This window comes from Staurois parvus, unplaced genomic scaffold, assembly GCF_062004578.1.
Source record: "Staurois parvus isolate SC_StPar_1 unplaced genomic scaffold, SC_StPar_1.0 ptg000380l, whole genome shotgun sequence".
Classification (NCBI taxonomy): domain Eukaryota; kingdom Metazoa; phylum Chordata; class Amphibia; order Anura; family Ranidae; genus Staurois; species Staurois parvus.
In genome coordinates this window covers 935,001-992,500 of record NW_028318176.1, presented here as the reverse complement: position 1 = coordinate 992,500, position 57,500 = coordinate 935,001, and the positions used below count along the sequence as shown (strand labels likewise).

At 44.2% G+C, this 57,500-nt stretch overlaps 1 long non-coding RNA gene across 1 annotated transcript; it reads left to right on the top strand.

The window, feature by feature from the left end:
* Positions 1-16,797: 16,797 nt before the first annotated feature.
* Positions 16,798-43,127, top strand: LOC149455957 (uncharacterized). Its single transcript, XR_016313979.1, has 4 exons — positions 16,798-16,925; positions 19,705-19,823; positions 41,799-41,900; positions 42,977-43,127. It is a non-coding gene; the product is annotated as an uncharacterized LOC149455957 (long non-coding RNA).
* The last annotated feature ends 14,373 nt before the right edge of the window (positions 43,128-57,500 follow it).

Here is a 57,500-nt window from a genome sequence, read left to right as displayed (position 1 = left end):
TATAAGTTCCAGCATGGCCCCCTCATACGTGTGATAGACAGTCGCTGCACTACAAGTCCCAGCATGGCCTGCTTGGAAAATGTGTGATAGGCAGTCGCTGCACTACAAGTCCCAGTGTGGACCACCCATACGTGTGATAGGCAGTCGCTGCACTACAAGTCTCAGCATGGCATGCCCCCACATGGTGTGATAGGCAGTCGCTGCACTACAAGTCCCAGCATGGCCTGCCCGTAAAATGTGTGATAGGCAGTAACTGCACTACAAGTCCCAGCATGGCTCGCCCCCACAATGTGTGATAGGCAGTCGCTGCACTACAAGTCCCAGCATGGCCCGCCCATAAAATATGTGATAGGCAGTCGCTGCACTACAAGTCCCAGCATGGCCCGCCCATAAAACATGTGATAGGCAGTCACTGCACTACAAGTCCCAGCATAGCCCGCCCGTAAAATATGTGATAGGCAGTCGCTGCACTACAAGTCCCAGCATGGCCCGCCCGTAAAATGTGTGATAGGCAGTCGCTGCACTACAAGTCCCAGCATGGCCCGCCCCCACAACATGTGCTAGGCAGTTGCTGCACTACAAGTCCCAGCATGGACCGCCTGTACAATGTGTGATAGGCAGTCGCTGCACTACAAGTCCCAGCATGGACCGCCTCCACAACGTATGGTAGGAAGTCGCTGCACTACAAGTCCCAGCATGGCCCGCCTTTACAATGTGCCATAGGCAGTCGTTGCACTACAAGTCCCAGCATGGCCCACCTGTACAATATGTGATAGTAGCTGCACTACAAGTCCCAGCATGGCCCCCCAATACGTGTGATAGGCAGTTGCTGCACTACAAGTCCCAGCATGGCCCGCCCCCACAATGTGTAATAGGCAGTCGCTGCACTAAAAGTCCCAGCATGGACCGCCTGTACAATGTGTGATAGGCAGTCGCTGCACTACAAGTCCCAGCATTGACCGCCTCCACAACGTATGATAGGCATTCGCTGCACTACAAGTCCCAGCATGGCCCGCCCGTAAAATGTGTGATAGGCAGTCGCTGCACTACAAGTCCCAGCATGGCCCGCCCATACAAAGTGTGATAGGCAGTCACTGCACTACAAGTCCCAGCATGGCCCGCCTTTACAATGTGCGATAGGCAGTCGTTGCACTACAAGTCCCAGCATGGCCCACCTGTACAATATGTGATAGTAGCTGCACTACAAGTCCCAGCATGGCCCCCCAATACGTGTGATAGGCAGTTGCTGCACTACAAGTCCCAGCATGGCCCGCCCCCACAATGTGTAATAGGCAGTCGCTGCACTAAAAGTCCCAGCATTGACCGCCTCCACAACGTATGATAGGCATTCGCTGCACTACAAGTCCCAGCATGGCCCGCCCGTAAAATGTGTGATAGGCAGTCGCTGCACTACAAGTCCCAGCATGGCCCGCCCATACAAAGTGTGATAGGCAGTCACTGCACTACAAGTCCCAGCATGGCTCGCCTGTACAATGTGTGCTAGGCAGTCACTGCACTACAAGTCCCAGCATTGCCCGCCCGTACAATGTGTGATAGGCAGTCACTGCACTACAAGTCCCAGCATGGCCCGCCTGTATAATGTGTGATTGCCAGTCAATGCACTACAAGTCCCAGCATGGCTTGCCTATAAAATGTGTGAGATAGGCAGTTGCTGCACTACAAGTCCCAGCATGACCCGCCTGTACAATATGTGATAGTAGCTGCACTACAAGTCCCAGCATAGCCCGCTCGGAAAATGTGTGATAGGCAGTCGCTGCACTACATTTCCCAGCATGGACCACCCATACGTGTGATAGGCAGTCGCTGCACTAAAAGTCTCAGCATGGCCCGCCCATAAAATATGTGATAGGCAATCGCTGCACTACAAGTCCCAGCATGGCCTGCCCATAAAATATGTGATAGGATATCGCTGCACTACAAGTCCCAGCATGGCCCGCCCATACGTGTGATAGGCAGTCGCTGCACTACAAGTCCCAGCATGGCCCGCCTGTACAATATGTGATAGTAGCTGCACTACAAGTCCCAGCATGGCCCCCCCATAAAATATGTGATAGGCAGTCGCTGCACTACAAGTCCCAGCATTGACCGCCTCCACAACGTATGATAGGCATTCGCTGCACTACAAGTCCCAGCATGGCCCGCCTTTACAATGTGCGATAGGCAGTCGTTGCACTACAAGTCCCAGCATGGCCCGCCCGTAAAATGCGTGGTAGGCAGTCGCTGCACTACAAACCCCAGCATGGCCCGCCCGTACAACGTGTGATAGGCAGTCGCTGCACTACAAGTCCCAGCATGACCCGCCCGTAAAATGTGTGATAGGCAGTCGCTGCACTACAAGTCCCAGCATGGCCCGCCCATACAATGTGTGATAGGCAGTCGCTGCACTAAAAGTCCCAGCATGGCTCGCCCGTACAATGTGTGATAGGCAGTCACTGCACTACAAGTCCCAGCATGGCCTGCCCGTATAATGTGTGATTGCCAGTCAATGCACTACAAGTCCCAGCATGGCTTGCCTATAAAATGTGTGAGATAGGCAGTTGCTGCACTACAAGTCCCAGCATGACCCGCCTGTACAATATGTGATAGTAGCTGCACTACAAGTCCCAGCATAGCCCGCTCGGAAAATGTGTGATAGGCAGTCGCTGCACTACATGTCCCAGCATGGACCACCCATACGCGTGATAGGCAGTCGCTGCACTACAAGTCATAGCATGGCCCGCCTGTACAATGTGTGATAGGCAGTCGCTGCACTAAAAGTCCCAGCATGGCCCGCCCATAAAATATGTGATAGGCAATCGCTGCACTACAAATCCCAGCATGGCCCGCCCATAAAATATGTGATAGGATATCGCTGCACTACAAGTCCCAGCATGGCCCGCCCATAAAATATGTGATAGGCAGTCGCTGTACTACAAGTCCCTACATGGCCCGCCCATAAAATATGTGATAGGCATTCGCTGCACTACAAGTTCCAGCATGGCCCCCCCATACGTGTGATAGACAGTCGCTGCACTACAAGTTCCAGCATGGACCACTTGGAAAATGTGTGATAGGCAGTCGCTGCACTACAAGTCCCAGCATGGCCCGCCCGTAAAATGTGTGGTAAGCAGTCGCCGCACTATAAGTCCCAGCATGGCCCACCCGTACAATGTGTGATAGGCAGTCGCTGCACCACAAGTCCCATCATGGCCCTCCCCCACAACATGTGCTAGGCAGTTGCTGCACTACAAGTCCCAGCATGGCCCGCCCGTAGAATGTGTGATAGGCAGTCGCTGCACTAAACGTCCCAGCATGGACCGTCTCCACAACGTGCGATAGGCAGTCGTTGCACTACAAGTCCCAGCATGGACCACCTCCACACCGTGCGATAGGCAGTCGTTGCACTACAAGTCCTAGCATGGCCCGCCCGTAAAATGTGTGATAGTAGCTGCACTACAAGTCCCAGCACAGCCCGCTCGGAAAGTCGCTGCACTACAAGTCCCAGCATGGCCCTCCCAATGTGTGATAGGCAGTTTCTGCGCTACAAGTTCCAGCATGGCCCCCTCATACGTGTGATAGACAGTCGCTGTACTACAAGTCCCAGCATGGCCTGCTTGGAAAATGTGGGATAGGCAGTCGCTGCACTACAAGTCCCAGCATGGACCACCCATACGTGTGATAGGCAGTTGCTGCACTACAAGTCTCAGCATGGCATGCCCCCACATGGTGTGATAGGCAGTCGCTGCACTACAAGTCCCAGCATGGCCTGACCGTAAAATGTGTGATAGGCAGTCACTGCACTACAAGTCCAAGCATGGCCCGCCTCCACAATGTGTGATTGGCAGTCGCTGCACTACAAGTCCCACCATGGCCCGCCCCCACAATGTGTGATAGGCAGTCGTTGCACTACAAGTCCCAGCATGGCCCGCCCGTAAAATGTGTGGTAGGCAGTCGCTGCACTACAAGTCCCAGCATGGCCCGCCCATAAAATATGTGATAGGCAGTCGCTGCACTACAAACCCCAGCATGGCCCGCCCGTACAACGTGTGATAGGCAGTCGCTGCACTACAAGTCCCAGCATGGCCCGCCCGTACAATGTGTGATTGCCAGTCACTGCACTACAAGTCCCAGCATGGCCCACCTATAAAATGTGTGATAGGCAGTTGCTGCACTACAAGTCCCAGCATGACCCGCCTGTACAATATGTGATAGTTGCTGCACTACAAGTCCCAGCATGGCCCGCTCGGAAAATGTGTGATAGGCAGTCGCTGCACTACATGTCCCAGCATGGACCATCCATATGTGTGATAGGCAGTTGCTGCACTACAAGTCTCAGAATGGCATGCCCCCACATGGTGTGATAGGCAGTCGCTGCACTACAAGTCATAGCATGGCCCGCCTGTACAATGTGTGATAGGCAGTCGCTGCACTAAAAGTCCCAGCATGGCTCGCCTGTACAATGTGTGCTAGGCAGTCGCTGCACTACAAGTCCCAGCATTGCCGGCACGTACAATGTGTGATAGGCAGTCACTGCACTACAAGTCCCAGCACAGCCCGCCCGTATAATGTGTGATTGCCAGTCAATGCACTACAAGTCCCAGCATGGCCCGCCTATAAAATGTGTGATAGGCAGTTGCTGCACTACAAGTCCCAGCACGACCCGCCTGTACAATATGTGATAGTAGCTGCACTACAAGTCCCAGCATAGCCCGCTCGGAAAATGTGTGATAGGCAGTTGCTGCACTACATGTCCCAGCATGGACCACCCATACGTGTGATAGGCAGTCGCTGCACTACAAGTCCCAGCATGGCCCGCCTGTACAATGTGTGATAGGCAATTCCTGCACTACAAGTCCCAGCATGGCCCGCCCATAAAATATGTGATAGGATATCGCTGCACTACAAGTCCCAGCATGGCCCGCCCATAAAATATGTGATAGGCATTCGCTGCACTACAAGTTCCAGCATGGCCCCCCCATACGTGTGATAGACAGTCGCTGCACTACAAGTCCCAGCATGGCCCGCTTGGAAAATGTGTGGTAAGCAGTCGCTGCACTATAAGTCCCAGCATGGCTCGCCTGTACAATGTGTGATAGGCAGTCGCTGCACTACAAGTCCCAGCATGGCCTGCTTGTACAATGTGTGATAGGCAGTCACTGCACCACAAGTCCCATCATGGCCCTCCCCCACAACATGTGCTAGGCAGTTGCTGCACTACAAGTCCCAGCATGGCCCGCCCGTAGAATGTGTGATAGGCAGTCGCTGCACTAAACGTCCCAGCATGGACCGCCTCCACAACGTGCGATAGGCAGTCGTTGCACTACAAGTCCCAGCATGGACCGCCTCCACACCGTGCGATAGGCAGTCGTTGCACTACAAGTCCCAGCATGGCCCGCCCGTAAAATGTGTGATAGTAGCTGCACTACATGTCCCAGCACAGCCCGCTCGGAAAATGTGTGATAGGCAGTCGCTGCACTACAAGTCCCAGCATGGCCCTCCCAATGTGTGATAGGCAGTTTCTGCACTACAAGTTCCAGCATGGCCCCCTCATACGTGTGATAGGCAGTCGCTGCACTACAAGTCCCAGCATGGACCACCCATACGTGTGATAGGCAGTCGCTGCACTACAAGTCCCAGCATGGCCTCCTCATACGTGTGATAGACAGTCGCTGCACTACAAGTCCCAGCATGGCCTGCTTGGAAAATGTGTGATAGGCAGTCGCTGCACTACAAGTCCCAGCATGGACCACCCATACGTGTGATAGGCAGTTGCTGCACTACAAGTCTCAGCATGGCATGCCCCCACATGGTGTGATAGGCAGTCACTGCACTACAAGTCCCAGCATGGCCCGCCCCCACAATGTGTGATAGGCAGTCGCTGCACTAGAAGTCCCAGCATGGACCGCCCGTACAACGTGTCATAGGCAGTCGCTGCACTACAAGTCCCAGCATGGCCCGCCCGTAAAATGTGTGATAGGCAGTCGCTGCACTGCAAGTCCCAGCATGGCCCGCCCATACAATGTGTGATAGGCAGTCGCTGAACTACAAGTCCCAGCTTGGCTCGCCTTTACAATGTGTGCTAGGCAGTCGCTGCACTACAAGTCCCAGCATGGCCCGCCCATACAATGTGTGATTGCCAGTCACTGCACTACAAGTCCCAGCATGGCCCGCCTATAAAATGTGTGATAGGCAGTCGCTGCACTACAAGTCCCAGCATGACCCGCCTGTACAATATGTGATAGTAGCTGCACTACAAGTCCCAGCATGGCCCCCTATTACGTGTGATAGACATTCGGTGCACTACAAGTCCCAGGATGGCCCGCCCATAAAATATGTGATAGGCAGTCTCTGCACTAAAAGTCTCAGCATGGCCAGCCCATAAAATATGTGATAGGCAGTCGCCGCACTACAAGTCCCAGCATGGCCCGACCGTATAATGTGTGATAGGCAGTCGCTGCACTACAATTCCCAGCATGGCCCGCACATACAATGTGTGATAGTAGCTGCACTACAAGTCCCAGCACAGCCCGCTCGGAAAATGTGTGATAGGCAGTCGCTGCACTACAAGTCCCAGCATGGACCACCCATACATGTGATAGACAGTCGCTGCACTACAAGTCCCAGCATGGCCCGCCCATAAAATGTGTGATAGGCAGTCGCTGCACTACAAGACCCAGCATGGCCCACCCGTATAATATGTTATAGGCAGTCGCTGCACTACAAGTCCCAGCATGGCTCGCCTGTACAATGTGTGATAGGCAGTCGCTGCACTACAAGTCCCAGCATGTCCGCCATTAAAACGTGTGATAGGAATTTGCTGCAATACAAGTCCCAGCATGACCCGCCCCTACAATGTGTGATAGGCAGTCGCTGCACTACAAGTCCCAGCATGGCCCGCTTGTACAATGTGTGATGGTCAGTAGCTGCACTACAAGTCCCAGCATGGCCCTCCCAATGTGTGATAGGCATTCGCTGCACTACAAGTCCCAGCATGGCCAAAACAATATATGATAGGCAGTCGCTGCACTAAAAGTCCCAGTATGGCCCGCCCGGAAAATGTATGATAGACAGCCGCTGCACTACATGTCCCAGCATGTCCCTCCCATAAAATGTGTGATAGGCAGTCGCTGCACTATAAGTCTCAGCATGGACCGCCTGTACAATGTGTGATAGGCAGAAGCTGCACTACAAGTCTCAGCATGCCCGTCTGGAAAATGTGATAGGCAGTCGCTGCACTACAAGTCCCAGCATGAATAGCCTATACAATGTGTGATAAGCAGTTGCTGCACTACAAGTCCCAGCATGGACCGCCTGTACAATGTGTGAAATGCAGTTGTTGCACTACAAGTACCAGCATGGCCCGTACAATGTGAGATAGGCAGTCACTACACTACAAGTCCCAGCATGGCCCACCCATAAAATGTGAGATAGGCAGTCGCTGCACTACAAGTCCCAGCATGGCCTGCCCATAAAATGCCCATAAATTTTTTTTTTGTTCCTGCAAAGCAAACAACAATGGTTAACAACAGAACACAGTCACAAAAGAACAGTAACTCAATAAAATGACAACTTTTTTTCTCTGCCAGAAAAAGTGAAAACAATATATGCCGAAGATAGGGGCAATCCCCTCCTTTCCTTCTTTTTTCCCTCCCCTCATTTCTTCCTTCCCTCCTTTCCTTCCTTCCTAACCTTCCTCATTTGCCTCCCTTCCTCCATTCCTTTCTTTTTTTTTCTTTCTTTCTTTCTTTCTTTCTTTCTTTCTTTCTTGCTTTCTTTCTTTACTTCCATCCATTCCCTCCCTTTTTTTCCTTCTCCTCCTTCCTCCATCCCCTTCCTTCCTTCCTTCCTTCCTCCCTCCCTCCCTCCTTCCTTTCTTCCTTCCTTCCTTCCTTCCTTCCTTCTTCCTCTCCTTTTGTTCTTACCTGGCCAATTTTTAGCGCAATTTAACCACTTGCCCTCCTTAGGATTTACCCCCCTTCCTGACCAGGCTTTTTTTTGCTGTTTGGCGCTGCACTACTTCAACTGACAATTGCGCCGTCATGCAATGCTGTACATAAATGAAATTTATGTCCTTTTTTCACACAAATAGAGCTTTCTTTTGGTGATATTTGATCACCTGTGCGCTTTTTATTTTTTGCGCTTTAAAAAAAAACACAAAAAGTTTGAAAAAAACTGTATTTTTTACTTTTGGCTATAAAAATATATAGTAAAATCAAACTTAGTCATAAATTTAAGCCAAAATGTATTCTGCTACATGTATTTGGTAAACAAAATCCCAATAAGTGTATATTGATTGCTTTGTGTGAAAGTTATAGCGTCTACAAACTATGGAATAGATAATTTGAAATTTACGCAGCTTTTACTTTCTGACTGCCTATCATGAGGTGCTAAAATACCAGGACAGTACAAACACCCCCAAATGACCCCTTTTCGGAAAGTAGACACCCTAAGCTATCTGCTGAGAGGCATATTGAGACCGTGGAAGATTTATTTTTTTCCACAACTTTTTGGAAAATGACAAAACAGTTTTTTGGGGGTTTTTTTTTACACAAAGTTGTCACTTAAAGGATATGTTGCTCACAAAAGCCATTCGTATATGTGGAATTACACCCCAAAATACATTCTGCTACTTCTACTGAGTATGGGGATACCACATGTGTGAGACTTTTTGGAAGCCTAGCCACATACAGGAGCCTGAAATCCAATGACCACTTTGAAAGCCTGAAGGTGCGTAACTTCTTCATTTCACTTCCTCACTACCTATCACAGTTTTGGAGGCCCTGAAATGCCAGGATAGCACCAAACCCAGACAAATTACCCCTTTTTGGAAAGTAGACACTCCAAAGAATTTAAAAAGAGGCATGGTAAGTATTTTGCAGATCTCATTTTTTCTCACAAGGTTTTGAAATATAAAAAAAGGAAAGAATAAATATGTTTTTGTTTTTAATTCATTTTTCAAAAACTTGTGGCAACAAACGAGATCTGCAAAATACTCAACATGTTTCTTATCAAATTCCATGGGGTGTCTACTTTCCAAAAATGGGTCATTTGGGGGAGTTTGGTGCTATGCTGGCATTCCAGGGCCTCCGAAACTGTGATAGGTAGTCAGGAAGTGTAATGAGGAAATAAAGCCCTTTAAGAGCCTGAAGCTGCTTATTGGATTTTGGGGTCCTGTGCTTGGCTAGACTGCCAAAACGTCTCTCACATTTCTTCGATTGATTCAACATGCCTCTCGGCAAACAGTTTGTTGTGTCTACTTTCCAAAAAGGGGTCATTTTGGGGGGTGGGGGCATTTTATGCCCAACATTAGAAGTTTATACCACACATCACTCACTCTTCTAACCACCTGAAGACCAAGCCTTTTCTGACACTTTTTGTTCAAAAAATCAGTATATTTGATAGGAAATTAATTTGAACCCCAAATATTATATATTTTTTTAGAGCAGACACCCTAGTGAACAAAATGGTGGGTGCTGCAATTTTTTATCTCACATATTACTCACACAGCGATTTTTCAAACGCAATTTTTTTTTTTAAATATACACTTTTTTTATTTCAATGCACAAAAACACAATATATTGGCCAATTATTTGGTAAGATATAAAAGATGATGCTATGCTGACTAAATAGATACCAAACATGACATGCTTTAAAATTGCGCATGCCCTGTGCAATGGCGACAAACTGCAAACATTTGTAATATCTATAGACAATGTTTAACCACTTGCACTCCTGAGGATTTACCCCCCTTAATGACCAGGCCTTTTTTTTGCTGTTTGGCGCTGCACTAATTCAAATGATAATTGCGCGGTCATGCAATGCTGTACCCAAAAAAATATTTACGTCCTTTTTCTCACACAAATAGAGCTTTCTTTTGGTGGTATTTTATCACCTGTGCTCTTTTTATTTTTTGCGCTATAAACAAAATAAACACAAAAATTTTGATAAAAACCAATATTTTCTAATTTCAGCTATAAAAAATATATCGTAAACTCAAAGTTAGTCATAAATTTAAGCCAAAATGTATTCTGCTACATGTTTTTGGTAAAAAAAATCCCAGTAAGTGTATATTGATTGCTTTGTGTGAAAGTTATAGCGTCTACAAACTATGGTATAGATAATATGAAATTTACACAGCTTTTACTTTCTGACCGCGCATCACATCTCTTGAGGTGCTAAAATACCAGGATAGAACAAACACCCCCAAATGACCCCTTTTCGGAAAGTAGACACCCTAAGCTATCTGCTGAGAGACATATTGGGGTTTATTTACTAAAGCTGGAGAGTGCAAAATCAGACTCACTTCTGCATAGAAACCAATCAGCTTCCAGGTTTCATTGCCAAAGCTTCATTGAACAAGCTGAGGTTAGAAGCTGATTGGTTTCTATGCAGAAGGGAGTCTGATTTTGGACTCTCCAGCTTTAGTAAATAAACCCCATTGTGTTCATAGAAGATTTATTTTTTTTCCACAAGTTTCTGAAAAATCACAAAAACATTTTTTTTTTACACAAAATTGTCATTTAAATGATTTATTTCTTGCACAAGCCATGGGTATATGTAGAATTACACCCCAAAATACATTCTGCTACTTCTACCGAGTATGAGGATACCACACGTGTGAGACTTTTTCGGAGCCTAGCCACATACAGGAGCCTGAAATCCAATGACCACTTTGAAAGCCTGAAGGTGCGTAACTTCTTCATTTCACTTCCTCACTACCTATCACAGTTTTGAAGGCCCTGACATGCCAGGATAGCACCAACCCCCTCCCAAATGACCCCTTTTTGGAAAGTAGACACTCCAGGGAATTTAAAAGGAGACATGGTAAGTATTTTGCAAATCTCATTTTTTCTCACAAGGTTTCAAAATACAAAAAAGAAAAAAAAAATATGTTTTTCTTTTCTTTCTTCATTTTGCAAAAACTTGTGGCAACAAATGAGATCTGCAAAATACTTACCATGCTTCTTATCAAATTCCTTGGGGTGTCTACTTTCCAAAACTTGGTCATTTGGGGGGGTTTGGTGCTATTCTGGCATTCCAGGGCCTCCGAAACTGTGATAGGTAGTCAGGAAGTGTAATGAGGAAATAAAGCCCTTTAAAAGCCATTGGATTTTGTGGTCCTGTACTTGGCTAGACTGCCAAAATGTCTCTCACCTGTGGTACCCCCATACTTGGGAGAAGTAGCAGAATGTATTTTGGGGAGTAAAAACTTGTGGTAAAAAAATAAATTCTTCTGTTGATTCAACATGCTTCTCAGCAAATAGTTTGGGGTGTCTACTTTCCAAAAAGGGGTAATTTTGGGGGGTGGGGGCATTTTATGCCCAGCATTAGAAGTTTATGCCACACATCACTCACTCTTCTAACCACCTGAAGACCAAGCCTTTTCTGACACTTTTTGTTCACATTACAAAAATCAGTATTTTTGCTAGGAAATTAAAGTGAACCCCCAAACATTATATATTAATTTAGAGCAGACACCCTAGTAAATAAAATGGTGGGTGCTGCAATTTTTTTATCTCACATATTACTTACACAGAGATTTTTCAAACACAATTATTTTGAAAAATATACACTTTTTTTCATTTTAATGTACAAAAACACAATATATTGGCCAATTATAAAATATATAAAAGATGATGCTATGCTGACTAAATAGATATTAAACATGACATGCTTTAAAATTGCGCATGCCCTATGCAATGGCGACAAACTGCATACATTTTTAATATCTATAGGCAACGCTTTAAAAGCCTTTACAAGCTACCATTTTAGATTTACAGAGAAGGTCTAGAGCTATAATTACTGCCCTCGATCTGATGTTCACGGCAATACCTCACATGCATGGTGCAATCGCTGTTTCATACTGGCACAGGGTCAACGCTCACGACCGCAGGTGTACGCGTGCGCGGATGGGTGAGGGTACTTTTTTTTTTCTTTTTTTTCTGATTTATTTAATTATTTTTACACTGTCCCTTTAATTTTTTTTATCTATATTTAGCTGCTTGTAAAAGCAATCCTGCAGCTAATTAACCACTAGGAATGCTTTTACATGAAAGCCCATTGCCGGCTGAAAAAAATGATACCAAGATAATGCCTGCAGCTGCAGGCATCACCCTGGTATAACCATTCAAAGTCCAGTGATGTACCAGTACGTCGCTGGTCCTTGTTGGGTGTATATGCTATGTTCTTTTTTTCTTTATGCAGCCTGTGGGCTGAATGAAAAAAAGAGAAGAAATCTCTGCCAGAAAAAGTGTGTGGTATGCCCACCATTAGAATACCTCCCTACATCCACCCACTTCTAATGGTGGGCACACATGAAATGTGCCAACAAATATAAAATATATATGCCGAAGCACAGGGGCCATCCACCCACTGGCCACCCCAGGCCCCCATGCTTTGGCATATATTCTCTTTTTTTTAACTGCGGATGAAAAATCTCATCCGACAGCACTGCACACACCTACTTATGTCTATTCTGAAAGCAAGACCCTGTTGCTGTCAGAATAAACAGATCAGTGCTGCAGTTTGACATTCCTGCAAATAAATCAACAATGGTTAACAATAAAACATAAACTCAATAAAACAACTTTATAAGGAAAAGTGTGTGGTGGTATGCCCACCATTAGAAACCTCCCTCAATCCACCCACTTCTAATGGTGGGCACACATGAAATGTGCCAACAAATATAAAATATATATGCCGAAGCATAGGGGCCATCCACCCACTGGCCACCCCAGGCCCCCATGCTTTGGCATATATTCTCTTTTTTTTAACTGCGGATGAAAAATCTCATCCGACAGTACTGCACACACCTACTTATGTCTATTCTGAAAGTAAGACCCTGTTGCTGCCAGAATAAACAGGTCAGTGCTGCAGTTTGACATTCCTGCAAATAAATCAACAATGGTTAACAATAAAACATTAACTCAATAAAACAACTTTATAAGGAAAAGTGTGTGGTGGTATGCCCACCATTAGAAACCTCCCTCAATCCACCCACTTCTAATGGTGGGCACACATGAAATGTGCCAACAAATATAAAATATATATGCCGAAGCATGGGGGCCATCCACCCACTGGCCACCCCAGGCCCCCATGCTTTGGCATATATTCTCTTTTTTTCAACTGCGGATGAAAAATCTCATCCGACAGCACTGCACACACCTACTTATGTCTATTCTGAAAGCAAGACCCTGTTGCTGTCAGAATAAACAGGTCAGTGCTGCAGTTTGACATTCCTGCAAATAAATCAACAATGGTTAACAATAAAACATTAACTCAATAAAACAACTTTATAATTGAAATATCTCTGCAAGGAAAAATGTGTGGTGGTATGCTCACCATTAGAAAACCTCCCTGCATCCACCCACTTCTAATGGTGGGCACACATGAAATGTGCCAACAAATATAAAATATATATGCCGAAGGTTGGGCAGTGAATGGGGGAAGTACGGGTGCTGCAGAATTTGTGGGCTGCCAATCGGGATTTGCAAACACATCTGGAAGGATACTAGGGGCTCTACGGGCCTGTGTGTGAATTCTTGGTGGCTGCGGGACACTACTTGTGCTCGCCACCGCACCAGCTTGTACTGCACTTATGGAACTCGCCACGTCACCAAGTGATACTGCAGTGCTGGTATGTATAATACCAGGATGTACTAGGCCGATGGTGCTTGCCATTTCACCAAAAGGTAGCGCGGCACTAGTACTGACACTCTGCTGCATATGAGAGTCATCATGCGTTTGTACCACCTCAGCAACCTGGAAATGGGGTCAGGTACACCTGATCTTAGCAGGGACTTCTTCTCCGTCATCTGAGCTAACTGTCAGGGTGCTGACTGCTGTCTACAGGCTCATATTCTGAGGGGGATTCTGTCAGTCAGTCTTCCCCTTCGCTCTCACCTGACATGCTCAGAATCCTGTAGGCCTCTCCACTAAAGTACCTTTGGTTGGACATTTTGGCCACTAAATGTATATGTACCTAGTGTGACTCATGAGAAAAAGAGGGCCTAGCTGTCAAGGACTGCTTGAACCGCTACAAAAAATTTACCGACAAGTGCTAACAGAGATCAGGCCTGATTCTGTGAACACTGCAGTTTTGTGTGTAATGTATCAAGTGACAGTTATCTACTGACACTGCACTTGCTGGGGGAGGGAAGGGGGATTAGGGGTTAAACGCAGGTGCTGGCAGGTGTCGGGGCTGATTCCGCTAACGCTGCATTTTTGGGGACACTATACTAATGTGAACGCTGGTGTAGCACTGAACTGATCAAAGATATTGATCCAATCAGACACTATACTAGCAATAGAGGTTTAGTGTGCAAGTGAGCATGTTCCTGGCAATCAAGGGGTTAAATGTGATTACTGGTGTACTAGCGGGCTATCTGACGCTATGTGGCAGGGGCGCTAACTAACACTATCAGAAGTCGCCAGCAACACTAATACAGTGATCAGTAAAAATCTGTGCACTGTAAACAATGACACTGGTGACAGGGCAGTGAAGGGGTTAACTGGGGGGGGTGATCAATGGGTTAAATGTGACCTAGGTGTGTTCGGTTAGTGTAGTGCTTTGTACTCATGTTTTCTGTGTCTTCTCTCTCTGGGACGGAATGTGCCCACGCAGAGAAGATTTACATCATATCCTGTCCTGTGTAACTGTCAACACAGGACAGGATAGGACAGGGACCGATCATTCAACTTCAGCCGGACATCACTGGCTAAAATTGAATGATTGGTCCCTCGGGGATCGAATCGTGACACCCGTGGGAGCATGGGAGCGCGAATGATGTCTAGAAACGTGATATTGCACAGCGGTGCCACCTTGCTGCAGTATATGTACTGTGGCTGATTGGCAACCGGTTAAAACACACCCCTCCTCTCTCACCCCCCCCCCCCATCACCAAGTGTCCTATCAAGACTTGCCTCTGTTTTTTTACATTTATACATTTCATACAATTAAATTTTTTACATTTATACAATTTTTTTTTTTTTTTTTTTTAAACATCAACTTCTAAAAACATCTTATATAACTACATTTCTTACACACATATATATATATATATATATATATATATATATATATATTTTTTTTTTTTTTTTTCTTATCAAACATCAATTACTAATAAAGATAACAAAAAATAATAATACAATACCATTTTTAGCGCAATTTAAAACATACCCCTCTTCTCTCACCCCCATGACTAAGTGTCCTATCAAGACATTCCCGTTTTTTGACATTTATAAATTTTACGCAATTAAATTTTTTAAATATATACATTTTTTTCTGGGGGGGGGTTCAAATATCAACTTCTAAGAACATTTTATATAACGACATTTCCTATATATATTTTTTTTTCTATTTTTTTTTTTTTTTTTTTTTCTTATCAAACATCAACTACTAATAAAGATAATATAAAATAATAATACGATACAATTTTTAGTGCAATTTAAAACACACCCCTCCACTCTCACCCCCCCCCCCACCCCCCATCACTAAGTGACCTATCAAGATTTTCCCGTTTTTTGACATTTATACATTTTATAAAATTACATTTTTTAAATATATACAATTTTTTTTTTTGGGGGGGGTTCAAATATCAACTTCTAAGAACATTTTATATAACTACATTTCTTACATATACATATATATATTTTTTTTTTTTTGAGGTTTTTTTTTTTTTTTATTTTTTATTTTTTTTAGATTTTTTTTTTTTCTTATCAAGCATTAACTACTAACAAAGATAACAAAAAATAATAATACGATCGATGGACTTTTCCTCCTCTTCATCTCCATTTCTGCCAGTGATGTCATTCAGGCATCTGGAAATATAGAGAAAAGATCGTTATACATTATGGACTAAAACCACATGGAATTCACCATCTTCATCCATTTCAACATCAAACCAAAGGATCATGTCCTCAATCTGCATGTTCAAGACTTCCTGGATGTTGAGTCTCCGTGGTTCTTGTGCATTAGGGATAGCTGCCCGGCAAATGGGACACGTGGCGCTCTCCCTGATCCATCTTTGGATGCAGGCAGGGTGGAAAACATGAGAGCACTGGAGAACCCTAGTCTCCTCTCCAGCGCCGTATTCAGCCAAACAGATGGAACAAGTCGGCTGCTCCTCACCCTGCTGCTCCATAGCCGGTGGTCCCTCTTGTACCGGGTTGTTGGCAGCCTCCCTAATGCGGTCTCTTGGAGAACGGCGTCTGCGAATAGCATTGGCGTCCTCCCGTCTCCGACGACGTTGCCCTCTGGACCTTGTCCTATGAGCAATCGGAGACTCTCGGCCTTCCTGAGCTGATGATCTGCGCCTTGAAGGTCGTGGCATCCTGATGGTGTTGGATGCCAATGTACCTAAAAAAAAGCTAAAAAATGACAATATTAATAATAATATTGTAAACAATAACAGTATAATACTGATGGCAATATCAATTTTTAAGAATAATGAAAATCGCAGTTGTCGCAGGAGACGTGCTCTGGCGATGTGCATCGGTCGGCGACCTGTGCAGGAGTGATCTGATTGCCACTTCCTGTCCGGGGTCCTGCTGTGTTTGGGCTGCCTTTTGTTATGCCTGATGACTTGCAATTTTTTTTCGGTCATGAAACGCTATATTTTGATAAATTTGATATTATTCTATAGATTTTACATAGAATGAAATATTACTGTGGCCATTTTAAAGTTATTTTTCAATTTTGCCACTAGATGGCACTGTGTGGGCATTCTGCACGGCTGTAATACCGCTGGTTGCCATGGATGTCTCCCTTCCTGATCGGCTCCATACAGTGCATACGAAGTTGTCTTCCTATATTTCTGTATAGGAGGCTAATCCCGGAGCTGAGGCAGAAAACGGACAGTCCCCAGAGACGATAGGAGCGGTCGGCTGTCGGCATAACGGTCACCGAGGAGAACAGAGCTGAGCAGGTAGGAGATAGAGCGGGAAGGAGAGCCGGGGGTGGTGCTGAGGAGGGGCCGGGGTGGTGAGGAGAAGGCTGGGCCTGCTGGGTGGTGTAGTCCGCAGGGGGTGTTGTGGAGGGGGCTATGTATGGAGTGTGTTATAGAGGTGATGATATCCGGCTATAGAGGTGATGATATCCAGGAGAGGGACAGACGTAGCTGGATCTCCCCCATTATGTGCCCCCATCACCCCCCAGTGTCCCCTCATCTTCCAGTCCCCCCTCCCCCCTGCCCAGGGTACAGCTCATTGCTTTCCTTTCCTGACTTTGTTGCTGGATAGCAGGCGGCTGCAAGTGTGGTGATGAGGATCCCACCTTTAGGCCCCGTTCACCTCTGGTGATTTGGGATGGCAATTGTGTTTGTTCCTGTGATTCGGAAATCGCACTGCAATCCTGGCGTGTGTTTGTGTGCCATCCATTATTAATGACACCTCAGACGTAGGAGCTTCTTTTGGGGCGACAAGCTGGAGGAAGAACCGCGCCGCGTTCGAAGTGACATTATAAATGAATGAGACGCAATCAGGCGTGGTACGCTTTGCCAGGATTGCAGGGCGATATGGAACGGCAGCAACTCTGCCCCATGATCCCGAATTGCCAGATGTGAATGGCCATCCGAAGCGTTAGAGTCCTGGTGCCCAACACACGGCATCTTCAGTGTGGGCACCCGGCTGTGACAGCTTGTGGCATCACAGCTGGGTCCCCACTGCGCATACGCAAGAACCACTGCGCTTTGTGAATGGCCCCCTAGTCCTGTGGGACCTGTCACATGTCCCATAAGACTACGGGGGGGGGGAGAAGACAATTTCCGCTTCCGATCACCTAGGCGATCGCAACGGAAGTTGGAGCGGGTACCTGTCAAAATTGGGTACCCCGCTCGCTCCCCAAAGGTGTCAATCGTTAATGGCGAGTGGGAACAAAGGCTTAAAGCGAAACTTTCCCGTTTGGGTGGAGCTTCGCTTTAACTTTTACTGCTATTGTCAGCAATGGGGGGGGGGTGTAGTTCGTGGAGGGGTTAACTTCACTACTATGGTCAGTAAGGGCCCTCTCACACTGCTCTGTAGCAAAATAATTGTAAAAACACATATAGGTGTACAGCAATTTTTCTGTGTTTCAGATGCATTTCTGGTGTGTTTTTTTTATTGCTTACAGCTGTGAAAAATGGACATGTAACTAAAACACATTAAAATCGTGTGCGTTATTGTTGCGTTTTCAATTCATTTCTATGGGGAGCTGCATTTTTGGTGCGGTTTTCAAAACTAAAACCAAAGATGCAGCATGCAGGACTTTTTCAAAATGCACCACAGCGCAGTGGTGTGAACATTCCCATAGGATTTAATGAGATTCATTTTTCTTGCATTTTCATGGCAAGGTAAAAGTGCAGGAAAAACATATCATTGTGAAAGGGCCCTAATGGGGGAAAGTGGGTGGGGTGAATTAGGAAGGGGTTAACTTTCACTGCCAAGATCAGCAATGGGAGGGGAGATCATGGAGGGTTCAGCTTTCACTTCCATAGTCAGTAATGGGAGGGGAGATTCTTAATTAATGCAGTGGAGGTTAAATTACACTTCATAGGGGGTTAACTTTCTCGGTCACTGAGCACCTATATGGCGAGGGGGTTACATTTTACTGCCAATGAGGAGGGGTGGTTAATAGTAGTGACACCAGAGCTGGGAGCTGCTTATTTCAGCCATTGACACCAAAGCTGGGGTCTTATTATTGCATCCACTGACACCAAAGCTCTGCAGTTATTATTGCATTCCCTGACACCAATGCAGTGTTTATTTGCCTTCACTGATACTAATGCTGGGGCTTATTATTGCATCCACACTGAGACCAGTGCTGCTGCTTATTGCACCTATTGACTCCAATGCTGTTGGTTAATATTGTGTCCACTGACACCAGTGCTAGTGGTCATTGTACTCCATCTTTTTTAGTGTGCGTTGTGATACGCTGCAAAATATACAGTTGTATCATCATTTTAGAGCATTGAGATGCAATAAACTGCTGCTATTGTGTGGGCCTCTGCAAGTGTCGAGGGAGCACACTTGAGGCCTTCCATCATTTTTGCCCACCACTGTTTGAGTATAGCTCGTCCCAAAAACAAAAAGTAATGTATTGCAGCTGATCAGACCTCAGGACTGGTGGCTGCGTAACCTCCCTAGCAGTCTGATTATGTCGGTATTTCTGTGCTCAAAGCGGTACATTTTTTTGCATGGAAATTTGTCGTTTTTTTATTGTAGGCCTGTATTTTTAGGAATAACTCACTGAAATCTGTCCGAACAAGAGTCTAGTAAACATCCCGGGTATGTTCAAATTTGAAACACAAAATCATAAATTATAATTTAATAAATAATCATAAAACATAATAATATAATAATTTATTTCAATAATATAATCAAACCAAAAACACTGAAATTTGAAATAGAGCGCCAAGTTCTCACATCACAAAATCGTTTTCAGTGTCTGATAACAAATTTCCCCACGAATCATTATCACTCAATTCTGCAAGTAGTTCTAATTTACTATCGCTGTTCTAAAACTGCTTTTGACCTAAAGGAACGCTTTTTGGACGACATGGACATTTCTCATTTTCCAGGCAGAAAGAACGGTAAAAATGCAGGCAGGGCACAGGACAAAGCACTCGGGACAAAATGTATGTGAAATGGTTTGATATAGTAATGTTTTACTATGTGATTTTAGTGTATTTAGTGAATGTCACTTTTTGACATTTTTAAATTTCCCGCCAGTTCCGTCCCCGTACGTCCCGACGTCGCAGGGAACAAAACCCGGAAGACAGATGCCGGCATCGGTCGGAGGAGATGGCCGGGGATGCTTCAGGGGGGACATCACCGGAGCGAAGGACAAGGTAAGTGCAGAAGGGATCCCGGAGCAACGCTGTAGGGTATTCCCGAGGTATTCCTCGGGAATATACTGGTATTCCTGTCCAGGCCAATTTCCAGCTTTCAGCGCTGTCACACTTTGAATGACAATTGTGCGGTCATGCAACACTGTACCCATATGAAATTTTTATCATTTTTTTTTGACAGACAGAGCTTTATTTTGGTGGTATTTAATCAGCTCTGGGTTTTTATTTTTATTTTTAACAAACCAAAAACCACTGAACATTTTGAAAAAAAAATATTTTTTCTTTGTTTGTTATAAATTTTGTAAATTTTTCTCCTTCAATGATATGCACTAATGAGGCTGCAGTGATGGGCACTGATAGGCTGCACTGATGGACACTGATAAGTGGCACTTATGAGGAGGCACTGGTAGGTGGCACTGATGGGCATTGACAGGCATCACTGATGGGCACTGATATATGGCACTGATAGGCGGCATTAATAGGTGGCACTGACTGGCACTGTTAGGTGGCACAGATAGGCAGCACTGATGGACACTGATAGGTGGCACTTATGAGGAGGCACTGGTAGGTGGCACTGATGGGCATTGACAGGCATCACTGATGGGCACTGATGCACACTGATAGGCGGCACTGTCTGGCACTGATAGGCGGCACTGATTGGCATTGATAGGTGGCACTGACTTGCACTGATGGGTGACACTGAAAGGCAGGTCAGATGGGCACTGATATGTGGCATTGATGTGGCACTGATGGGCAATGGCAGGTGGCATGGATGAGCACTGAGAGCTGGCACTGATGGACACTGACAGGTGACACTGCTGGGGCTACACAGATCATCAGGGCACACTTATCATCAGTGCACTGATGATTTGTGTACATGTCCCTTCCGAGGAATACTGATTACCGTCTCTCCTCTCTTCTCGAGCTGTCAGCGTGACAGCTCGTGAGGAGAGAAATGCCGATAACCGGCATTTCCCTGTTTACATGCGATCAGCTGTGATTGGACACAGCGGATCACATGACCGAGCAAACATCTTTGGCTCTTTCTGTGGATCGGTGATCCGCTGTGTCTGAGGGACACAGCGCACTGCCGATCGCCATACTGCGCGCTCCCGGGGCTGCGCATGCGCGGTGAGAACGGGAGGACGTCATATGATGTCCTTCCAGAACGAGAGAACTGCCTTGTGCCCGTCATTGGACTATATGGCGGGCGGGAGGCGGTTAAAATTATGGACAGTCCTGAGGCACCCTTTAAAATTTCAGAGTCTTAAGGAACCCCATTCTAAAATGTGAAAAACTATTCTGATAGTTTTATATAATACAGCAACATCCACACATGTAGGACACTCAACATTAGAGGTGATTTATTCTTCCAAAGCAAATACATTTTTGCACATTGGTACTGACTAGTATTCCATTGTTTCTCTTCTCCCTCAGTTTTTCTCCAACACTGAGCTAAAGTGACCACAGCACTGATGGGAATGGGCAGGGGAGAGTCAAACTAGGATGCTGTGCAGGCAGCTGACATCCTCTTTATCAACTGATGATGTCATTGGTTGTCAGGACGCTGGCGGGTAGAAGGTCGTAATGGTGCACAATGATAACCTGTTGCTTTGTGTAACTAAAAGGCCGGCTTGTTCCACCCCCTGGATTGTATACCAGTTTTGGGCAATTTTTAGACATTTTGCAAAGGCACCCCTGAAGAAACCTCAAGGAACCCCAGGGTGCCTGGGCACCCTGTTTGAGAAAGGCTGCCCTAGAGAAAAAAATATTGGTAGTTCCATTTTTTTATGTCACACGATATTACCATAAAGGTCTAGGAAACGCACAATTTTAGTAAAAAAAACGCACTAAAGTGAATTTTAGGTCAAACAAATGCAATAAATTACCCAAGTATTTGGTAAAATATAAAAGACAAGTTTTTGCCGATACCCAGCATGCCAAACCTTAAATTTGTGTACGCCTATGAAATGGCAACAAAATTCAGTACCCTATATTTCTATAGCTATGCGTTAAGGAGGAGGTCTTGTGCTAGAATGATTGCTCTCACTCTGACGGGTGCAGCGATATATAACGATATGGAGTTTGCATGTTCTCCCTGTGCCTGCGTGGGTTTCCTCCGGGTACTCCGGTTTCCTCCCGCACTCCAAAGACATGCTGGTAGGTTAATTGGATCCTGTCTAAATTGGCCCTAGTATGTGTACGTATGAATGTGAGTTAGGGACCTTAGATTGTGCGCCCCTTGAGGGTTAAGGACTGATGTGAATGTACAATATATATGTAAAAGCACTGCGTAAATTGACAGCGCTATATAAGTACCTGAAATAATAATAATAAATAAATAACACGTGTATTGCAATTGACGTTTTCATACGTAGGCACCTTACATAGGTACATAGTTCTTCTGGCTGAAAAAAGACAAAAGTGCATCCAGTTTATCCATTAAAAAAAAGAAAAAGGTTCTAATCCTACACCCACAGTTGATCCTTGACATGCGTGTTGATGTTCATACGTGCATATATGTGGGGGGCCTCAAAATGTTTTTGGTGGGGGATGTTATGTGCTTGGGATTACCTTTATTTTTTTCCCAAAAAAGTGTTTTTTTCACTTTGCCTTTCAGGTCACAGAAAATAGGGGAGGAGAGCGGACTTTCGTGCAATGCTTACTTATTGCCATTCAACAGAGTAGCTTTGTTGTCAGGCCTTTTGCTGCTGTGGTCTTGTGGTCTCTCCCTGTTGTCTTCCATGTCCAATCTTGCTGTACTGTGAAGCATCTCATTATGGTGATGGAGCAGTACCAATGTGTAAGAGGCAGGAGGGGAGGACTTAGATGCTCCCAGGAAGTGTTGGAGCTTCGCCCAGTCAGAACAGATTGAGTTTTGGAAGTAGCGACTGTCTTTTGCACTTAAAAAAAAATAAAAATAAATAAATATTAGTAAGCCTTAAAAACAAGTGGAAGCGTTGCCCACATCAGCCTATCAGATTGCAGGTTACTGAAAACTCTTAGGGTCCTTTCACACGGGCGTTCCATATGTCCATTATTCATCTGTCCGTTTACAGATGAACAACGGCCCCCATGTATTTCTATGGGCTAGCAGATGTAAACGGATGATAATCTGTTTACATCTGTTAATGTCCACATCCATTACCATCCGTTCTTTTTGAAAGGAAGAAAAACTTATTGTTCTTCCGTGTAAAAAAAAAATGCAACAGATGAAAAACGGATGTAAATGGATGTAAACGGACATACGGTCTGTTTTTGCGTTGGTAAAGGATGTAAAAACTGACGAGAAACTGATTTAAACTGATCCGTTTTTTTCTTTGAAAAAACGTGACTGAAGTGATGAATAATCAGAATGCCCATGTGAAAGGACCCTTATGGCGCTTTGGGCAAAAATCCATTTTGATGGTATTCCCTATTTTATTGGTAAGGTTTCATAATCACTTCTCTGCTATTAATGCTGATTATTTTTAGCTTGCATAGCCATTATTTATTTATTTTTTACATAAAGCAGTGAAAGATTAGATCCCTTGCTGATCTCCTGCTATTGGGGCTCTGTTTGAAGATCTCTTATCAATTACTGTTAGTGACAAAGGTTTTAGCAGTTAATGTCTATACACCGTACAAACTTCAGCAGGAACCGGAAATAAATTGGTCAAAGTTCGTTCAGTGGATGGCCCTGTCGGCCCCTTCCCGTTTGACATTCTTTGACTGAAAAATAGAAGGAGTTGGATGGAAAATCAGATCCGCAGCATAGATACAGAAATAAAAGATTGATGGGGGTGGAGGTAGGCCTTCCACTACTGTACTGAAAACAAAAGCATTGGTATTTCTGTTGTGTTTCCGAGTTTGCATCGCTTCCTCTCTAATGAAACAATTGTCATTGGGATACTAAGGCTGGGGTTCTCCCTGTTAAGCTGGGGTTCACATTGTTGTGCTGTGGTGATGCAGACATTGGTGCGCTGCAATGCCATTCATTCCTAACCGCAACACAATGCGCAGTGATGTACTACACTGCATTGCAGTGTGCTGCGTCACAAAGAATTTTCCATGTACCTTTTTATTGTTGCGTTAGGCAGCCTATTCAAAAGAATGGGTAGGCTTATTGGAATGGACGGAATAATGCACATGCATTTACACAGCCAACAATGTGAATCTGTCCTACATGACAGGGAGTCCCGACTCCTGGACAGTGGTGTATTTTGGTTTTGTGCTGCCCTAGGCAAGACTAAAATCACTGACACCAATGATGGTGCCCCATCATTACTGTCAGTTTGTGAGGAATAGCGCCCATCATTGGTGTCAGTGTGGGGAATAGTGCCCCATCATTGATGTCAGTGTGAGGAATAGTGCCCCATCATTGGTGTCAGTGTGAGGAATAGTGCCCCATTATTGATGTCAGTGGGAGGAATCGTGCCCCATCATTGGTGTCAGTGGGAGGGATCGTGCCCCATCATTGGTGTCAGTGGGAGGAATCGTGCCCCATCATTGGTGTCAGTGGGAGGAATCGTGCCCCATCATTGGTGTCAGTGGGAGGAATCGTGCCCCATCATTGGTGTCAGTGGGAGGAATCGTGCCCCAACATTGAAGTCAGAGGGAGGAATTGTGCCCCATCATTGGTGTCAGGGGGAGAAATAGTGCCCCATTAATTCATATCAGTGGAAGGAAGTGCCCCATCATTAGTGTCAGGGGGAGGAATCGTGCCCCATCATTGGTGTCAGTGGGATGAATAGTGCCCCATCATTGGTGTCAGTGGGAGGAATAGGGCCCCATCATTAGTATCAGTGGGAGGAATAGTGCCCCATCATTGGTATCAGTGGGAGGAATAATGCCCCATCATTGGTATCAGTGGGAGGAAGTGCCCCATCGTTAGTGTCAGTAGGAGGAATAGTGCTCCATCATTGGTATCAGTGGGAGGGATAGTGCCCCATCATTGGTGTCAGTGGGAGGAATAGTGCCCCATCTTTGGTGTCAGTGGGTGGAAGTGTCCCATCATTGGTATCAGTGGGAGTAATAGTGTCCCACATTGGTGTATCGGGGCAACGGGACAGGAAGAGTGTAAAGGGACAGGTGATTGGCAGTGGGACAGGAGGAGCACAGAGGGACAGGTGAGGGGCAGTGGGACAGGTGGAGCACAGAGGGACAGGTGAGGAGCACAGAGGGACAGGTGAGGGGCAGTGGGATAGAAGGAGCATAGAGGGACAGATGGGGGGCAGCGTGACAAGGGACATGGGATAGGATCGGGGCAGCGGGACAGGAGAAGCGCAGTGGGACAGGTGAGGGGCAGTGGGACAGGAGGAGCACAGTGGGACAGGTGAAGGAGCACAGAGGGACAGGAGGAGTGCAGAGGGATAGGTGGGGGGCAGCGTGACAGGGGGCATGGGACAGGATCGGGGCAGCTGGGCAGGAGAAGTGCAGAGTGAAAGGGGAGGGGCAGCTGGATAGAAGGAGTGCAGATGGACAGGTGAGGGGCAGCTGGACAGGAGGAGTGCAGAGTGAAAGGGGAGGGGCAGTGGGACAGGAGGAGTGCAGAGAGACAGGTGAGGGGCAGCTGGACAGGAGGAGTGCAGAGGGACAGGTGGGGGGCAGTGGGGACAGATGGGGGGTAGTTGGACAATGTGGGGGACAGGAGGGTTGAAGTAGAACAGGTGGGGGCAGTGTGTCCGGGGGGACCGTGAGACAGGAGTGGGGAAGCACCAGTCCTCCAAGCACTTACCTGTCTTGCAGCAGCTCCTCCAGATGGTGTCAGCATCACTCCAGGACGGCTGCCTGTGTCCCTTCTCCCCCAGGATCTCCGGCGACAAAAGAGCGGGCGGGCTCCTCCACCCTGACCTCGTCCTCTTCTGCTTCTTCCTTCGCTGGCACCCTCCTGCACATCCCGGCCTGCACATCCCGACACACTGACACGCGCTCACCGCTGACCCGCCCACCTCTGCAGCCGGTCCCTTGGCCCGAGTGACCCTCCTTGCCATGGCAGCCCTGTCCCTTTCCTACAGAAGTCTTGCTTCCGTGGGAAAGGGGGGGTGGCACTGCCGCCGTGCCGCCCCCCTGAAAAGTGCCGCCCTAGGCAAATGCCTTGTTTGCCTCGCATCAAATGCGCCCCTGCTCTTTGATAGGAGTATAAAAATGACAGAGGTTCTAATCTTCCTCCACTTTATACTAACTCTGAAAAAAAAATGTGGGCTGATCTGTTTTGCACTTGGTCTTTTGACAATGGAGCAGGCGGTCTGAAATGAGATTCATGAATAGGGTATGGAGGGAGTATACAGTGTAGGATGCACCCATACCTGAGCAGAGCGATTTTTAAAGCAATTTTTGAGCGGTTTTGCAAGAACATACAAGCATTTTAGAAGTGTTTTGTTCAATTTGTTAGTATTCAAGCTTCAGGGGTTTTTGTTTTAGCCAATTGGAAGCACTGGGGGGGGAATCAGTTATATGAGCTAAAATAAATTCTAAAATACACCTGAAAGAATGCTCGAATTTTCAGTTGTTGAAGTCTTTTGGGGCAAAATTGCTCAATTTTTTCTGAAAGGTAGCTCATATACTTTTCTGAGAGACAGGCATCCAGCTTCAAACAGGATGTTGAATGTGAACATTGGCTGTTGAAAACAATGGGATTTGGATTGTTGAGCGATTTGGGCTTCTAGTTAAAAAATGCTTAGATTTGAATGGAGCCTTAAAGTGGTTGTACAGGCTTAAGGTTTTTTCCTTCATGCATTCTATGCGTGAAGGTAAAAAACCTTCTCTGTGCACCAGCTCGCAGCCCGCCCTCCCCTCTTGATCCAGCGATGTGCACTGGAGTCTCGGCTATCCCAGGACTCCCTCTCCTCATTGGATAAGACAGCAGCGGGAGCCTTTGGCTCCTGCAGCTGTCAATCACAGCCAGTGAGCCAATGAGATCGAGGGGGGTTGGGACTGAGCCACGGCTCCATGTGTGAATGAACACACAGAGCAGCAGGTGCCCCCATAGCAAGTTGCTTGCTGTGGGGGCACCCGACTGGAGGGAGGGGCCAGGAGGACCTGTGGGGGACCCAAGAAGAGGAGGATCTGGGCTGCTCTGTGCAAAACCACTGCACACAGCAGGTAGTTATGACATGCTTGTTATTTTTAGAAAAAAAGTTAAGCCTTTATTATTGTTTTAACCTGTTCCTGCCTGGCCAATAGCAAAATGATGGTGGAACGGGACTCGTCGATCTGGGTGGGTAGCATATGACGTCCTTCCCAGATCACGCAGTGCTGAGGTGAGATCTGTCACCAGCTGTGTACCTTGGACACAGCCGATGACAGATCTGTTTACGGGCTCCTTGCCTGTACCATGTGACCTGCTGTTATCAATCACAGCAGGTCACATGACAATTGTAAACAATGGATGACTTCCTTTCATGCCATCCATTGTATACAGTTATGTCACTAGCTGTGATTACATGTAGAGACTGGGCCAATTACAGCCCATCTGTCTCGTGATTAGCTGTAGCCAGTCACAGCTAATCACCACTAAAAAACCTGAATGAATCGATTTCATTCAGTTAAATGCTTGCTTATAGCAAAAAAAAAATACTGATCATTTCCCCAGAGTAGTACAATGTTGCTATGGTAACATTGTACTACTCTGGTCACAGTGTGTTATGAAAATAAAACAGTCGTAAAAAAAAAAAAAAAAAATTAAACAATTTTTTTTTCTTTTTTTACACTGTCACCATCCCTGATCACAGCCTTTCATTTTCTCAAAAATTATACAGATTCAAAAAAGTCAACATGCCTCTTACTAAATACTGCGGACTGTCTACTTTTCAAAAAGGGTTCATTTGGGGGGTATCTGTACTGTCCTGACATTTTTGGGCCTTGAGAAATTAGATTGGCCGTCAGTACTTCAGGATTGATCGATTTTCAGATCTATACCATAGTTTGTGGGATCTATAGCTTTCCTGCAGACTAAATAAGAAGTACTGATTTGGGTTATTTTCAAAGAAATGTAACAGAATACATCTTGGCCTAAATTTATGAAGAATAATTAATTCTTTGCAAAATTTTAAAACAGAAACAAAGAAAAATGTTTTTTTTTTTCTTCAAAAAATTTGGTCTCTTTTCGTTAATTTATCAAAAAAAAACTGTGGGGATTAAATACCACTAAAAGAGAGCTCTGGTTGTGTGAACAAAATGATAACAAATGTAGTTTGGGTTCTGCGTTGCATGACTGCGCAATTGTCATTGAAAGTGTGAGAGCACCGAAAGCTGAAAATTTGCCTGGGCTGGAACGGGGGTAAAAGTGCCCAGTATTGAGGTGGTTAATGTTTGAAATTTGTATTACTGCTTACTTTCCATTCAACCTTTGTAGTGACATTGTTATATTTGAACAAGTGTCTACTGCTGTGCAAGATTTGATTTAGGCTACATTCACACCTGTGCTTTTGCCAGACAGCGTGTAGTTGTGAGAAAATCGGTGGATCCCAGCAATTAGCTGCAGGAGGCAACCCCATTATGCGTGTCCCTATGTGGCGATTACCTGCGAGTGATTGGCCCGGGACACAAACTGTCTGCAACCCAAGCTGATCACAGTATTCAATGTATTGACGCACTTGCTCTCCAGAGGATTTACCCCCCTTCTTGACCAGGCCATTTTTTGCGTTACTTTAACTGCAAATTACGTGGTCATGCAACGCTGCACCCAAATGAAATTTACGTCCTTTTTTTCCCACGGCAAAAAAAATTTGGCGGTGTTTGATTGCCTGTGCATTTTTTATTTTTTGCGCTATAAAAAGAAAGACCGATTAATTTTGAGAAAAAAAAATATTTTTGACTTTGTGCTATTAAACATGTCCTGTAAATAATGAAAACAAAATTTAATTTTGTCATAAATTTAGCCCAAATTGTATTCTGCTACATGTCTTTGCTAAAAAAAAATCCCAATATGTGTAAATTAATTGGTTTACGTGAAAGTTATAACGCTTACAAATGGTGGTATATATATACTGGGTTTTTTTAAACTTTTTTTACTAGTAATGGCGGCGATCAGCGACTTATAGCGGGACTGCGGCCGCCATTCTGACACTTGGGGGAACTGACTTGGTGTCACTGAGTGATCAGTGCTAATAAAAAGCACTGACACTATACTAATGGCACTGGGCAGGAAGGGGTTAATATGTGGGGTGATCAAAGGATTAACTGTGTGCTGTTTTACTGTCCGGGACCTGGTCATTGACAGCCGCGGCAGAGAATGGATACTAGGTGATATATACATGATTGTGCGCACCCGTGCCGCCCTGTAGCAGTGTAGCAGGAACCGTTTACTTAACCGCTTGAGGACCGCCCACAGTACATTTACTGCTGCAGGGCGGCCCCTGTGCGCAGGATCACGTGTATATATACATGATCCTGCATTTCCAGGTAGGGGGCGTGCAGCCCCGGGTGTCAATCACCGGGTCCCGGCCAGTGATTACCCATCGGAGCCCGGTGATTACTGGCAATCACCAGCAGGGAGGTGAGCTGCCTTGTATCTATACCGCCATTTGTAAATGCTATAACTTTCACGTAAACCAATTAATTTACACGTATTGAGATTTTTTTTTAGCAAAGACGTCGCAGAATACATTTTGGCCTAAATTTATGATGAAATTGGATTTTTAAATTTTTTTTACTGGACATGTTTTATAGCAAAAAATAAAAAATATTGTTTTTTTCTCCAAATTGTCGTTTTATAGCGCAAAAAATAAAAACCGCACAGGCGATCAAATACTACCGAAAAAAAGCTCTATTTGTTGGGGAAAAAGAACATAAATTTATTTTGGTGCAGTGTTGCATGACCGCGCAATTGCGAGTTAAAGTAAAGTAGCGCCGTAATGCAAACCGCTTCTGTAACTGCTTCCTGACCACCCTATAGCAGAAATACTGGTGTGCATAATCATATGTGTGTATATATATATATATATATATATATGTGTGTGTGATTCGCGTTCCTGTGGTTTAACGCCCCTCCCAGGTAGAGTCAGATTGCCCATCAGTATACCAGTAATCACATTTAACCCCTTGATTGCCAGGAACACGCCCACATATACAATAAACCTCCATTGCTAATATAGTGTCTAAACTGATCAATATCTTTGATCAGATCAGCACTATACCAGCGCTCACATAAGTATAGTGTCTCCAAAAACACGGCGTTAGCGGGATTAGCCCCAGCACCTGCATTTAACCCCTACGCTTACCCCCCTCCCCTTCTCACCCAGCGAGTGCAGTGTCAGTAGATCACTGTCACTTGATACATTGCACACAAAACCGCAGTGTTGGCAGAATCAGGCCTGATCTCTGCTAGCACTTGCCAGTAAATTTTGATGACTCTCATATGCAGCAGAGTGTCAGTACTAGTGCCACACTACCTTTTGGTGAACTGGCAAGCACCAGCGGCCTAGTACATCCTGGTCTTTCACATACCAGCACTGCAGTATCATTTGGAGACGTGGCAAGTCCCATAAGTGCATTACAAGCTGGTGCGGTGGCGAGCACAAGTAGTGTTCTGCAGCCACCAAGAATTTGCACCATGTGACCTAATGTGTGCCCACCATTAGAAGTGGGTGGATGCAGGGCGGTATATTCTAATGGTGGGCATACCAAACACCTTTTCTGGCAGAGATTTCTTCTCTTTTTTCATTCAGCCCACAGGCTGTATAGAAAAAAAAACATAGCATATTTACCCAACAAGGACCAGTGACGTACTGGTACATCACTGGACTTTGGTTATACCAGGATAATGCCTACAGCTGCAGGCATCATCCTGGTATCGTTTTTCTCAGCCGGCGATCGGCTTTCATGTAAAAGCAATCCTAGTGGCTAATTAGCTGCAGGATTGTTTTTACAAGCAGCGGGATAGGATGCCCCCCGCCTCCACCACTGCCTTCCATGGCCTTCTCAGGCAGTCCCGTGCCATTGGGCGAACCTGAGAATGCAGCTGGTGTTTCTGCCAGCTGACCATAGAACTGATTTCAGACCGGAATGGCGCCAATCATCTCTATAGTCTAAGAAATTGGAAGCTACGAGCATTTCATAGCTTCAGTTTTGCAGGATACAAACAACGCCATTTATAAATTGGGAAAGCATCTGATCACACCGATCTTGGTGAGATTAGATAATGTAAGGGCATAGGAGATATCTAGAGTCTGATAGACCCCAGATTTCTCAAAAAAGAATATATGACAATGCCCATTGAAGTTATAGGGGATATTTGCATTTCCTGTGATAGCATTAAAAGTGATCAAAAAAAAAAAAAATCAAAGGGACAGTGTAAAAATAATTTTAAAAAATTAAAATAACTTAAAAAAAAAAAAAAAAAAAAAAGCATTGACCCTGTGCAGGTATGTAAACAGCGATTGCACCATGCATGTGAGGTATCGCCGTGAACGTCAGATCGAGGGCAGTAATTGTAGCACTAGACCTCCTCTGTAAATCTAAAATGGTAGCTTGTAAAGGCTTTTAAAGCGTTGCCTATGGATATTAAAAATGTTTGCAGTTTGTCGCCATTGCACGGGGCATGCAGTTTTAAAGCATGTCATGTTTGGTATCGCTTTACTCAGAATACCATCATCTTTTATATTTTACCAAATAATTGGCCAAAATATTGTGTTTTTGTGCATTGAAAGTAAAAAAGTGTATTTTTTTCAAAAATATTGTGTTTGATAAATCGCTGCACGAGTACTATGGGACATAAAAAATTGCAGCACCCATCATTTTATTCACTATTGTGTCTGCTTTAAAAAATATATAATGTTTGGGGGTTCAAAGTAATTTCCTAGCAAAGAATACTGATTATTTTCATGTGAACAAAAAGTTTCAGAAAAGGCTTGGTCTTCAGGTGGTTAGAAGAGTGATGATGTGTGGCATAACATTCTTATGCTGGGCATAAAATGTCCCCCCCCCCCCCCTCCAAAATGACCCCTTTTTGGAAAGTAGACATCCCAAACTACTTGCTGAGAGGCAATGGAAGGTCAATGGAAGGATTTATTTTTTTACCACAAGTTTTGGAACATGACTAAAAAAATAAATAAATATTTTTTTTTACACAATATTGTCAATTAAATGATTTATTGCTCACACATGCCATAGGTATATGTAGAATTACTCCCCAAAATACATTCTGCTACTTCTCCCGAGTATGGGGGTACCACATGTGAGAGACATTTTGACAGTCTAGCCAAGTACAGGACCCCAAAATCCAATAAGCACCTTCAGGCTTTTAAAGGGCTTTATTTCCTCATTTCACTTCCTGACTACCTATCACAGTTTCGGAGGCCCTGAAATGCCAGCATAGCACCAACCCCCCCCCAAGGACCCCTTTTTGGAAGGTAGACACTCCAAGAAATTTGATAAGATGCATGTTGAGTATTTTGCAGATCTCGTTTGGTGCTACAAGTTTTTGGGAAATGAAGAAAGAAAACAAAAATATATTTTTTCTTGTGAGAAAAAAATTTGATCTGCAAAATACTCACAATGCCCTTTTTTAAAATCCTTGGGGTGTCTACTTTCCAAAAAGGGGTCATTTGAGGGGGGGGTTGGTGCTATCCTGGCATTTCAGGGCCTCCGAAACTGTGATAGGTGGTGAGGAAGTAAAATGAGGAAGTTATGCACCGTCAGGCTTTCAAAGTGGTCATTGGATTTCAAGCTCCTGTATGTGGCTAGGCTCCCAAAAAGTCTCACACATGTGGTATCCCCATACTCAGTGGAAGTAGCAAAATGTATTTTGGGGTGTAATTCCACATATACCCATGGCTTGTGTGAGAAATATATAATTTAATTGACAACTTTGTGTAAAAAAAAAAAAAATGTTTTTGTCATTTTCCAAAAACTTGGGGAAAAAAAATACCTATTCAATGGGGTTTATTTACTAAAGCTGGAGAGTCCAAAATCAGACTCCCTTCTGCATAGAAACCAATCAGCTTCCAGGTTTCATGACCAAAGCTTCATTGAACAAGCTGAGGTTAGAAGCTGATTGGTTTCTATGCAGAAGGGAGTCTGATTTTGGACTCTCCAGCTTTAGTAAATAAACCCCAATATGTCCCTCAGCAGATAGCTTAGGGTGTCTACTTTCCGAAAAGGGGTCATTTGGGGGTGTTTGTACTGTCCTGGTATTTTAGCACTTCAAGAAATGTGATGGGCAGTCAGAAAGTAAAAGCTGCGTAAATCCCATTATCTATACCATAGTTTGTAGACGCTATAACTTTCACACAAAGCAACTAACATACACTTATTGGGATTTTTTAACCAAAAATAAGAATACATTTTGGCCTAAATTTATGACAACATTTTTGTTTTTTGGATAGTTTTTATGCAAGAAATGAGAAAATATTGTTTTTTTTTTCAAATTTTTTTTTTGTTAAAACCTTTTAAGTTTATAGCGCCAAAAATAAAAAGCGCACAGGTGATTAAATACCACAGAAAGAAAGCTCTACTGTATTTGTGTGACGAAAAGGACGTAAATTTAATTTATGTAACATATTGCATGACCGCGCAATTGTCAGTTAAACTAGTGCAGCGCTGTATAGCAAAACAACGGCGTAAATTGCAGTATCTATACCATAGTTTGTAGATGCTATACCTTTAACACAAAGCAATCAATATACACTTATTGGGATTTTTTTACCAAAAATATGTAGAAAAATACATTTTGGCCTAAACTTATGACTAACTTTGAGTTTATTATATATTTTTTATAGCCGAAAGTAAAAAATATTGTATTTCTTAAAAATTTTCAGTCTTTTTTTCTTTATAGCACTAAAAATAAAAAGCTCACAGGTGATCAAATACCACCGAAAGAAAGCTCTATTTGTGTGAGAAAAAGGATGTAAATTTTGTTTGGGTACAGCATTGTATGACCGCGCAATTATCTGTTGAATTAGTGCAGCGCCGAACAGCAAAAAGAGGCCTGGTCATTAAGGGGGGTAAATCCTCTGGAGGGCAAGTGGTTAATACATTGAGCACAATAAAATAAATATTTCCTATTAAACTGTGTGAAACTTCTTGCCCCAACACTTGCAGTTTACAATTTTCCACGCTAATGGCTTCTGCTCTCTCAGGTCTGCTTCCCTGAACGTCTGGTCCTCACATGAAAGCGTTAAAAGTAGACAGTGCAGTATCAAGTCAGTCTAAGCTTGGAGGAGGGAAGAGCAGGGGAGTGCCTTGCCATCCTAGGCCATGGGGCTGTGTGTTTGTATTGATATGCACAGTGTGAGGAAACACAGCTCTAGTCTCTACATGCATGGGTGACTCAATAGGACACTGCAGGAGAAAAGAGCCAGCCTGGAACAGGAAACCTGAGGCATCAGTCATGGTACCAGCTTACACAGGAACTTAGGCAAGAATGAAAAACATACCGTCAGCTGCTCCCTTGGCTTCCAGAGCAGTATTTATATGTAATCCCTTCAGTGGGGTATCTTGAGCATAATAAAGTTCTGTAATGGTCAGCAGAAAATGTTAGGGTGTTGGGGTACTTGGTAACTATGTGTTGGGGTGTCATTGTGTAGAAAATCAACTGTTGCTTTAGCCCTGGTTCATACCAGTGTGACTTGTCATGAGACTTGAGAGTTCAAAGTTGCATGGCAAGTTGCACCCCATTACTGGCAAAGGAACGGTTCAAATCGATGCTACTCAAGTTTCAGCGCCTTTGAAAAAGGTTCCTGCACTTGTTTTTGTGTGACTTCATTGCGACTTGCATTGACATTTGTCGCGCAGTGTCAGTAAGTCACAATGAAGTTACACTAAATAGTCGGGTTCAAAGTCGAGTGATCCAGGGCTTAATTTGGATCTAGATATGTAATCTAGATATCAGATATCTAATGAGTCTGTATTTCCTCAACCACTTGCCCTCCAGAGGATTTACCCCCCTCCTGACCAGGCCATTTTTTACGATATGCTGCATTACTTTAACTGACAATTGCGCGGTCATGCACCACTGTACATAAATGAAATGTATGTCCTTTTTTCCCAAGTAGAGCTTTCTTTTGGTGGTATTTGATCACCTCTGTGCTTTTTATTTTTGTGCTATAAACAAAAAACAAACAATATTTTTGAATATTTTAAAAATCAAACTTTATTCTGCTACATGTCTTTGCTAAAAAATAAATGCCAATACATGTAAATTAATTGATTTACGTGGACGTTATAGCGTCTAAAAATGGCGGTATATGCAGTGGTGTAATTATGTTTTGTGCTGCCCTAGGCAACACAAAAATCGCCACCCCTCCCCATGCACCCTCACTGTCTTTAGTGCACCAACGTTTGCTGGGCGGAACTTAGTGGTCGGCCACATCTTTCTGTGAAGGTGTCAGTTAATGGTATGAGCAGCGAGAAGGTGTCAGTTAGTGGTATGAGTGGCGAGAAGGTGTCAGTTAATGGTATGAGCGGCAAGAAGGTGTCAGTTAGCGGTATGAGCGGCGAGAAGGTGTCATTTAGTGGTATGAGCGGCGAGAAGGTGTCAGTTAGTGGTATGAGGGGAGAGAAGATGTAATTTAGTGGTATGAGCGGCGAGAAGGTGTTGTTAGTGGCATGAGCGGAGAGAAGGTGTCAGTTAGTGGCATGAGCGGTGAGAAGGTGTCAGTTAGTGGCATGAGCAGCAAGAAGGTGTCAGTGGCATGTGTGGCAAGAAGGTGTCAGTGGCATGTGTGGCAAGAAGGTGTCAGCTAGTGGTATGAGTCAGCCACCTGGCAGTCTCTGGTCAATCTTGGTCAGTCACCTGTCAGTCTCTGGTCAGTCACCTGTCAGTCTTGGTCAGTCACCTGGCAGTCTTGGTCAGTCACCTGGCAGTCTCTGGTCAGCCTGTCAGCTCTCCCCTCCCCCCCCCCAGTAGGCATGGAGATCACTCACCAGGCGGGGCGGGGAAGAGACTGAGGGGAGAGGGGGGGCATGTATTGCCCTCGCAGCCACATTTCCCTTCCCTCTTCTACCTCTGTGACAGAGATCCCTGTCTCCCCTGGACACTGCCATCCTCCGGGATCATCTCTCAGACCTGGCTCCCCACTGCCATCCACTGAGGAGAGCTCTGACCATCAGAGCAGCCTATAGCCTGGCCGAGCGCACTGGATGCTGGGAGTTGTAGTCCTTCCCCTCCACAGCCTACCGGGATTGTAGTTTGGGGTCGTGGGGGAAGGACTACAACTCCCAGCATGCAGTGCGCCCGGCCAGGCTATAGGCTGCTCTGATGGTCAGAGCTCCCGGAGCTCTGCAGTGGATGGTGGTGGGGAGCCAGAGCTGAGAGATGATTCCGGATGACCGCAGTGTCCGTGGGAGGCATGATACTCCCATTCCTCACTGGATTCCTGCTGTAGTGACATCAAAGACGACCCTTCTTCCGAGGCGCGGTGCCGCCCCCCTGTAAAGTGCCGCCCTAGGCAAGTGCCTTGTTTGCCTCGCGGCACATACGCCCATGGGTATATGTACTGGAATTTTTATATTTTCTTTTATAGTAGTAACGGCGACGATCAGCGACTTATACCGGGACTGTGGCGGGCATTCTGACACTGGGTGGGTATTGACTAACTGCCACTGACATCCTCAGTGACACTAATACAGTGATCAGTGTTAATAAAACTCACTGACATTGTACTAATGTCATTGGTCAGGAAGGGATTAACATCTAGGGCGGGTGTCGGCAACCCGCGGCTCCAGAGCCGCATGCGGCTCTTTTTCATCTTTGCTGCGGCTCCGGAGCACACTGCCCACCAGGTGACAGGCAATAGGGTTTCAGTGGTCGGCAAGCCGCGGATCGCAAGCCACATGCGGCTCTTCTGTGTGCCGGGCGCCCGCTCCCCTCCCTCCTCTCGGGCGGCCGCCTCAAAAGTCAGGACTCTTTTAATCCGGCCCGCGGAGCGTGGAACATTGGCTGTCAGGATGTAGGTGGGGCAGCGTGGATGTAGGCGGGGCAGCGTGACGAACTCCTCTCCTCTCACAGTCCGCCCTGAAGACCGGAACACAGCGCGGGAACACAGCAAGAGGAACGCGCGGAGCAAAGGTAAGTGAATTGAGACCATATGGGGAATTAATTACTACATGGGGGATGAATTACTATATGGGGGATGAATTACTATGGGGGATGAATTACTATATGGGGGATGAATTACTATGGGGGATGAATTACTATATGGGGGATGAATTACTATGGGGGATGAATTACTATAGGGGGGATGAATTACTATATGGGGGATGAATTACTATGGGGGATGAATTACTATAGGGGGGATGAATTACTATGGGGGATGAATTACTATATGAGGGATTAATTACTATATGGGGAATTAATTACTATATGGGGGATGAATTACTATATTATTATTATTATTATACAGTATTTATAAAGCGCCAATAGTTCACTCAGCGCTGTACATTACAAAGGGGGACAGAACATGTGACAGAACAATACCAATACAATGCAAAACATGAGGGGATCGAGGGTCCTGCTCTTTCGAGCTTACAATCTAGAAGGGGTGGGATAGTGGTACAGGAGGAGATAGCTGTGGGGGATGGAGTGGTAGGAAGAGTGGAGGAGGTCAGCAAGTTAGCAAGGGGTGAGGTAGGCTTCCCTGAAGAGATGGGTTTTCAGGGTGCACCTAAAGGAGAGGAGAGTAGGTGATAATCTGATGGGTTGGGGCAGGGAGTTCCAGAGGATGGGTGACACCCTGGAGAAGTCCTGGAGGCGGGCATGGGAGGAGGAGACCAGGGAACTAGAGAGAAGGAGGTCTTGTGAGGAGCGGAGTGTGCGTGCTGGGCGGTACTTGGATATTAGGTCAGTGATGTAGTTCGGGGCAGTATGGTGGACAGCTTTGTACGTCAGTGTTAGGATTTTAAATTTGATCCGTTGCGCAATCGGAAGCCAGTGGAGGGATTGGCAGAGGGGGGTGGCGGAAATGGAGCGGTTGGAAAGGTGAATGAGTCTGGCAGCCGTATTCAGGATCAACTGAAGCGGGGATAGCCAGCGGCGAGGCAGGCCAGTGAGGAGGGAGTTGCAGTAGTCGAGTCGTGATATGATGAGGGAGTGGATGAGCTGTTTAGTGGTTTCTGGGGTTAGGAACGTGCGGATTTTGGCGATGTTGCGGAGGTGGAGTCTGCACGAGTTTGTTAAAGATTGGACTTGGGGCTGGAAGGATAGGTTGGAGTCCAGAATGACACCAAGTACTCTGGCCTGCAGAGCGGGTTTGATATTGACGTTGTTGGATGTGATGTAGAAGTCAATGGGGGGTGGGGTTCGGGCTGGGGGGAAGACAAGGAGCTCGGTTTTGGAGAGATTCAGTTTAAGGAAGTGGAGCGACATCCAATCTGATATGTCGCTCAGTAGGTGTGTGATTTGGGCAGAGACCGAAGGGGTGAGGTGGGGGGTTGAGAGATAGATTTGTGTGTCGTCGGCATAGAGGTGGTAGTTGAAGCCGTGAGAGTGTATGAGTTGGCCAAGGGAGGAGGTGTAGATGGAGAAGAGAAGGGGCCCAAGGACAGAGCCTTGAGGGACCCCAACAGAGAGGGGGAGTGAGGGGGAGGTGGTAGCATTATAGGTAACGCTGAAAGAGCGTTGTGACAGGTAGGATGAGAGCCAGGAGAGAGCAGAATCTCTGAGGCCGAGGGAGTGTAGTATTTTGAGGAGGAGGGGGTGGTCAACTGTGTCGAAGGCTGCAGAGAGGTCAAGGAGTAGGAGCACTGAATAGTGGCCATTAGCTTTGGCGGTTAGAAGGTCGTTGGAGAGTTTGAGTAAGGCGGTTTCGGTGGAGTGTAGGGGGCGGAAGCCAGACTGTAGGGGATCGAGGAGGTTGTTGTCGTTGAGGTGAGAGCATAGGCGGGTGTAGACGAGACGCTCGAGGAGTTTAGATGTAAGTGGGAGCAGGGAGATGGGTCTGAGGTTGTTCGGGTCATTGGGGTCCAGGGAGGGCTTTTTAAGTATGGGGGTGATGTGTGCATGCTTCAGTGGGGAGGGGAAAGTGCCGGAGGAGAGGGAGAGATTAAAGATGTGGGTGAGGGAGCGCAGGATGGAGGGGGAGGGAGGTCGTAGGAATTGTGAGGGGATAGGGTCGAGGGGGCAGGTGGTGAGGCGGGCATCAGAGAGGATCTTGGAGACTTCCTCAATGGTAGTAGGGTCAAAGGTGTGGAGTGTTGGGGGAGCTTCAGTATGAGGAATGTAGGGTGGGGTGGGAGTGGAGGTCAGAGCAGTGGTGGGGCCGTGGGAGAGGGGTGATGAGGGGGTAGCCGAGTGAGGGGGAATGGGGTCGGAGGGAGTTTGAGCAGTGACGAAGTCCCTGCGGGTAATGTCCAGGGGGGGGGGGGATGAGGGGGTAGCTGTGTGAGAGGGGACGGGTTGAGAGGGCGTGTGAGTTGCGGCAATGTCCTTGCGAATTGTGTCAATCTTGTTTTTGAAGTGATTGGCAATCTCAAGGGCGGTGAGTGAGGTGCTGGGTGGAGGTGGGGGTGGAGAGAGTAGAGAGTTGAAGGTGGAGAAGAGTCGGCGAGGATTGGAGGAGAGGGCCTTGATGAGGGTCAGGAAGTAGGCTTGTTTGGCTGCGTGGAGGGAGGAGGTGTAGGTGCGGAAGGCAGATTTGTAGCAGGTGAAAGCTTGTTGGGATTTTGTTTTGCGCCATAGTCGCTCCAGGGCACGACTGCGTCGTTTGAGGGTTTTGGTGTGATCAGTCTGCCAGGGCTGGAGCGGTCGGAGTCTGATGTTGCGTGTGGTTAAAGGCGCTAGTGAGTCAAGGGCTGCTGAGAGCACGTTGTTGTAGGCAGTCATAGCCAAGTCGGGGCAGGACAGGGGGAGGATGCGGTCGTGGAGTTGATCAGCTGCAGAGTGGAGGGGGGCAGGGTTAAGGTTGCGGAGGTTACGGCTGGTAGTAGTAACTATATGGGGGATGAATTACTATGGGGGATGAATTACTATATGGGGGATGAATTACTGTGGGGGATGAATTACTATATGGGGGATGAATTACTATATGGGGGATGAAGCTAACTGCACGATCCTGTATATAGCATTAAGGTAAGAAACAATATATGCAGTGTCGGATTTGTTTTAAATGTTGCAATGGTTTTGCGGCTCCCAGTCTTTTTTTTCCCTTTGGAAACGGGTCCAAGTGGCTCTTTATGTCTTAAAAGTTGCAGACCCCTGATCTAGGGTGATCAAAGGGTTAACAGTGTGCTGTGTGCTGTTTTACATGATGTGCTGTGTGTATTTTACTAGGGAGACATGCTGCTGTGTATTTCTCTGCTGTGCACTGATTGAACTGTCATGAACCTAACCCACTGATGACAGTTCAAAGGAAACATTCGCATTTAAAAAAAACAAAAATGTTTTACCTACTTGCCGCACGCCCGTCAACAATGTACCGATGAGTGGTGGGTCTGGGCAAAGCAATGAACTTGATTGTGAGCCAAAGCAATTTATATGCACAACAATTCATAGCCGCCCACCCAAATTCAGCTCTTGCCAGACAATTCGCATGGAAACCTATCACGGTTTCTGAATTTAAAACTTTTTTTGGCCTAATCATCAACATGGGCATTACAAAAAAGAATGAATTGGGGTCATATTGGTTCCCAGACCTGATTCATCATATGTTCGTGTTCTCTACTGTTACATATATGCCCAACAAGGACCAGCAATGTACTGGTACATCACTGGACTTTGAGTGCTTATACCAGGATGATGCCTGCAGCTACAGGCATCATCCTGGTATCGTTTTTTTCAGCTGGCGGTCCGCTTTCATGTAAAACAGTCCTAGTGGCTATTTAGCCACTAGATCGCTTTTACAAGCTGCGGTAAGGGACACCCCCCCACCTTCCAAGGGTTTCTTGGGCTCTCCTGTTTCACTGCGGAACCCAAAAGTGCAGCTGCCGTTTCCACTGGCTGACAATAGAGCTGATTGGAGACCAATTGTCTGTCTTTTTTATAGTGCAAAAAAATAAAACGCACAGGCGATCAAATACCACCAAAAGAAAGCTCAATTCATGGGAAAAATAGGATACAAATTTATTTTGGGTGCAGCGTTGCATGACAGTGCAATTTCATGTGCTCCTACACATGAAAACGACAATTGCAATACACGTTATATTACGCCGCGCACGCCAGAATGAGAGCAACAATTCTAGCACCAGACATCCTCCGTAACGGTAAACTGATGACCTATAAGGGGCTTTAAAAGTGTCACCTATAGAAAATATAGGGGACTAAAGTTTGTTGCCGTTTCACAAGAGCATGCAAATTTAAGGCTGGACATGTTGGATATCTATTTACTCGATGCAACCTTGTCTTTTATATTTTACAAAAAATTGGATAATTTATTGCTTTTTGTGCCCTAAAATTAACCTAAGTGTATTTTTTACTGAAATGTTGCATTTCCTAAGCCTTAGTGTTAATATCGTGTGACATAAAAAAGTTGAACTACTGCTATTTTATACTTTAGGGCACGGGTGTCAAACTGGCTGCCCTCCAGCTGTTATGAAACTACAAGTCCCATCATGCCTGTGTGGTGTGTGGCATAAGCGTCTAATGTTGTCCCTGGACAGTAGAACCCCCCCAAAAAAAGAGCTCTTTTTGGAAAGTACGCACTCCAAGGTATTTGCTAAGAGGCATGGTATTTTACAAATCTCATTTATTGTTCCTATTAATAAAACATCCAGCGGTGATCAAATATCACCAAAAGAAAGCTCTTTGTGTGAAAAAAAAACAACATAAATTTTGTTTGGTACAGCATTGCATGACCGCGTAATTACCAGTTGAAATAGCGCAGTGCCGAATAGCGAAAAATGGCCTGGTCATTAAGGGGGGTAAATCTTCTGGAGGGCAAGTGGTTAAAAACTAGTTGATAATAAATGCAGAATGTTCATCAGTACACATAGAATTCTCTGCGTTCTGGTCCGTCAGGGTAGTTTGCTGTGATATTTGTTTACTGCCTATCAAATAGGCACACTGTTTTTTAGAGCTGATTATCTGTGAATTTTTTTTCTTTCTCTTCTTTTTTTGTAAAGCCTACAGAATACATTCCAGAAAAGGTTAAAAAGTCACAAAAGAAACTGGAAAATAATCCATGTGACCTCAACACTTGAAGCATCCTCATTCGACAGGCACAGGTTTAGTGACCTAAAATTACTTTACGTTTCTCATTTTTTCTCATTTCCAATAATGGCATTATAACCACTTCAACCGGTCTGTATACATCTGTAATTCTGTACATATTGTGAATTCAAATTCTAGAAACAGCCTATAGACAAAGCTCAGAAGACTTATGAGTTCCTAGTTCTCTAGATTGGTAGATTCTGGAAACTTTACATTGAAGTTCAAGTTATTTATTTATTTTTTTTATATTTTATTTGGATTTGCAAACACAGCACTTCATTAAATATATGGTATTAAGAATGGACAACACACGTAGAACACATTAAAGCCCATCTCTGGACAAAAGAAAAAGTTTCCTCATGCAGTGGGGCTGTGTCCACACTGAATAGTAAACTGCTTGTTTTTTGTCTAAGGAATTGGAGAGCGGATATATACATACCTAATCCTCTTATCTTCAGCACAAGACCGTTGTAGCACCCCCACGCTCCAGCGGTCTTGAGTTGTGGACTTTTCCTGACGTCATCAAGCCCAGAAAGGGCTCCAAGACTAGAAACGACCCACCACTGGGCCATGGGGGAGAGCCATTTTCCAGCAAAGTGGAGAATCAGGTAAGTATAAGCTTTCTCTTCACCCCAAGACAAAACAAGCAGTTGATCTGTGTATTGCAGGCACAGCCCCACTGCATAGGAAAACATTTTTTGGCTAAAGTTGGGCTTTAAGTTCAATAACTCTTCTTTCCCTTTAAGTCGGGTTTAAAATTTTAGCTTCTGACTTTGCCACAGTGTTACCACACTGGTGATTGTTGCTTAGTGATACTGTAAAAACATTAAAACCTTTTAATTGTATGGAATGCTTTAGACTTTTTATTTATCTTTCATGTCAATTGCCTCCTGTTTCATTTATTATTAGATCTAATCAAATTTCCACCTAATTGTTTGCAAAATATTTTAAATGGGATCCTGGAGATGTAGTTGTGTATTTTGTAATAAAATAATATGTAATGTTTTCATGTAGGTGGTCTAAAATACTATGTATTGCTTTTTAGCAGGATGAAATTTGCATGAAATATAATCAACATTTCCTTCTGCAGCTTTCATTCCAGCAGTTTACCATCTACACAATTCTATACATTCTGTTCAAATGGCTTGTGGTGCACAGCAAAACACGTAAAGACTGTTGTGCTCAAGGTGGCTGTTTATTGATGTTTAAATGAATTGAATAAAAAGAGTTAAGCACATTCACTTAGATGAGTTATTGTTTTTTTTGCTTGAAAACTCCTCTCAAAAATGCTCTTGTAATGGGGTGCATGGGCTAACAAAGAGGAACCTGTTGTCAATCTGCTGTTTCAGCAGAAAACCTGCTTCCGTTTCCATTTCTAAAGAGCGATTGCTCTAGAGCGGGCTTGTTGGAAAATGTTTCTTTGATCAGCACAGCTGCCCATCAGCGGCATTTCTGATCTGTGTAGTCTTCTGGCAGGAGGGTCCCCGCTGTCTGAATATAATGGCACTGCGAGGAGAATTCCCATATCCACTTCACTTGTGTGGATGGGGGAATTTGTTCAGTTTTTTCAATCAACCTGCTTTCTCCTTGGAGAAAAAAGAAATAAATTAACCGTATATGGCCAACATAAAGTGATACTAAAGTCTTCTTTTTTTTTAATAACAAACATGTCATACTTACCTGCTCTGTGCAGTGGTTTTGCACAGCGTATCCCAGATGCTCTTTTCAGTTCCCCTGCCAGCGCTCCTGGCCTCTCCCTCCTGTCGGGAAGCAGCTTGCTATGGGGGCACCCGAGCAGGCGCACTACTGAGCCACGGGTTCATTCACACACACAGCCGTGGCTTGGCCACGGCCCTCCTGATTGCTTCACTGGCCATGATTGACAGTGGCCGAGGCTCTCATGGACATCGCAAGATCGAGATCGGGGGGCTCAGGTAAGTGGGGCTGCTACACATAGAAGGTGTTTTTACCTTCATGCACAGAATGCAAGAAGGTAAAAAACCTTAAGCCTTTACAACCACTTTGAGCAAATATTACATTTTCTGTACCAGTGTTAGTAGACCATATATGACGAAACTCTTGCTTATTTTTCTTCATTAAATAGGGATCAACCATGTCCTCTTGCACAAAGATTTTTTAGTAGGTTGTAATGTCTCTGTAGATTAACAAATGCTTCTAATGGTTGGAAAGTCAAGGTGTTTATAACCTAGAAAGGTGTGACATGAATAATGGATATATCATCTATTTATCACAATGAGACTAAGCCAACCAGTAGTCCAAATATGGTCATGTGCTGTAGATTGGACTGCCAGTGGTTGTGGCTATAGCTGGCAATACTGCATTTTCAATCTCAGTACTTGTCCATCTGCATGGAAGAGTAGTGTGTGTACAAGAGTCACCTATACATTTGGGCCTGACAGTTATGTTCAAGTGATGTTATTGGTTTTTACAGTCACATAATCACCATGCAGCGGGAGATTATTATCCATGAAAGTCTAAGATGTGTTCTAAGCCAGTATTTGGCCCATTTACTGTTAACTTTAGAATGGCTAAAAGTAGCATTACAACTACAGCAATTATTCTGTTATCCAAACCATTAGTAGCTACCGTGGATTTTGCTTGGATTTATCACGTTTAGAAAAAGCTTCTATACCATCTTTCTTTGTCACTGTGGGTTTCCCACACCGGTGACCTCTTTTTGAATGTATACACACCGTTTGTATTACAGAGTATAGGTGGGTAAAGCCATCTGGGATTGTTGGCCCCATGCTGTTGGTGGCAACACTAACCACCACTAGGTGTACAGTAAAGTGAATCTGTAGCCAGTCTATGGATATTGAAATATTTCCTTATTTTTAACAAGCAATAAATGTTTTAAAACATGAACTTGCTTACCTCTGTACCAGCAGGAACTGTAGAGCAGGTAATGCTCAAAATTTGCAAAACAAGCACTAAAAATGGCAGCCTATCAGCCTTTGCATCAGCCGATGGTGAGGACTTTACAGCCTTCCAGTGTTCTGATATAAACAAAAAGCAGGTGCTGTGTTGAAACTGACTGCAACCCACTTCACAGTCTCTGATGTAATCTTTGAAGATCCATTACTCCACAGTGACTGCAAGCATATTTATTTAAATTCTTTATGTTCATAACCCAGTCCCAGGTTCACTTAAAAGATAAGTTCACCTTTTGACCAAAAATAATTATATATATAATTTATTATTATAATAAATTCACATTTTTTTTGCAGGTAAAAAAAAAAGTGCATTTATTATTTTTGGTTGCAGCAGCCTGTAAAGTATTGCACCAGCGATCAGCAGATCGCTGGTGCCGTACATTCCATATAGGCAAACAGATATACTGACAGGTCTGCAGGAGACCTGCATGGCAGTGCTGTATAGCAAAAAATGTCGTAAATTGCAGTATCTATACCATAGTTTGTAGATGCTATACCTTTAACACAAAGCAATCATTATACACTTATTGAGATTATAATTTACCAAAAATATGTAGCAAAATACATTTTGGCCTAAATTTATGACTAACTTTGAGTTAAACCTCCATTTATGTAGCTGCTGTATTTATGATACATTTCTTTATGTATTCTCTCAAACCTATTTAAAATGTTCTAAGTTCATGTGATTTTTTCAGAACTAATTTTATTTATTGAATTCATGCTTAAACACACTACCAAGGACTGTTCAAGCATGGTTTACTCTGATTTCTATCCCTGGCCATACACAATTTCTCCTGGAGGTGTAAACTGTTTAAACTGCAATAATTAGGCAGGTTAGGGAGTATAGAGCCAACTGACACAATGTAGAAGTCCTATAGCTCTTTTACTGTCCTGGAAAACATTGAGGAATACACATTCAGTTTTTTATTTCTTTTTCTATGAGAAAGAGAAATTACACTTTCTCTGTGTTTCTGCCAGATGTAAGGTTGCATTTAGAGAGTAAAGGTGGTGGTGTCACGTGTCCTGGATACTGCTTTGGGATCAGACTCAGATGGCTGCTCACTCTTAGGACTTCTTGTTCCTTTGCATCAGCAATATTTGCCAATGAGCAGTGAGAGTCTTTTGGGGGGACCCACTACTTACACTGTGCAGAGCCTATCACCCCAAATGGCTGCAGAGCATCAACCCTTCCCCACCAAACACTCAGCAAATGCGTTCCTAGGTGGATACAGCAAGCACTCTGATATCAAGCCTGGGCTCCATAATGGGGGGCCCAGCAGGGGCTGCCATTGGTCTGATGGGAACCTGTTAGGTAGGCTTTACAGGGTCCCATGGTTTCCAGCGGTGGCCCTCACTGGATCATTGAGAGCAATGCTGGTGGGGAGGTGGGTACTGAATTACCAGGACTATTGATAAGTCAGCACTGCGTGAGAATGTAGCAGCTGTATTTTCTGTATAATCTCTATATGTTATGGTTCATTGACTGCAAATGTGACCTTATGAACAGAACCAAATAAAAATTCCTGCAGCAAAAGTGGTTGGCCTTTACCAAAAAGTATCAGTGCTCTGAAGAACAGGAAATCTTTTAAGACCCTAGGTCGATATTCACAAAATGCTTACAATATGCAAACTGTTGTAATTCCTACACTGTTCACCTGATTTGGATATAAATACCTTCAAATTAAAGCTGGCAGTCTGCAGTTAAAGCACATCTTGTTCGCTTCATTTCAAATCCATTATGGTGGTGTATAGAGCCAAAAATGTTAGAATTGTGTCGATGTCCCAATATTTATGGACCTGACTGTATTTTAGCAACCAGAGATAGATCTGTTTATAGTTTTAATATAAAGGTCTATGAAGAATGTATAAGTGTAATATATAATCACCCTGCAGATGTTTTACCTTGGAGGCTTGGTTTTTGAAGTCTTCGGTCTGTGACTGCCCACTCCCAATGTATCAGTAGCTTGACAGCTAATACATGTATATTCAGACATGTTGATAGTACCATGGTAATGATGTGTTGAGATTGGCCATAGATAGATAGAATGTCATCCCACCACGCTGAAAATATTCCCAGGGGTTTAAATGTTTCATATAAGCTCATACTGTATAGTATATCTCACATACAGTCTCCATAAGGCGAATGCCGTGTTTGCAACATAGACCCTCAAGGTCTAATTTTCACATTAAATAAATAACAATGAAACTAACTTTTGCTAATACTGTGGGGAAAATAATTATTTAATCCCCTGCAAGGTTTGTAAGTTTGCCCACTTGCAAAGAAATGAAGGGTCTATCATTTTTATCATAGGTGTATTTTAAATGAGAGAGACAGAATATCAACAAAGAATCCAGAAAAAAACACATGATACAAATGTTTTAAATGGAGTTGCAGTTCAGTGAGTAAAATAATTATTTGATTCCCAAGCAAAACATGATTTAAAACTTGGTGGAGAAACCCTTGTTGGCAGCCACAGAGGTAAGACGTTTCTAGAAGTTGATTACCAGATTTTGGTCCACTTTTCTACAGATCTTCTCTAAATCCTTAAGGTTTCTAGGCTGTCGCTTGGCAACTTAAAGTTTCAGCTCCCTCCATAAATTTTCTACAGGACTAAGGTCTGGAGACTGGCTAGGCCACTTCATGACCTTGATGTGCTTCTTCTTGAGCCACTCTGTTGTAGGCTTGGTAGGTTTTGGGTCATTGTCATGCTGGATGGCCCATCCACGACCCATCTTCAGTATTCTGGATGAGGGAAGAAGGTTCTCATCCAAGATTTTACAATACATGGCCCTATCCATTGGCCCTTCAATGTGGCAAAGTAGGCCTGTACCTTTAGCAGAGAAACAGCCCAAAAGCATATTGTTTCCACTTCTGTGCTTGACTGTAGGGATGATGTTCTTAGAATCATAGTCAGCATTTTTCTTCCTCCAAAAACTACAGGTTGAGTTAAAGACAAAGAGCTCAATTTTGGGCTCATCTGACCATAGCATTTTCTCCCAATCCTTCTCTGAATCCTTTAGATGTTCGTTGCCAAACTTCAGACAGGCCTATACTGTACATGTGCCTTCTTGAGGAGGTGGACCTTGCGGGTGCTGCAGGATTTCAATCCATGGCGGCGTATTGTTTTACCGATGGTTTGTTTGGTGACTGTGGTCCGAACTGCCTTGAGATCATTCACAAGCTCCTCCCGTGTAGTTCTGGGCTGATCCCTCACTTTTCTCATAATCATCCTTACCCCATGAAGCAAAATCTTGCATGGAGCTCCAGACCGAGGGCGATTGATGGTTATTTTGTATTTCTTCCATTTGCGAATAGTCGCTCCAACATTTGTCTCCATCTTATCAAGCTTCTTGCTGATGGTCTTGTAGCCCGTTCCAGCCTTGTGCAGGTCTACAATCTTGTCCCTGACGTCCTTTGACAGCTCTTTGGTCATTTGCCCATAGTGGTGAGGTTTGAATGGAAGAAAGAGATTCTGTGGACAGGTGTCTTTTAACGTGTTGTTAGGAGCACCTTCTTAAATTGACAGGACTAACCTGTGTAGCACATAACCAGTCTGTGGGAGCCAGAATTATTGTTGGTTGGTAGGGGATCAAATACTTATTTTACTCACTGAACTGAAACTCAATTTATAACACATGTATCATGTGGGGTTTTTTTTCTGGAGTTTTGGTTGATATTCTGTCTCTATCCTTTTAAAATACACCTATGATAAAAATGATAGACCCTTCATTTCTTTGTAAGTGGGCAAACTTACAAAATCTGCAGTGGATCCAGTAATTATTTTCCCCACTGTAATTGCAGAAGAGATATCCATTTGCTATCCATCCATTGCTTTGCTTTTCAGTCTCTGGCAATCAAGAATTTTCTTTTTACTGTATATTAGTTAGGAATTCATGGATTTGTGAGGAATTCCAACATTGATTGAACCAAAATCAGTCTGCATGACAGCTACTAAGAACGACCTTTACAGTAGATTTACGCAAGAGTGAAGATATGTTTTGCATGTGTGTGTGTTAACTGACATTTATTATTGGGTCAGGTTATTTTTGATGACCTCCTATATGGAGGACTTTTGTTTAACTGTGAACGTCTGTTAACAAATGCTATTGACTGTAATTACTATACCGGGATTCTTTCTAATTTTTCTTGCTGTATCTGTACAGTACTTGCCCTGCATTTCTTACCCTTGCTGCAAGTGCATTGCAGCCCGCATTTACCTTACAGTTGATGTTTATGATTATTATTGGTTTGAGTATCAATTCATTTCAATGTAATGTTAATGCTTCCTTCACAACTGCACATACTACTTTTTTTCACTCCCCTGTCAGTATGTTTATCTGCCAGAAGTTGGGTAAGGGAGTCCGCACACTGGTCCGCACACTGGTGTGAATAAGCCCTGTTTATAGTCTTTTTTTTTTTTATACCGTATACACTTTAGTAAATATTTGTATATATACAGATCAGAGAGCACTAATTATTGCTTAATAAAAATGCTTTTAGTTTACTAACAAGTCTTTACAAGTCCTTATTTTTCATTTCTAATGCATCATATTTATGGAAAGAAAAGGTTCATATACTATTCAAATGATTGCTTGTATTAGTTATGCAGTTGTTTTCTACATGTAGCATGTCTTGAAAAGGTGGGATAGAAAGGTCAGATTCATAATCACTAGGTACAAAAGAGATTGCACTGATGCTAGTCTGGTAAATATCATCTGGGAAAAATAAATCACTTGTAAGAAATTTGGGAAAGAAGTGTAAAATGGATAATTCATAAAACTACACATGGGTTAGTATATTTACAGCAAATGTGTAGCCTTTACGTATATCCCTAGATAGATCCATAGATTTTATCCAGTTTTTCTTACTGGTGGGACTGTTTTAATTAGGAATAAGGTCAGAAACATACTATTTGATTTGGTGATCACTGTCACCGGGATTAGAAGGGAGGTAAAATATAAAATTTTGCTGTTAGAATAGAAATAGAGGGAAAATATTCCAACTGGTACTCTTGTTTAGTTATTTATTACAGGTACTTATGTAGCGCCATCAATTTCAGCAGTGCTTTACATATATATTGTACATTCACATTAGTCCCTAACCCTCAAGGGGTGTACAATCTAAGGTCCCTAACTTACATTCATACATACTAGGGCCAATTTAGACAGGAGCCAATTAACCTACCAGCATGTCTTTGGAGTGTGGAAGGAAATTGGATTACCCGGAGGAAACCCATGCAGACACAGGGAGAATATGCAAACTCCAGGCAGGTGGTGCCGTGGTTGGGATTTGAATCAATGACCATAGAACTGCCAGGCGGAAGGGCTATCCATTTAGCCACTGTGCTACCCAGTTCTTGTTCAAATGACATCTGTCTAATAAGGAGATTTCCTTACTTTGAGTAAGGAATGCATTGTGTATTTACGGCCTTATCTTGTACTTGAAGAACAACATGGCAGACCAAAATAGGATGATCTTCACAAGTAATATACATAAGAGAGATATGCCGCTCGGTAGCTCAAAGGACTGATGAGTACAACAGCTGAAAAAATTATAATTCAAAAAGGAACTGTTTATTACAAGAAGCTTCTGCACAGAGGCAAAACTGACTGCACAGATCTAGAAAAGATACACAAAGCACAGAATTCAGGTAAGAATACCTCTTCTATTAGGCCTCTTGCACATGGTACTGATGTGTGAGCATCTGGGGTTTTTTTAAACGTAATTTCAGGGGCTTGTTTTGCACATATTCATGTGTATTTATGCGCATATGTGCGCGCATTTGCGAATTCACATGTATGCACATTTGCGTGTAAAATATACTCTTATTAAAAATTCATTAATATTTATGCTCATATGTGCAGATTAGTGTGGATTTGCGCATATTTATGAGCATGTTTGCGCAGGCGACGTAAATTACTGACCAAAAATGCAGATTTTCCTATTTTTTTGGTTACCGAGGAATATGCGGCTCTTAATTACGTGCCAATGTAATGTGCACATTGTAAATAATGGGCTACATTTTACCTCCATAGAAAACTCCCCCTGTACTGCGCTTTTTCAAGCTGCAGTGTGCAAGAGGCCTTAAGATAATCTTTGCCTGTCCTGGGAATTTAGCTTTGAAGTGTACCTGTGCTTTACCCACGCAGGGAAAAGCAACAGGTTCACTTAGTTGCCCCCTTCCCAAGCATTCCTTTTCTTCCACAGCTTTGTTCAGCCTCCAGACAAAAAGAACGATAATGAAGAAATGGCAAACCCAAATATTCCTGACTTTAGGGATGGACTTTATATGAATAGGCCATATCACAAATTCCTGGGGTGTGCACACCTTGCTGCCCTCAAATGATCGGGAAAGTCCAAGTATACTACGTGGAGAGAAACAGAGGACGCACCGGCCTAGTGCACTACCTTAAAAATGTATTTATTAAATGATAAAAGTGGGTATTGTACTCACAAAATGACAATACAGTCAAAGGCACATCGTGAGAAAACAACTGTGTCCAATCCGCACTACGTGTTCGTCTGTAATGGGAACTCTGGACCTCCAAGAGGCTGACGCGTTTCGAGGTCTTGCCTCTTCCTCAGATCCAACAGACCAAACGTCTGTACCCTCTCTTATATATATGCTCACTAATGACAATAATAATAGTAGTATTAGTGGTAGTAGTGGTACTACCACGAATACTACTATTATTATTATTATCATTGATACTTCAGGGGGTCATTTCTAAACGTCCCCACGCATTCCATTGCCTGTGCGCGCTCCCTGGGAGCATGCAGCAAAGTAATCTGTGTCCACAGAGGAACATAGATCGATGTATGGGACCGCTGTGTGAGGTCCCGATTCATGTGATCAGTGATTGGTCAATCAGTGATCACATGAACAGTAGTAAGCAAGATGACACTTCCTGACATCATTTACTACTTGTGAATTCTGTGAATGATCACAGAGCTCACATTCTACAAGGCTATTCACATCAGCCTTGTACCATGTGTCAAGTTGTGACTAATCACAGCTTTCACAGTATTTCTCAATGGCTGCAGGAATGCAGTCCGTGAGGAGAAATGATTGCTTTTACAGCCTATATGGGTGAAAAAGTAATCCATGTAAAAAAAAAAAAAAAAATCATCACCCACCACAAGTAGTACAGTGTCACTATGATGACACTGTACTGCTAGGGTGGCAGTATGTACAAAAAATAAATATATATATATATATATAAATAATAATAAAAAAGAAAATGTAATAAAAATTTGAAAACTTAGAAAAACATTTTTATAAACTGATTTGGGTTTCTTTGTTTTTTTACCAAAATGATAGCCAAATACATTTTGGCCAATATTTATGAAGCAAGATTATTTATTTGCAAAGTTTTTTAAGAAAACACTTTTTCATTTATATAGCAAACAAATAAAAATCCCAGAGGTGAATAAATACCACCAAAAGAAAGTGTTATCTGTCTCAAAAAAAAAAATCTAAAATTTCATTTGGGTACAGTGTGGCATGACCGCGCAATTGTCATTCAAAGTGTGACAGCACTGAAAGCTGAAAATCAGCCTGGACTGCAAAGGGGTGAAAGTGTCTGGACTTGAAGTGGTTAAAGAATGGGAAAATTGTTCTATGGCTTATTGGGCTACACAGAATAGAATGCATGAAGGAAAAACCTTAAGGCTTTAGAACCACTTTAATGCCAGTTGTCTGAGTGTGATGATGATCCTCTGTCTTCAATAATTGATGAATGACTGACACAGAATAGACATGCAGCAAGTGATGTTCTTGATGGATGTGAATTTTTGATCTTGTTGACTCAAAGGGATTGATTTACTAAAGGCAAATAGGCTGCTGACTTTGCAAGGGAAGTTTCACTTTCCATGGAAAGCTTCCCTAGAGCTTAGTGAGTGTGGTGAAATTTCAGGTTGCAAAGAATGCCCAATTGCGTGCAAGGAAAATGAAAAAAAAACAGCATTTTTGCTTGCCCATGATTGGATGATGGAAGTCAGCAGAGCTTCACCTCATTCATTATACTCTGGAGAAATTTCCCATGCAAAGCGCATCATCTCTTGTATGTAAATTCAGCAGCCTATTTGCCTTTAGTAAATCAACCCCAGTGACCCAGAACTCAGGTACTGCAAATAGAGGCTCAGTTTGACAACCAAGAAACTAGCATCTTCAGGAGAGCAATAGCCTATAACTTTCTCTCCTGACAGGTTTCCTTTAAGGCCATGCCTATAATGGAACTCCGTGTGGGTGACCAGGAAGGATGGAACATGTTTATTATATTTTAAAAAATCTACCTTTAACCACTTTCCCTCCAGAGGATTTATCCCCCTTCCTGACAAGGCCTCTTTTTGCTATTCTGCGCTGCACTATTTCAACTGATTATTGTGCGGTCATGCAATGCTGTACCCAAACGAAATTTACATCCTTTTTTCACACAAATAGAGCTTTCCTTCGTTGGCATTTGATCACCTGTGCGCTTTTTATTTTTCGCGCTATAAACAAAAAAAGACTAAAACTTTTGAAGAAAAATTATATTTCTTACTTTCGGCTATAAAAAATATATAAAAAATATATAGTAAACTCAAAGAAATAAAATTTAGGCCAAAATGTGTTCTGCTACATGTTTTTGATAAAAAAAAAAATCCCAATAAGTGTATATTGATAGTTTGTAGACGCTATAACTTTCACACAAAGCAGTGGTATAGATAATGGAATTTACGCCAAATATTTGCTATATAGCGCTGCACTAGTTTAACTGAGAATTGCGCGGTCGTGCAATACAGTACATAAATGAAATTCCTTTTTTCACACAAATAGAGCTTTCTTTCAGTGGTATTTGATCACCTTTTTTTAAAAAAAAAAAACTATTTTTTAATTTCTGTTATAAAAAATATCCAAAAAACTCAAACTTCGTCATAAATTTAGGCCAAAATGTATTCTGCTACATGTTTTTGGTAAAAAAAAATCCCAATAAGTGTATATTGATTGCTTTGTGTGAAAGTTATAGCGTCTACAAACTATGGTATAGATAATGGAATTTACGCAGCTTTTACTTTCTAACTGCCTATCACATTTCTTGAGGTGCTAAAATACCAGGAAAGAACAAACACCCCCAAATGACCCCTTTTCAGAAAGTAGACACCCTAAGCTATCTGCTGAGAGGCATATTGAGGTCATGGAAGAGTTATTTTTTTTTCCAGAAAGCCTTACCTTGTAAAAGCAGCTGCTCCCCATCCCAAGAACCGCTGAATTCCTTTTCCCAGCTTGCAGTCAAATGATCTGTCATGGCCCTTCTGCATCCTACGGTGTACTCTTCACTTTTTGTTTATTAAAGTGCATGCTTCACAGCACTGAACTTGGGCCCCAGGTCAGTAGATGTGCAAGATTCTGCTGAAAGGACCCCAGGGGTATGAAAAAAGAGAAGGTATGCTGTATCTGATATTGATAGGAAGGCATGCTTGCTTGATCTGCATTGTCTTATTAAGGGGTTCATGTTGAATGAACATGGGTCAGAGAACTGAGATTTAAAGCAGAACTACACTGCCAAAAGCAAAAATGCTATTACCGTATTTTTCGCTTCATAAGACGCACCTGACCATAAGACGCACCTAGGTTTTAGAGGCAGAAAACAGGAAAAGAAAATTGACCAGAGACTGCAGACATAGTACAGGAGATGACCAGAGACTGCAGACACAGTACAGGGATGACCAGAGACTGCAGACACAGTACAGGGATGACCAGAGACTGCAGACACAGTACAGGGATGACCAGAGACTGCGGACATAGTACAGGGATGACCAGAGACTGCGGACACTGTACAGGGATGATCAGAGACTGCGGACACAGTACAGGAGATGACCAGAGACTGCGGACAAAGTAAAGGGATGACCAGAGACTGCGGACACAGTACAGGAGATGACCAGAGACTGCGGACACAGTACAGGGATGACCAGAGACTGCGGACATAGTACAGTAGTACAGGAGATGGCCAGAGACTGCGGACAGTACAGGGATGACAAGAGACTGCGGACACAGTACAGGGATGACCAGAGACTGCGGACACAGTACAGGGATGACCAGAGACTGCGGACATAGTACAGTAGTACAGGAGATGGCCAGAGACTGCGGACAGTACAGGAGATGACCAGAGACTGCAGATACAGGACAGGAGATGACCAGAGACTGCGGACATAGTACAGTAGTACAGGAGATGGCCAGAGACTGCAGACATAGGACAGGGATGACCAGAGACTGCGGACACAGTACAGGGATGACCAGAGACTGCGGACACAGTACAGGGATGACCAGAGACTGCGGACACTGTACAGGAGATGACCAGAGACTGCGGACAGTACAGGGATGACCAGAGACTGCGGACACAGTACAGGAGATGACCAGAGACTGCGGACACAGTACAGGGATGACCAGAGACTGCGGACACAGTACAGGGATGACCAGAGACTGCGGACACAGTACAGGACAAGACCAGAGACTGCGGACAGTACAGGAGATGATCAGAGACTGCGGACAGTACAGGAAATGACCAGAGACTGGGGACAGTACAGGAGATGACTGCTGACCTTTGGGGAGGTGGGGGAGTGGGTACCTGAATTTGAGAGGTACTCGCTCTGACTTCCACGGAGTTGTTCTTTGATCTTACCTGTTCCTCTATCCAGCCGTGCGCTGTCTACCCGGCTTCTGTAATGGCGCCCGGCAGACAGCCGGATGCCCAGTGCGCATGAGCGAGAAGCGCTGCGCTTTGTGATTGGTCTGGCGGCTTCTGGGATCTGTCATGTATCCCAGGTACCGCCTTACCATTCACAAAGAGCACCGCTTCTTGCGCATGCGCACTTGGGACCTGGCTGTCACGCACACTACAGAAGCCGGGAAGACAGCGCGCCGCTGGATAGAGGAACAGGTAAGGTCCCACTGCAGAGCTGAGCGGCCGGCCCAGTATTCTGACACGGCGGCGGTGGAAATACCGGACCGGCCGCTCCATATTCGATCCACTGACATTTCCCCCCCTTTTTTGGGGGGAAAAAAGTGCGTCTTATGGAGCGAAAAATACGGTAATTCATTTTTAATATTCAAAGCAAACTCCCCCATCCATCCATGTCTCTATGCTTTATTTTGCTAAGAAATCACTGATAAAAACACCTCTTAGCATTTCTGGCTGTGGCCATCTTGAGTAAGGGCAGATAATTAATGTAGCATTTACTTCCTGGAATCCATCTGCCCTTGGTTCAGGCTAGCAGGCAGGAGGATGCATTTAGCTGAGAAAAGCCTCTCTCCCCTTCTGAAGATTCATGGTATGTATGACACCATTTTGCCTAGGCCTGGAAAACAGGAAGTAACTGAAGAAATGTTCAAAACAAGTAAATATGAGATACTTTTCCTATCGTAAGGATTAAAAATAGTAATGGTTGATTAAGAGAGTAAAATTCCCCTTTAAATGCAGCACTGCAAATTTCTTTGCCTGTATAAATGTTAATCAGACTACGCTGTCACTGGACAAATAAACTGCACCTCAATAATATGTGTCTGAGGGTGAATTGTCTGGCACAGTTATTTTTGACCTATAACAGCCTTCCGTTGTCATGCTGGCAAAAAGTATTTGTGCGACCATTCTGCCCACAGCCACTTTAATAAATGAGACCCTATATAGTGATCACTGTATGAACTATAGTAATACTGATTTTTGCTTTTCAGTGCTCTGGTCACATGGTGTCAAGTTCACAATTCAGATCCCGCGGTGAATACACGACTTGGTGAGCTCCTATCTGCCGTCTGCCAATACGAGGACCAAATTGTCCAGGGCCTGTCTTCTGTTCACCAGGTTGTTCATCCCTCGGAGTTATCAAGCTGTATGGATGACATGGGACTCAGCAACCATACACATGAGCCCAGTAATGACTCGTGCTGCAGGCCAAGGCTGTTGCGGCAAGCAGGAGTGTCTTCCTTCTTCCTTTCCAAAGTGTAGGACTATACAGGAGCTGAATAATGTCATGAAACATGAACTTGTTCGTATGTTAAAAGACGTTCGCTCTATAGTTCCACAGATAAACATGACTTCGGATCTGCTTTGTTATTTGCAAACTCTTGAAATTAAGTATTCATTGATTTTAAGATTTTTTTTTTTTTTAGAGAAATTTTTTTTTTTTTTTTATTTTTAGTTTTACCCACCATGGTAAAACAGTTATAATTTGTTTATTTATAGAACCCAATACTGATGATTGGTATTGGCACTTGCGTGAGCCTGTAGGCGATCCAGCACTCTCCTCACAGGGACTCAGGCAGAAGCGGGAGCCATTGGCTACTGTTGCTGTCAATCAAACTCTGAGGAGGTAGCAGGGGGTGGAGGCTGAGCTGCACTGTGTGTGTCACTGGACACACAGCCGGACTCGAAATCAAGCCCACAGGTGTGCCCCCATAGCAAGCAGCTTGCTAGGGGGCACACAATAAAGAGATCCTGGAGTGCCAGCAAAGGACCCCAGAACATAAGGTTCACGCCGCTATGTGCAAAACCACTGCACAGAACAGGTAGGTATAAACCTGTTAATAAAAAAAAAAATCCAGCCTTTCCAAAAACTTAAAAATGTATTTAGGAATATCACTGTGTCTTCTCTCCCGGCACCCCTACTCTGCCTAAATGTTTGGC